The 72,089-nt window shown below is 40.8% G+C and overlaps 3 protein-coding genes across 3 annotated transcripts; 2 read left to right on the top strand and 1 right to left on the bottom strand.

The window, feature by feature from the left end:
- Positions 1–1,445: 1,445 nt before the first annotated feature.
- Positions 1,446–13,419, top strand: tmem63a (transmembrane protein 63A). Its single transcript, XM_083899112.1, has 23 exons — positions 1,446–1,573; positions 2,955–3,153; positions 3,964–4,049; positions 4,162–4,240; positions 4,538–4,575; positions 4,711–4,853; positions 5,081–5,132; positions 5,239–5,347; positions 5,528–5,598; positions 5,736–5,816; positions 5,991–6,108; positions 7,355–7,488; positions 7,873–8,007; positions 8,162–8,315; positions 8,410–8,516; positions 8,804–8,890; positions 9,015–9,080; positions 9,255–9,417; positions 10,194–10,299; positions 10,392–10,559; positions 11,863–11,978; positions 12,064–12,105; positions 12,691–13,419. Exons 2-23 carry the CDS (start codon positions 3,004–3,006, stop codon positions 12,853–12,855), a joined length of 2,370 nt encoding a protein of 789 aa, XP_083755238.1. The 5' UTR covers positions 1,446–1,573; positions 2,955–3,003; the 3' UTR covers positions 12,856–13,419.
- A 6,282-nt stretch (positions 13,420–19,701) lies between these two features.
- rsph9 (radial spoke head component 9) lies at positions 19,702–22,482 on the top strand (the record flags this gene model as incomplete). Its single annotated transcript, XM_083898534.1, has 5 exons — positions 19,702–19,928; positions 20,071–20,230; positions 20,905–21,034; positions 21,162–21,305; positions 22,322–22,482. The coding sequence occupies 5 exons, from the start codon at positions 19,702–19,704 to the stop codon at positions 22,480–22,482; spliced, it is 822 nt and encodes a 273-aa protein (XP_083754660.1).
- A 504-nt stretch (positions 22,483–22,986) lies between these two features.
- Positions 22,987–25,990, bottom strand: mrps18a (mitochondrial ribosomal protein S18A; the record flags this gene model as incomplete). Its single annotated transcript, XM_083899220.1, has 6 exons — positions 22,987–23,554; positions 23,671–23,743; positions 24,082–24,205; positions 24,305–24,409; positions 24,722–24,753; positions 25,843–25,990. 6 exons carry the CDS (start codon positions 25,988–25,990, stop codon positions 23,410–23,412), a joined length of 627 nt encoding a protein of 208 aa, XP_083755346.1. The 3' UTR covers positions 22,987–23,409.
- Between the last annotated feature and the right edge of the window lie 46,099 nt (positions 25,991–72,089).

A 72,089-nucleotide genomic window follows, 5' to 3' on the forward strand; every position in this document is an offset into this window, starting at 1 on the left:
TAAAAAGATAAGTGCTAGGACAGAAGATGCTCCTGGAAGAGCAGGGACTTCAAGAGCTTCTTGAAGACAGACAGGGACGTCCCTGTTCTGGTAGCACTCGGTAGGTCAGAACAACACACAATCACACGTCATACAACTGTTATAACTGTTAGAACGGCCTGGGGTGGATTATGAGGCACACGCACACACACAAATGGACTGTGGTACAGATATTGCGCAAAAGAAAAGAAAATTAAAATATTTTGATTGTCATGTAAGGATTAGGATTAGTTGACTGAGAACCCCATCAAGACATCACATAATAACCAGTGTTATAGGCATAATACAGTAGGTGGTTGCCTAGGGCGCCATCTACTGGAGGGGTGCCAGACGACCACAAAGAAGAAGAATATATGAATAAAAATCTGCACATTGGTGCCTTACTTCGCTAAATAAACAATAGTTGAGACAGAGAAAAGAACGGGAAATAATGTATGGAAGTTGTGAAATTTAAATGAACTGTAATGTAACATAATAATAATATAGTAGTAGTAATATTGCAGTAACTTATTATTAAGACATAAGTCATAATGATGAGAAAGAATCAAATTATTATGAGATAATAAGTCATAATTATGAGATAATAAGTCATTATTATGAGATGAGTCATAATTAGGTGATAGTAAGTAATATTTATGAGATAGTAAGTCATAATTACATGACAGTAAGTCATAGTTATGAGAAAGTATGTCATAATTACAAGATAATAAGTAATAATGCTGAGAAAATAGGTCATTATGAGATAGTAAGTCATAATTACAAGATAATAAGTCAATATTATGAGATAGGAAGTCCTAATTACATGATAATAAGTCATAATTATGAGAAAGTAAGTCATAATTACAAGATAATAAGTCATTATTATGAGATAAGTCATAATTATGAGGAAGTAAGTCGTAATTACAAGATAATAAGTCATTATTATGAGATAGTTAGTCATAATTACAAGATCATAAGTCATATTTATGTGATAGTAAGTCATAATTATAAGATAATAAGTCATAATTCTGAGATAGTAAGTCATAATTATAAGACAATCAGTCATTTTTCTGAGAAAGTAAGTCATTATGAGATAGTAAGTCATACTTATAATAGGTCATAGTTATGAGAAAGTATATTATTATTATGACTTACCAATACATATTATTTTTCACGTGGGGGAACAGGCTTCCATATAGATGCCTTAACAGAAAAATAAACAAATAAACCCGAGGAATTAATCTACAAAACCTGAGGAATTAATATACAAAATAAACCTTGCATAAATGTCTTATATTTTACAGCTATCTGGGCTACATTCATTGTCCCTTGCAGATAAGTGTGAACCGTGTAGTACAGTGACTGTCATCACTGCACCAGTGGAAACAGCTTTACACGTTTGATGTGTTTCACTCAAAGGGAGGCTCCCGAACGAGTGCGCATGCGCAAAGCGACATGAAGAGAGACGAATTGGTGACGACGAACTGGACCATATTTCAGATATTTGCGATAAAGGAACACGTTTCCATCTGCGTAGAAAACACGACTCTCTCAGGTAAAAGTACATAACTTATGTTACTGTATAGAACATCGAGTGTTAGCTTCTCCAGAAGAGTTTGGGGTGTTTTGGAAGGGTTTGTTGACATGTGACTATGTGGCGGTTTAACGTTAGCAAAGTTTACTGTAACTTTTTCTCGGCTTTAGCTGTCACCCAAATGTCGCAATAAAAACCGCAGAATCGTGTGTAACTTTGTAAAGTTACGTTCTAAAACAAGGACAACATATGTCACATTAAATGTCGCAATAAAAACTGCAGCAACGTGTGTAACTTTAGGAAGTTACGTTCGAAAACAACTTCTCTGTCTCTGTGAAGCGAGCCGACTGTTGGAGAGCGAAGAGGTGTCACTCTGACGAGAAATGACCGCACTCTCCAAAAAGTAAAAAGTTAGAATTATAGTTATATCACTCTGTAATTTTAATGTCACTGTTTTACAGTCTAATGTTTTTTTTGGGGTTTATCGCTGGCTTATGAATTATGACTCACAGCCTCGTGACTCCGCGAGAGCGTGCTCCATCAATTTTCTGAGGTGGGGCGTGAGTGAGTGCTCTGTTTGTGTCCGTGACAGCAGGATTTGACGTGGTTTCCTACAGTGAAACCGCAAAGTCACTCATTATTTCACTGGCGTCCATGTCTCAGCGACACGAGAAAACTCTTAGTACTGCTGTCCAGTCTTAGAATATATTAAAAATGCAATTATAATGTAGATGCTTCTGGACACACGACTGTAAACACAGTGGGTTCAAGCTGAATCTAAACACACCCAAGTAACTTATTCAGGACACAAGTTTCATGGTTCTTTACATATAACTTCAATATTGTGTGTATACATGTGTTTTTTTAGTCTAATTTGACAACTTACAAAACATGTAATTAATGAAACAGAGAAATACTAATGATAATCATTGACATCGTCTGTTTTAAAAAAAAAGGCTTTAGCTCATCACAACCAATATGGAAAGTATAATTTGACTATTAATGTCACAGAATGACTGAAAAATTGATAAATCTAAGTAAATGCTCATGTTTTTTTCTGTGTGCCTGTCATTGTAAATTGATTATCTGTGAATTTGTGACTATTCTGAAGATGGGAAATAATGAATTGATCATGACAGTAATAATGACAGTATTTCAAGTTGTTCCTCTGTATCACATCTGGCAATTAGTTATATGTGCTTATATTCACAGTCTTTTATTATTATTATTATTATTAATTCCGATAGTCAAAAATAGTAGTATTATTAAAACTGAGCAAGACATTTGAAGATGTCTCTTTGGTCTCAAGGAAACTGTGAGCCACATTTTTAATGGGGGGAAACACCTACTGGACAAGCAATAAAAACCATTACTGAACCCTGTTACTTCTGCACACACACAGGCTGCTACTTGTCAGCCTCTGAAGACAAAGTGCCGGTTCCGCTCCAGCGATGGGTTCCCTGTGGTGGCTGAACTCGAACCTCACCGCTCACTTTTCAGACAATGAAACCTGCATCAGCTCGTCGCACAGCACCGTGCTGACTGGAGTCCCGTTTGGAGGAGTGCCGGTGGTGCTGCTTCTCGACTTTTCTGTCTTTCTGGCAAGTGTCTCTCTTGTGTGTCTCGGACGTGATTCCCGATCAAATTAAGGTCCTGTGACTCCGATTATGTGAACTTCTCTCTGTTGTGTCTTCAGAGGAAGGAAAAATTCTTGCTACTCCCTTTCATTTTAACTTGTAAATCTAGTCTACAAACCTTTATTTTAAGCGTATTTACCTAAAGGAATCTTAAGAATCTGAGCTCTAGAGCTGCAACTTCTTAGATTGTCAGAAAATGTTGAAAAATGTCAATCTGCGTCTCCCAAACCTCGAAAAGTGGATGTTCTAAGATGAACGTTTTTCAGTTTGAATGATTTTTTTTGTCAAATGGAGCAGGGAAACCAGAAAAAAATAAATATATATAAAAATCTCTAAAACCAAATAACCGATTATCAAAATAGTTGGCAAATTGATTTAGTAATCGTTGCAGCCCCAGTGAGATAACAGTTTTAGCATTTCTTAAATTTATTTTATTTACTTATTCATATTATACACTCTTTTTTAAATAGTAATCCGGATTTTCTGCTTAACTTATTTATTTTAGGCTTACAATTATAATATAGCCTTTTTAACAAGTTGCTATCGATTGCACTTTTTTAAAATTCATTTCTTAAAGTTGTCTGTGTTGTTTTGAAAAGTTTGCGTGCAGCACCTTGGATCTGCCTTCGTGTATGAAAGGTGCTCTAAAAGTAAATAAAACTGCCTTGCCTGTCTTCCTCCCAGTAAATATGTTTTCAAGTGCAAATATAACTCAGTACAGGTCTTTCCACTGCGCTGTAATCAGCTATAATTGGTCTATCTTGTCATCTACAGGTGCTGCTCCTCATCTTCTCTATTATCAGGAAGAAGTTTTGGGACCATGGGCGTATAGCGCTGATAGCAGAGGCAGACACTGAATGGTAAAAGGAACAAAACTTAAGCTGGGAGTGGTAGACGTACTGAACTGAGCAGAAGCCTAAAGCTAAGTTTAGTGAACTGTAATTATTACTGACACTTGAATTTGCATTTCAGGTTCCCCGATGCAGGAAACCATCGCAGCAAGCGCTTTTTATCCTTTGTGTCTACAGACGATAACTTAGAGTATGAGCAGGTATGTACAGTAAAAGCACCACGAGAATGATTCAATTGCACCTTTATCAAATCAACACTGCTATTTCAATATTGTGTCAGTCATTATAGAGGAGATGAAAACATAGTCAAGCTTTACGGTAACTGGCGTGACAGCCTATCCTATCCTATAATAACCTATCACTTTTGTATTCTTTTGACTAAACATTACAGTGATACGTCATGAATATAATTATGGCTGACAGATTATCTTAATATTTTTACAAAGTCATTGATATTGAACCCTAACCTAAACGTCGGTGTCTCGCTTTGTCTTCAGGGATTTTGCTCTTGGCTGCCGTACATCCTCACAATGGAGTAAGCGACCGTGGTTTGACTCCTAATTTAATAACGCCCATTGTGTCTTATCTTGTGCCGTATGCATTTCATGCTGTGTAAACAAGTCGTGTGTTGGTTTTTCTCATTTGTGTGTGTTTGTTGTGTGTGCGTCAGTGAGGAGAAAATCAAAGCCAAATGCGGCATGGATGCCATTCACTACCTGTCCTTTCAGCGCCATGTGATCATCTTGCTGGTAGTTATGACCGTCACCTCCCTTGCCGTCATACTGCCTGTCAACCTGACTGGAGACCTGCTCGGTGAGTTCAGTTTGACAACTCGCAGTCTCATCTAGTGTCTGTTAGTGTCACATACTTTACACTGTATTTTTCACACTTTAATTGAAAAAAAAAGTGAATGTAATCCAATCTAATTTAACCAGGTGTGTATTTAATTTATATTTTGATGGTGGTGTTCATGGAGCTTAATTTTCCTTGCCTCCACGCACTCACATTTTAATTAAAAAATGTCTGCTTTCCTCTTTTAGGCAGTGATGCCAAAGATTTTGGAAGGACGACTATTGGGAATCTTCAAAAGGGGTAACTATTGAATGAGACTATGAACCTATTAAAAAAGAAGCTTTTATCGCAGGGATGGATTTTGTGATTTTAATCAAGCCAAAATGTTTGTCGTCTCTGCTTCCAGGGACCAACTGTTATGGTTGCACACGGTGTTTGCCGTGATCTACCTGGTCCTGACAGTTGTTCTGCTGCGACGTCACACATCGCAGATGAAAGACATATACAGCGAGACAGTGAGAGTTTTAATGTTACCTTTACATAAGGAACTTAATTCATACGTGGTTGCGGATATTAAATATACCTACATTTTTTTTCTTTTTATCTTGTGTTGAATTACACCTCTCTATAGGGAGATACATTTATATTGAAAGCCATAGCAGCTAACTAGATATTGCTACTGTTTCCCTTTGCAGACCAGAAACACCCTGTTTGTGTCCTCGATTCCCAAAACAGCAACAGAGGAAGCTGTGAAGGCCCATTTCACGTGAGTGGACTTAACTGATAAAGTGCATCCACCGTCCTCAGCAAGTTGCCTTTCAGTCTTGATGCATTGTACTCGCATCTCACCATAAATAGTAGCCGCCTGCCGCATTCCTCACTGTCAGTATTGTTTTTGCACAGAGAGGCCTATCGTTCCTGTCAAGTCACCGCTGTGACTCTGGGCTATGATGTGACCAAGCTCATGCAGCTTCATAAAGAAAGGTGAGGAATCACAGTGCACTTGTCCATTGCTACAAATCATCGCCGATCCCTAACTTAAACTCTTCAAGTTTTAATTTTACATGGCAGTAATTCACTGTATAGTGAAATATACTACATTTAATGTTAAAAATGTCAAGTCCTATTTTGTACCAATTTGTGTTTTCCAACCCCCAGGGTTCGAGCGGGTAAAAACCTGCGCTACTTCGAGCTCGTCTTCCAGAGAACAGGAAAGCGTGAGTTGATTAACCCACGTGTGTGTGGGAGCCTCTGTTGCTGCGCCAACTCTGAGAAGGTGAGATGAAATGCTTTCATCGTGTGTCATTTATGTAAGGATTTATTGAAAAAAAAAATTGAACTAAATACAGCGAATCAAAGGTTGTAATTCATTTCACTGACACGGGCAATGAATGAAATGATTTTATAAATTTTTTCGGTTGATATTATTATTCTGGCACTGTATAGAGCCTTGTTCATGCATGTGACACTGTGGCGCAGGGCTACAAGCATGCACTGAGGCGTTTATGCTCAACGTGTTGTTCGTTGCAGTATTTGCCTCAACAGTAGGGGGCATACAACCAAAATATTCAGTGAATAAGCAGGAAGTCAACATGTGCAACGAGTAGTAAACAACAAGCTCGGCCAGTCTTCTCTTCATTGAAAATGAAGAGTTGGCACACCGCAGCCGACAAAATTACAAAAATGCAGAGGTGTGCACCCAAACCGCGACACCTTTTGGAGCTCACTCGCCCGGTCCAACACAGGATATGCCCGGCACACTATGGCGACCATAAACCTAGCATAATTCTCCATGAACGGAAACAACGTAACATTACAAGTATGCTGCATCCTTTATCGGATGTTGTCAAGCAATACTTTAGCCCTATTTCTACCGAGTGTGCTACATATGTTTTTAGTGTTTCCATGAGGAATAGGACCGAAATAACCGGCCCCAGCTGTAGTAGCTGGAGTAATGGTATGGGTGGAGCTAGGCCCACGGCAGTCAGATGATTGGCCGACAGAAAAGTGTCACTCCCTTGCGACTCGTCCACAGCCGGCCACCAGCCCCATCCACTGTGGTAGAAGCTGAGCTGGGGAAGTAACATTTTTGCCACAGTCACAGTATCACAGTGGAACTCACTGCAGTGAGAAAAACCTATTCTGTGCCGCCCCATGTAGAACAGTTGAAGCTGTCGTTTTAATGCAAAGGCTGCTACGGGAATGCGAAAGTCACATATGACTATCCGTCAACTAGTGGCTTGTTCTAATCGCGTTCTAGCGCACGTTTAGTATTGAAATGTAAATACAACACAGTACATACTTGACAATATTCTTTGAGCAATCAACACTGCATTGGACTATCAAAATAGTTTTTTGTTAACAATTATTGGATTAGTCTTTGCAGCTCGAGATATTTTGAATGTTATGGACTATTGTTTATACTTACACACTGCAGTATTAAGGAGTTCTTTTACTGCAAGGTTCAAATTATGATGTAAAGTTTTAAATATGTTGTGTCGCTATGCTTTTTTTTTTTTTAGGTTGATGCCATAGAGTATTATTGCGCCAAAGAAAAAGACCTGCTGGAAGAGGTGAGCAAGCAGGTGGAACTCGTGCCACAGCGCCCCCTGGGGATGGCTTTTGTGACCCTGCAGAACGAGTCCATGGCGAAGTAGTGAGTAGCTTTTTCTGAGCGCTTTGTGTCTGTAATTACATAGCGAAGAAGCCACTGTGAAATCTGAAGCATGTGACGGAACATGTATATATGACATTGCAGCCCAACAGTCCAGCAGTAACACTCACAATAATGCGGTAGATCCAGCCCACACCTTTAACACGTGGACAGACAGAATACAGACTGACACGTGACAGTTGAAAATATGTACAAATGTTCTCAAGTATGATGAGTCTGAAATCAGCAGGATGACATGAGGTGACCTCGTGTCCTCTGGTCTAATCAAGACATTTACTACAGTTTTATTGTCAGCACATGACTTGTTTTTCTTTACTGGGAACATGTTAATGTTTACCACTCATTGTTGTCATTTACTCACGTCAGCATCCTGAAAGACTTCAATGCAGTCGAGTGTGGCAGCTGCTGTGGGAAAGAGCCCCAGCCTTCATCCAATAGTCGAAACCTGAAAGTGAATAAGTGGAGCATCAAGTTTGCCCCTCACCCAGAGAATGTGTTCTGGTAAGTTCTAAGACACCAAACCACTCACTCACAGATTAGTACAGTAATCATATGATGCTGTTTTGGACAGTGGAGACATTTGTCATATTGTCGAATTATTGAGAAGACACATTTCTCTCTCTCTCTTTCTTCCCTGTTCCTCCTCGTGCTACAGGGACAATCTGTCAGTGCGGGGATTTCCCTGGTTCATGCGCTATCTGATGCTCAACGTCTGCCTTTTTTTCCTGCTCACCTTCCTCACCACCCCCACTATCATTATCAACACCATGGACAAGTTTAGCGTGACAAAGCCCATTGACTACCTCAACGTGAGTCTCATACACACACACACACATTTGTCACAAGTTTAATTTCCAGTGTATTTAACTGATCTTTTCTTTTTTGTTTTTTTTCTTACCTTAGAGCCCTATTATCAGTCAGTTCTTCCCCACTCTCCTGCTGTGGGCCTTCTCTGCATTACTGCCAACCATAGTCTACTATTCCACACTAGGAGAAGCACACTGGAGCAGGTATCACAATCTCTCATACACACAAACACACACACACAGGTTTGTGTAGTCGCATGGACTTCCATTCATCTGTTCAGCCACAATAAAGCCCATCATGTCTGAACCTTTCCTTAACGTAATAATAATTTGAAGCCTTAAACTTAACCAGTTCCTCAGAAATGAGGTTTTGCATTTGGACCAGGTTTCTGCCTTAATTGGTTGTAAAAAGCTAACAAATGAAGAACACACACAGATACGCACACAAACATTGAGGAAATAGTTTTGATTCTATCGCCCGTGCCTCTCAGGTCCAGTGAACAGCTGAGCATGATGGGTAAACTCTACTTCTTCCTGCTCTTCATGGTGCTGATCCTGCCGTCACTCGGACTCACCAGGTAATGTTGTGTTCCCATCACTTTTAATAATCAGGTTCCCAGGTACTCCACAAAAGTAAACGTCACATGCAAGTGTAATCTTCCTTTCAAGCTAGTTGCTGCATTTTTTTATTTTGTCTTTCAGTCTTGCTGTGTTTTTCCGCTGGCTGTTTGATAAGGAGTTTCTAGCAGATGGAAAACTAAGGTTTGAGTAAGTATTTCCTCTTTACTGCTTCGTGTGTCAGTTGAAAATGTAATCAACAATGTTCTAATTTAATTTCACAAATGCAACAAGAGTTTGTCTCAATGTTTCGGTCCCTCCTGAATCAAGTTTCTTGTCTTGTCTTAAATGCACTCTTGATTATCCCTTTCGTCTTTACACTAGGTGTGTGTTTTTACCTGACCAAGGGGCCTTTTTTGTCAACTACGTGATCGCAGCGGCCCTGGTCGGCTGTGGGATGGAGTTGCTGCGGTTGCCTGCGTTACTGCTTTACTGCATTCGTTTGATATTTGCCAGCTCTGCTGCTGAAAGGAAATATGTCAAACAGGTCTGTAATGTACTTTTTATGGACAATGTGTCATATAAAAATATGTTATTAATATTAACTAGTACTATTTAAAGGTCCCATATTATGCAAAATCAACTTTTTAATCATTTAAATCCTTATATTTGGGACTCTGGAGGTCCTATCAGTCGCCAAAGTGTGAAAAAAGATGACTCACTCATGGTTTTGTGGTCCTCCTCTGCGATGTTGACTTCCGCGCTCACTGGGAGGTCACAATGCGCTAAATTCCTGGAATTGTTGTCTCGCGGAGCTCCGCTTTGTCCGTAAAACGCCACATGTTGGCGAGGCCAACGGTATCCGAAAACCAGAAGTCTGCGAAGTCCACGAAAAGTTCTATTCTTGTCTCCACAGTGCAGCACAAGTTTTACACAAACTTCCAGCCTCAGATGATTTATCTGTCCAGTGGATACATGTTATATATGACGGCAATTTGCCTGCTAGAGTAAATGATCACTTTTCCAAATGCTAAATGCTGTTAGCTCCCAGTAGCCTCTGTGGCTGATGTTATTTCCCGTCCCTAAGTTTCGTTTTACTTTTTTTTAAGGTGGACCTAAAGAGATAGTACTAAACAGAGTGTTCTGAACAGGGCTGTTTTGGCAGGGTGATTGAACTGCTGTGGTGCTTCATCCTTATGGTATTTTGACCAAAGCATGTCACAGACATGTTCATTAGGACACCAGGGAACTAGTTTAACTTGGAGAAATGGAGTATAATATGACCTCTTTAACTAGTACTACTTAACTGACTTGTGCTTACAGAACCAGGCTTATGAATTTCAATATGGAGCCATGTATGGATGGACCCTCTGCGTGTTCACTGTCATCATGGCTTACAGCATCATTTGCCCTATCATCGTGCCATTTGGTGAGTATAATAAGTCTTTATCAGAGACATACTGTATGTGTCACATGTGTTGTGGCTCTTAATGGCTGTTTTGTGCGTTTGACTCCCATCAGGTCTCGTGTACATGATCCTGAAACAGCTGGTGGACAAATACAACTTGTACTTTGCCTACCTGCCTGCCCGCCTCGACGTCCAGGTCCACCTGGGAGCTGTCAATCAAGCTATGGCCGCACCCATCATCTGCCTTATATGGCTTTACTTCTTTTCTGTCCTCAGAACAAGTAAGAGTCAAGCGTGGGCTTCACTCGACCAAAGGTGAAAGCTGTATTGCAGAAATTTTACATGTCATGAGTTCACACAATGCTGATTCAAGCCTAAAAGAAACACCCATATTCTGCACTGCTGGTGTATACACACGAACGCTCCCTCATAGTATTGCTTGACAGAGCGTGTTTTCAGATGAAGGCTGCTGAATACAAATGATGTTACATCATTTATGCTCTAAACTGAACAGAGGCAGAATAATAACATCGAAGACAACAACCAAAAAAAATAACCTCTAAAGTTACACACTGCTTACTTATGATATAGAGCTCCAGACGTCACATGACTGACATGGGAACAAACACAAGCAACGGATTTTGTGCTAAACTCCCAGTAAATAATGGACTCAGTGGAACTGACATACAAGTCTGCACAGCAAGTATTTACATTACACTGCCCAAGCTCGTTTCACCGCAATGATTCACCTCCACTGTCTCTCTGGATCTGTGGGGATCCGGTAAAATACTCTCCCGTTACCCCATCTACGACTGTTTTGACATCCCGGCGCACAACAACATCTATCCATCATCTTCACTTTTATGATGAAAACTGCCCGCAAGGAGACAAGTTTTCTGACATATTGCCTTATTATTTATTTATGTGCCGTCAATTGCATACGTCTATGGGACGTGTTAATATCACAAACTAAATGTCTAAAGAAAGTTTTTTCTCCCAACATTCCCATCCATGATTACTTAAGTAAAGTATGAACCAGTATACACTGCCGTTCAAAAAATGTTTGGAGTTACTTTTTGAAGGAAAAGCACTTTTTTCAATGAATATAACATTAAATTAATCTGAAATACACTCTATACATGTGGTAAACGACTATTCTAGCTGCAAACGTCTGTTTTTTAATGGAATATGTACATAGGTGTATAGAAGCCCATTTTACAGCAACCATCTCTCCAGTGTTCTAGTGGTACATTGTATTTGCTAATCACGTTAGAAGGCTATTGGATGATTAGAAAACTCTTGAAAACCTGTGTGCAATTATGTTAGCACAGCTGAAAACAGTTTTGCGGGTTCTTGCAAAGTTTGAAGGGCAAAATGATTATTCTGAATAAAAATCATTATTTCTAATCTAATTTTCTATTCATTTTGCAACTCTTTTGATGAATAAAAGTGTGAGTTTTAATGGAAAACACCAAAAAATAGTATAGGTGACCCCAAACAGTGTAATTACAATACCATTATTGCTCATGTGTAAGAATCCCATGACATGCAGCTGCAAAATAAAATACTTTCTCCATGTTTTAGGTTTCTGGGCTCCTACATCTCTTTTCACCCTGGTGATCCTGTGTATCACCGTCTTTATCGGCATCGGCTACACCTGCTTCGGTCATTTTAGATACCTCAGTCCACTCGACTATAAGGTGAGCGTCCGCTTCTGTGTTCACGTGTGTGCCGTCTCTCAGAAAGAGTACCAAGCCCTAATGTTTTGTTTGTTTTGTTTTGCAGGTGAAAGACAAGGGCGAGGAAATGGCAGAAGAAAACACAGAGGTAATTCTCTTATGATGCAGCAAATTCCAACATCATTAAATCATGACTTTGATATTAGGTTTGTGGTACATTCATGCACTTGCTGTCCTCTTATTATGTCATGGATTTTTAATGTTTTCTTTTAATTATCTTGATCACAGAAGTGGCTCTCACAGTGAAATACCAAATTAGAGGACTGTACGATTGATCTAAATACTGTAGATAAAATACAGATCCATCTGAGTATTTCTTAGTTAGGACAGCATCTAGACTTGCGTGAGATTGTTGAACGAGTTTAACTGCTCTTCAGGCTTTCTCACTTGTTGAGGGAGTGCCTGGCAATCAAACTCTTGTTTGTGTGATTTCAGTCTAGACTTGATTCAGAGTTTCTCAAGTGAGGAACTCAGTTTTGCTCCAGGCCGAGTTCATATCTAACGCAGCCTAGATTGCCGAACAAACTTACTAGAGCTTTATCTTTATCCTAACCTTTACCATGCCCTTGTATCAAAGTCATACTGATACGCACTATTGCATCAAAGGTACAGTATGTGTTTTTGTTGTGTTTATTCCTCATTTCTCTCTTTTTTTGTTTTTGAATAATTACAGGTCTACCTTCCCAGAGTGCTTAATCCAAAATCACCAGCCAGCACCACGCTGGGGTCTAAAAGTGATCAGTCTTATGGCGCCACAGGAAGCAGCTTCAATGGCAGCTTCAGTCCAGTGGAAGACTCAGTGTATTTTAACAGCGAAGGCGAAGTTTTGGATTCTTGATTCCTCTGACGACTGACTGAGCTCAACTCCATGTCCACCCTACAACCATTGACAAACAGGCAGAGTGCTTTTGTTTGAGCAGACATCGCCTGCCAAGGGAATAATGTGTTGCTTGATGGTAATAATGCACTTTTTTATATATGAATAATATAAGATATTTATGTGCGAGTAAATATCAACAAAGAGAACAAATGTATACAACAGTATTGCAGACGTTTTGCAAAAGCTTTGGTTTTGATTGCTGTTCAGAGGATGAAGATTTCTACACATGATGAATGAATGTTTTGACTAGGTCAACCTTTAGGTGTAGGGGTCGGTACAATTTGACATTTTATACATTGGTTTTAGTCATGTGACACTGGATTTTTTTTAGAGAATTTACATTTACGATTACATGAAACATACTGTAAATGCCATTACAATTACGTGCCCTACAAGTGTACCGACTCCCCCTCTGTAATGTATTTTGAAATAATGTATGTAATTTTTTACATACTATGCTTTTCTGTTTTTTAACTAAATCTTTAAAGCAATGTGTTCATTCGTTGGAACTAATAATATGGACTGTTTGAAAAAATAAATACAGCAGGAACATTTGTACTGCGGCCAGGGCTTCTCGTCACTTGGGGGCACTGTTGAGCAGCAGTTGGGCAACTTAACCTCTGAAATATTCATGAAGGAGAGAAAGGACACATGCACACAGTTGTGTTGCACTGAGGATTTTCTAACTCGCTCTGACATTGTACGAGCCAGTTAACTAAGCGACAATCCCGGTAGCTCCGCCTCCTCACCTGATCTTTTACTGCTGTCTCCCCTTCTGTTTTCCTTTTGGCTCCCACTTCATCGTGCCCTTTTCCCCCTTTTCTCAGCACGGTACCTGCTTCAGCAGAAGAAAGACCTCTGTTGTCATTTAAGGGCTTTTGGGCATGCTAATTAACACATTTAAAGGAGTCCTTGGGTTAGGGTTAACCCATATATCTGCACTTACCACTTTATTAGGTACACCTGCTCTACTACTGCTTGCTAATGCACATATATAATAGGCATTTGGGGATGTAGACATAGTAGAAAGGAAACTATAACTGAAATAACCACAATTTATAACAAGGTATGCAGAAGACCATCTGTGCTACTTTAGCTCTTGGGTGTCTTTGGTGTTTCTAATATATTGGCATGTGAGTGTAGGTTATTAAAGGCGCCATATGTAAGAATGTGGCCAAAAACGGTTACTACACTCAAATTCAAAATACAGAGGTCTTTGAGGTTTCGTTTTCTCTGCCGTTGTAGCTCAGACGTAACTGGCAACCCGTGGTTGCTCAGCAGCTGATACTCTACTGACTGCAATGATTGGTAGACGGCGGTAAGTGGCGCCACATGCCAAAAAATGATTTCAAAACATAAACATGATTTGTTGTTGGTGAGTTCAGTTTGTTATATGAATAGTATTCCTGAGTCTCTGTGACATATTAGGAGGATTTTGCAGCCAGTTGCTTTAGATTTATTACATAATGCACCTTTAAAGGCACCATATGTAAGAACGTGGCCAAAAACGGTTACTACACTCAAATTCAAAATACCGAGGTCTTTTAGGTTTCACCGAGGTCTTTTAGGCAAAATATTTTTTTTAATGCAAATATTTCGGCTGTACTGTTGTTGTTGTTGAGTTCAGTATGTTATATGAACATTATTCCTGAGTCTCTGTGACATATTAGGTAATGAGGGGGTTTGCCTGTTGGATGAGAGGGTAACTGCGTAACTTCTAATAAAGCCTCGCTTGTGGTTCTTGAACCGGACAACAAAAATGAGAAGCAGCTTAACAACAGCTGGGTGCTTCCTGTATCCTACCCCAAACAGGCCCTATATTCTATGTAAAATGATCCCCACTGTGCTGGACATGATAGTGAAACTCTCAATATCCTTTTGGATTGTTGATAAAAATCACAAACCTCTTAAGCAGAGAGAATTAAAAACAGCCAGTGTCTCAACGAATGCAGTGAGAAAGCTGTGCGGGGTCAGGACGCAGGGGCACTAATAACTCGCAGATATCCTCATGCGGCTCCAAGCATGACTTGAGAATGAGATGAAGATTTCGATATAAGACACTTGAGCCCTGACGGTAGAGTCCGTTTAATGCAGTTTCAATAAATGCTCACTGCTGGAGAGTGCCTTATGTTGGCTCAGAGGAGCAGCAGAAACATGAGGTTAGGGCTTTTGCAAGGCTGGGAAGCAGAGTTGAGTCCAGCAGCAGCTCAAACTACAGTGAACACGTCTGTAAAAAAAAAAAAGAAAAAAAGAACACTCGCTAAACTTTGACCTGTTGTTAAAACACCAAAAATTCACTGGCTTCGTTTTCGACACACATGGTTTTTGACCTCCGCTAATGGACGTGGGAGAGTCTGATGTTAAATATTTCCAATTACATGGAAAATGCCCTGTTTGCACAGCTTGTTTATTATTATATGTCTTGTAACTGACACACTTGATCTTCTCATCAGAAAACTGCGTTTGGTAATGCTTTATTATACTGGTTTGCAATGTTCTTGTAATTTAGAACACCAAGAAAAATACACTCAAGTGAACGGTTTCCTTTAATTCTCTATTATTCAAATATTATAGTTGTTAAAGTAGGCAGTGCCATTAGTCTTCCATTAGACCATTGGTACCAGCAGTCAATATCTGAGCTTCTGAGTTGTCGGTGAGATGATCTTCAGACACCAATTTAGCTGTTTGTAGCTCAATATTAACAGCATTTAGTGTTAAGAAGCTTTCACATTTTAAAAATAAAGTGTCAGTGCCATCTGGTGGCCAACTTATCTGACGAGAAACCATTTAAAATGACTTTAAATATCTGTTCTTTCTTTCATTTTTGTATTGGAAGTGGCCATTTTGAGTGGCCACGGTTGTAAATCATCAAATGAATGATGGCTGAGTTCTATTTAGCTTCCTCTAAACGGGATGGTTCACCGTCACACTGTCCTGACTTACACGTACTGAGCGGATTCACCGTCGATGGGTTCAGTAAAGCATACATATGCACTGATTTACACGTTGTATAGTCCAACCAGTCTTGTATAAAGTACCTTAAAAGGGATACTTGGGTAAAAGTACAAGTAGAAAATGACTGCGGTAGAAGTTGAAGTCGCTTTTTTATAATGTTACATAAGTAAAAGTCTTAAAATATGACATTTACTGTACTTAATTATCAAAAGTCATTTTATGATATCAAATGTACTTAAGTTTTTTAAGTTAAGTGTGTGGGTTCAACTCCGGCTCTATATAAATACACACCATTACCAACTCTTCTTCTTCTTCTGATTTATTTGGTAGTAACAAGCAACAAAGACAGTTAGAGGAAATGTAGTGGAGTAAAAGTAAACTATACTAGAAATAGGAATAACAAGTATAAAGTACACATATGTGCATTTTGTACATTACAACACTGCGTCTAACGTTAGCCGCGGTAACAAAGGATCGCAAAGATACGGACAAATACTAAAGTGGAAACAGATAAAAACTGATTATACGCGTCGTCGCCTTCTGTGAAAATGAAACCGTAGTGATTCAGTCTAGCAAGTTACTACTCTCTTCTCCAGATCAAAATATTTATCGAGTCTCAATCCAAAAACCTTCTCCGACTGTGTCTTTTGTGTAGGTGTGCAACCCGCTGAACCCAGTGCTCTAAAAGCATTCTTGGTATTGTTTTCATCCGCGCTTTTGTGTCACCTCAGACACTATTATTTAGTCACTTCACTCCTTCTCTTTCAGCATTCACTTAATTCTGCACTCCCAGGCCACTGGACTCGAGAAAGAGCTGCTGTGTGTGTGTGTGTGTGTGTGTGTGTGTGTGTGTGTGTGTGTGTGTGTGTGTGTGTGTGTGTGTGTGTGTGTGTGTGTGTGTGTGTGTGTGCTTTTTTTTTTTTACGTGTGTGCGTATCAAACGGGAATTAAAGCCATTTCGAGTTCTGAAGTTTTAGGGTCAGGTTTCCCTTCATGTCACCACCAAGATCGATGGATGTGACCTCTGACTGCCCCAATTTGTATACAAACACGGCGCGGGCCAATCGCGGCGGCGCACGGGATCTCGCCGGGGCCAATGAGGACGCTCCGGCTCCAACGTGCTCTGCGGGGCACTCCCATCTTTTTGTCCATCAGGATTAGTGCCGTGGCAACGCTAGTCGCCTGGGAGGTGAGTTTCCCAGAGCGAGGACAGAAACAGACTTGCTTCATTCCAACTATTACTTCCTTCCCAGCCAATTGGGGAAACACAAATGAAGTGTGTGTTCATGTGTGTGTGTGTGTCACTCCAAAACTTCCACCTTAGTGCCAACTCTAATGAGGTGCCATCCTGAGCAACAAGCTCAAAGTGTGTTTGTCTGTGTGAGTGGGTGGAAGGGCTGGTGAGGGGGCCGTCCTCAGCCATTCTCTTCTGTGTGGGGTACTTTGTGGTGAAGTCACCCCACTCTCTCCCTCCCCCCTTTTTCTGGTGGTGGACTACATTAGCCAGAAGGGCAGAGGGCCAGGCGGCTGAAATCACCACTGCTGATCAAGCATGTGACTCCAGACCGAGCCCTTTTGTTTGGACAATTACAGCCAACACACACACACACACACACACACACACACACACACACACACACACACACACACACACACACACTCTCTCTCTCTTGCGACTGCAGTGTGGCATGGGAATAAGCAAGCATGGGACTGAATAGACATTAAGAATTACTAAAACTGGCTGGTGTTGAAGGTTTGTCAGATTGCTCGACTTGAGAAAAAGCGCCAGCGATGTTTTTTTGTTTTGTTATTTACACGAAATACAATACAACTTATGGTCCGACTTTGTTTTGCAGACAGCATCCGACTTATTTACATATTTGAGCGTCTGTGGTTGGGGTTGCCATTCAAGCGATGACGTCAAACTGCTTTCACGCACCAAAGGTTTTCTTGGAGAATTGATGAATGCTCCGTCCGGTGCACATGGAGCTGAAAGCAGTGGCAGCAAAAAAAAAAAACTAGCTCTGATTCAGTTATAAAAGTGGTCAGAATTTTATAGTGAGAAAACAAAAATGGGTTTCAGTTTATGTGAATGCATGGCACAAGCAAAGTCGTTAATACACCTAATAGCTATTAGAAACATGGCAAACATGATTGGTACTAAATACTGGGCTATAAATTTAGACAGCGATGAAATGACCATATGAACGAAGGCGATGCTCTTCCAGCAAGGATTTCAGAGTCATATACTGTAAGTCTTCTGGAAAAAATTAGCAGCGGTTGAAACGGAAACCATGCAGCAACGTGGGGGCGACCAAAAACAGGATCAGGAACCACAACATGAGCCCCAACTACTGGCAGACAGTTCAAAAACACTTGTTGAACAAAAGCCAATCATGTTTCCACTCATGTCGAACTCCAGCCAGCTTCACAACACCGACGGGGATCGGTGGATCTGATCCAGGACAAAACCACCAAAACGGTGTCTGTTCAGTGTCTTTTTAACAGGATTTGCTTCCTCACACGATTTACAGGATTCACTGCTCGCAGCAACTGTTTATATCAGTAAATCTGATCAATAAGCTCATGTTTATTTGCTATTATAAATGCAATTTGAGTTTGAAAAGATTATATGCGAGCAGAGAGAAGACATTTTTCCCCCAAATAAGTTTTTGTTGATGTTTTGGTTGATGATTTTGTGATAAGGTATTTTATTTATCTAGCTTTTGTTTAGAGACACAAACTCCTAAAATGCAGAGCAACTTTATCAAAGTAATCAACATGGATTTGTGTGTGTTCCTCTTGTCTTGAACACGTAATTGGACCTATAAATAATGAATATTTTTGCTTATTTTGGCCAAATCTTTCATCCACAAGGCAAAATTTATGGACCCCATGTGCTTAATGAGATCCGACTCTATATAAAAGTGTCTGAAATGAATTAAATCAAAACTAAAGAATAATCTCACAAACTTCTTTCCAAGTCTTTTTTTGTTCTCTGTTCTAAGTTTATTTATTTTTTCTATTTTAAAAAGTTGATGTGCATGATTCCATATTTCCTTTGTACCCACTACCTGGTAGTGTTGTTTATATTCTTTGTTATAGAACATATAGTTATACGTTATGGCTATTAATGGCTCACAGTGTTGTAAATCACGTTTAATTAATTAATTACCATAAATAAATAAATAGTGGTTGCTCTCAACGGCCTGCACACACTTGAGAGGCCAGTCAAGCATAAGAACATAAAAACAGAACATAAAAATAAACGGAAAAAAAAGAAAAAAAAGTAAATATAAAGTAAATAAAATTAATTAATATTAACAAAATTAATTAACATTTTTAGAGGCTAATCAAACTCATACATGATATATACAAGTATGTTTTATTTCCGGGAAACATTATGATCGACTTATCGTCGACATTTTCAAGCGAATTGTTATCCGTATCCATGGAAACCACGCACACACACAACACCGTCCTCAAAACGACAGTGCGCAATCCAGTGAATGACGTCACGGCGAGTTTCCACTTTGTGTCGTTCTTACCGATATATATATATATATGAATATATTATGTTATAATCACATAATTGTACGGTGTCGTCGACATAAGAACATTCTAGAATTTGCGGCGACATGAAAGGAGCGAGTGGAACTCGACATGAACTTTCATGTCTTTAATACGTCATTTGTCTCGAGAGTAACTGCACTGACACGGTTTGTTGACATTAGCAACCACCGTAGGAGCGTTCACACTCGTTGTGTCGGCTGTTATAGCTTCATGTGTTTCAATTAGAGGAAATTAGAGTAACTCGAGTAAATTAGAGTAAAAAAGAAAAAAGAAAAAATGGACTCGCACACGTTGTACTTTTCACTGGAACTTGTTGCCGGAAGCGGCCACATTTTGAACATTGAGCAGAGAACTGCTCTGCAGACTTCACTCATGATTCTGAGGAAAAACTACAAATTCGAACGAGTCTTGTTTTGGGGCAAAATACTGGGATTAAAGGAGGATTATTTTATTGCCCAAGGGAGAGGAGAGGACGAGCTGAAGGATAAAAAGAACCTATACAGGTAAAAGTCAATTTAGCTTCTTTTTCTATATCTGACCTAGTTATTTTGACAAGTAGCAGACCGATGTCAACGCTGCGTATCGGCTTTGCCCATACTTAGGTGAAATACCTTAGAATGAATGGTTCTTACCTGTCGTCTGTAGCTTCAACTGCATAGATTGGTTCCTGCTGCCGCCTGCCACAAACTGCTTGATCAACGAAGTGTCCAAAGCTGCCAGAGGTCGCTTCATTGGAGACCCCTCGCATGTGTATGAGCGAGCGCTCCGTGCTCAATTAGACGACGATGAAGACCATGAGGAGATGGTAAGTCTTGGTTTACGATACCATTAATATCACAACAATTCTGTGATAATCAATGTATTGCAAGACAGTCATATAGGGATACATCACGATATCTGTCCAACTGAAGAAAACAAAGTGTCTGAGAAAAGTTGAAAGTGCAGGATTTCTCTATTTATTCACAACATAGAGGACAGTGTATAAAGTATATGTTTTTCCACTGTAAACTGTACATTTCTTCACTTAATCTGCGCCGCTACAAGGAGACATGAAGTATTGAAGCCCGTCAAGTGAAAGTGGCAGCGTCTGTTTACGTTAGAGCGCCTTAATTTGTTAATTCAAATATTGTTATTGACTCTGGCGTATAGATTTTCTGACTCATGAGGAAGGGCGACGATATATCAACAAATGGATATTTTGACCCACCCCCTAGTGGCAAGTATGAGTTACTGACTGTGTAGAACACAGCCGTACTGAATGGCAAAACAAAAAATAAAAATCTACTCCGACATACTGTATATGTTTTAGCTCAGCATTCGGTTACAGAACTATTAAGAAAAAGGTTGTGTGGCCACAAATAAACATATACAGTAGTAAAAGAGAGCACAGTACAGAAGTATGTGTCCTAGTTTACGGTATCTCTGGTAAGTGTTTGTGAAAACAGTAACTGTCCAGTAATGAATTCCAATTTGTTTCAGGTCAAAGTCAGTGAGGAGAACAGGCTGGCAGTGACAATTCACTGGATCGACGAGGAAGCGTCTGTGGTACCGCGTGGCGCATTCATCAAGAACCCGCATGGCATTGTCCAGATGAACCGCAGTTTTTGTGGTAAATTATGCACATTACTGTTGGTGAGCCTGTGTCTCACCGTGAAGCATTAACACTTGTAAGTGCAAGTGAAATAATCCTGAATGTCAAATGTTTGAATGTATTCCACGTGTACCTTTTCTCTCAGGTCTGTCCGACTCGGAGGCTCGGAAGCTTGACAGTTTCTTCCACTTCAGGGAACCAAAGAATAAGAAGGAATCCATACTGGGGATGTGTGAACTGAACCAAACCATTGACTTTCTGGACGTCTTGAGTGATGACATTCCTAAAGGTGAGGACAGAGAGCTCAGTTAATATGACACCAAACCACGCTACCCGTTGTTGCAAATAACGAAGCAATGGATGACATTCAAATAACAAATTATTCTAAACAGAGGACAAGATGTTAAGTATACCATAAATAATTGAATTAATACTCACTTATTGTGTAGTTTAAAGCATGAAATGATGATTATGAGTGTTGGACATGCTGGTCGGCAGCTACAGACATTCAAGCTGTTGGACAGTTAATCATATGCTTAACAAACATTGCTGGAAAAAGATTCATATACAGTAAATGCAGCTGCGATAAGATGCGCCGCTCCATTCTGTGTAATGTTGACGCCATTCTGTGTAACGCCTGCGACCAAACATGCAACAGATGTCGGACGTGAGAGCGTTTCCACACGTGTTGTGTATGTTTGCGTGTTCTCGGGAGTCGATGCGGACGTCAACAGTGTCATCGCTGCAGCAGATACTGCACAGCTGTCTCAATGCCACGCTCGCTGCAGGAGAAACGGTTCACATTCGTCAAACGGGACCTCTCTAGAGAGAGCAGTGTGATGCAGCTTAACTAGAACACAAGTGCTTTTTCTCTGAAACCCCCTGAATCTTGGCTCCACAGCTTTCCACAAACCTGTGTCCAGCTCTTGATTTACAGCTGCAGGTTTCACATTCTGCAGCACATAAAACCTCCTCATTACAAACATCTACTGTGTAATTTTTAACAAAACTGTTGCTCTTTGTGTAAAGAAATCATAATCCTCAGAGGGTTTTTCTGTTTACATAGAAATTCCAGTTCTAGTTCTCGATTGCCGAGATCATGTCACACCCAAACACATTGAGAAATAGGTTTGAGTCCCAAGTATCAAAGGCACAAAGGGCTAATTTACTGGCGTATCCCTCAGCTGCCACAACATGTGAATAGTATACTTGTCCTGGAAAATTTTACCAATTATTCAACGACTAAAGACTTTGCAGTAATGACGTGGCAGCCTCGGTTTACACATACTCTGACTTTGCATGCAGGATCGTGGAGTCTGCAGTTTGAATGTGCCAGAAAGGTCTGCGTGCTCCGCAGCCTGTTGTGGCTCGGCCTGACCTTCTACCACGTTCCAGCGACGCCGCAGAACGGGTACATCTACATCGGCAACGGGAGCAGGAATTTGGACCTTAATTTCATGCTGTAAAGAGACATCTTGGAGTGCAAAAAAGTTTCATCTTCACAAGTCTTCATGAAGTTTATGTCTATAACAGGGTTGCACAAGAAGTCTGACTGTGATATGGTTGTGATAGGGAAAAAAAAAAACCTTGCAGAAAATTACTTGAATAGCTCCATTCTGATTTTCCTAGGCATTTCCTTGACTTACATGGGGCTTATTGTGCAGGGAATGAATCTGTAGAAAATAAAAATGAGGATATAAAAGCTGGAGAATGAGTGTAAACTCTCATTTAATGAACTTAACATGGCCAAAAGAGAATGAAACTACACAATAAGCTTCATTGTGAAAGTAAAACTGTTTTCAATGCATAGGACTTAAGTTTTATCAGACAGGTTTGTGTCCATTAGTCATGAAAGTGAAAGCAGCAAAAACTTGAATCTAATTGGCTTACTTGACTTTGCATATCCCTGTGATGTGTGTATCACACATACGAGTATTGTGATGACAATGCCTAGACTAAATAATGTGCAGCCCTTCCATTCAGTTCTCATTCCTATACAGTAAACAAATGTTGGGAGGCAGAATAAACAGACATTTTATTTGTACATCTGTGTTGCCTTGAGTTTACAGAGTCAACATACCACCTACTTTGAGTGTGTTACACTACTAACCCAGTTGTTGCTCACACTGTTGTCAGCGAGTTCACTTCAAGGGCTTGTTGGAAAAACCCACAGAGAAAAAAAATGGATGGCTCTGGGTGGGATTGAGCGTGATTCATTCAAACTGTGTGACTCAGCGCAATAAACAAAAGGTAGAATGACAGATGGATGAAGGCTTTAGTCACTCAAACGTCACAGGAAACTGCAGAGCTAATGAAAAGATGTGAAAGTCCACTGCATCCTTGCATCGTGGGCCATTTTACTCCCTGCACTTATTCTTCAGGCTTTCAGCCCTTCAGTGTTTCATGTAAAGAGGCCTGGCACCATAACGCACATTGTCCTTGAGTGCTGGGTGACCAACAGGCATACGCTTCTTACACCATTTCAGTCCTTTTTTGTAGATGGGTTTCACTGTTTTGACGGACCAGCGCGTCAAATATCTGTAATAAAAGAAGAGATTTTGTTATTATTTGTTTGATCTAAAGTGGACACAATACATATTGAGCATTAGTAGATGATGTCTAAAAGCATATATAGTCACAGATGTCTACACCACCTGTTAAGCTGTTGCTTTGGCCTCGTTGGGACATGGCCTTCTGGAAGTTTGGGTCTGTGGTTAGGGAGCAGACCTTGAAGAGGATAAGCAGGCAAGTTAAAGTTCAGCTTGATAATATTTATGTTAGATATTAAGAAATAAACTTTACATGAAAAGTGTTACAAACCAGTGTGAATAGTGAAAGCTGTAATGAATTAAATGCTTTTGAGTAATTCAACAAACACCTCATCCTGAATTCATATTCAATAATGACACGTGTTTGTTTGTCTCCAACGCTAAAATCCTTTCGAATTTGCTTCAACCCTGCAATGGAACCCTGGTGTACTGTACTCTGGGATCAGAGTACACAGACATGTATCTGAAACTATTCATACAGGATTTTTTTTTTTTTTAAAGTACAGCAACACACACCTGCTCTGTGAGCCATCTGCACACAGACGGTTATCTTGCGATGCTCCTCTGCACAGAGGCCAGTGATTGTCCTGGGCAACATTCCTCCATCTGACCTGATGAACTGACTGAGCAGCAAGACGTCCTAGGAGCATTCAACAAAGCAAAATCAGACACTTTTAACAGATGCTAACACTTTCACTATTTTTTGATTAAGGGTTTGCATGCTTTTCTATGCACTTACCGTGTAGTTGTATTTGTGCTGTAGGTTCCATTTGTAGATAGGACACTTGGCTGTGGGGTTTGGAGGTTGTGGACCCGATGGAACACCCAAGATGTTTCCCTCAATCTGACAAAAGGTGTTAGAACAGCAAGTCCAGTATTAAGCATGGTGGCTTCTCTCAGATTTATCTTTGTAGTTAGAATACAGTGACTCAGTACCATAAAGAAAAGCAGAGACAGACAGATTTACGTGTTTATTCCTGAGTCCATTGTTATATTATCTACTGCTTTTTATACAGGTTCATGCCTCAGGATGATTCATTACCATTAATTATTTTGTGTGGGTACATTTGGGGTGTACGACTAACAACCAAAAGACAACAGAAAAATAAAACATTCATGTGTTGTCAGTTTCATATCCCAGCCTCCTTTTACTCACCGTTGTTACTTTGTTATCTTGCTTCTCCACCACTGTCGAAAAACATTAGAAATATTAATCATTAATCTTGCAGCACCATTTTAAAATCACCTTCCATGAAAATTCCAGTTGCAAGTAATGAAACTACAAATTTGACAGCAAATAATATATCATTTTAACTTAAATCTCCAGTGTCATTTTGTACAGATATCTTGTACAAGAAGGGCCAAAGTATGACCCAAGCTTTCTATGACACTGTGGTATAGTTAGCAGTGAGGGGTGGATTCACAGAGAGTGACAGGAAAAGACTAAAGCCAGCTTCATCCTAAACTGCCCTCATACCTCCATGATGTCAAAAGAAATGGTGGTGAACCTATGATCCATCATGACAACACCTCTCACCCCCCAACACAACACTATGGAAACTTTACACAGCACCTTCAGCAGCAGATTGTTGAACATCCTTCATACCTACTGCAATCTGATTCCGATAGACCAGTATCAGAGGTAATTTATTACACTGCAGAACACTATCATTGTCATACTGTCAAACTACTACTTCTCCTTTAGCAACTTTTATTATATATATATATAAACGTCATCAGTATTAATGTAAATGACACAGTGACACTGAGCTTTTCAAATTTAAAATATGTCCATTATTTGTGATATAAATATCATAATAAAGTGGGACTCCATGCCCTGCATGTTTTATATGTAGCCTTGCTACAAAACACCTGGTTCAAATGAATGGATGGATCTAAATAAGGACAATATTACCGTATTTGTTTATATTCTTGTTTTATTTTATTTTACTGCTCACATTAATCCGACATATAACGTGTGATGCATCATTTACTACTGTATACACATCATTAAAAGGTAATTTTCGTAACACTGTTGCGTCCACAGCACATTAAATACAACATATGAGGATGTAGGGCTGTATTTTCACGACTGAAATTCATCTCTATTTTTCCAGTTTGCTTTTCAGATAAATCTAAGAGGAGACAGTTCTCCCCGGAGCTTGTGTTAGCAGCAGCAGACTTCTCTGCACTCAGATGCCTGCTGCCTGTCACTATCCTCATGTTAGCATGCTAGCCTGACGTGCTAAAACCGTTACGTTTGCAGAAAAGTCTCACCTTGACGGACCCCCCTGCTCTGGATAGTGATAGCGGACAGCTGAGGGACATTTATCGTTTGAAAGGAGCCCAGAGTGGTGGCCGTATTCCCATATTTTAAGCCACTAAACGAGGTCCAAGCCGACCTCAACACACTGCGAAGCGCCATGTTTACTTTTTGACCTTCCCCTTCGTCGCTTCCGGTGTCACAGTCTCGCGAGAATACAAACAGCGGCGCCCTCGGCGAGGAGCCCTTCTTCTGGCGTCAATGGTGAAGAATACCCCAATAAAGTTCCAATCTAGTCAACAGAAAGTGAGTTATAAATGGACACAAAGCAATATCTATCGCAACAACGTTTGTTAATGAAATGTTACCATGAAATAGATCCAGATAAATCCATTCACTTTTGCCTCCATGGAGTATGAGGCCACCAAGAAAGGCTGAAAAAGCATCTTAGCTAGCCCGTATAAGACACGCGAGGACTTCCACCAAAAGCAAGAAAGGTGAACAATCTTTTCTGCTTGTGCCGACAGATGAAAAATAAAGGCAGTCAACACAACAAAGTCCAGGATGTCATTGGATCTTAGAGATTACTGAGGGATCTTTTTGTTTTGTTTAGATGCCGTGAGTTCATAACAAATACAACATCACTGTTTGTACCTCTATTCATTCTAGGATCATCAGATGGAAAGGAGAGGTATTACCTTAAGAAACAGTGCAGGGACATGGTAAACTTTTTTGTTACACAAAGCAAATAATACAGGTAGACTAGGTTCTTCATGTTCAGACAAAGAGGCTTGCAGAAGATAAAGAGCTTGATTTTTTGATAGTGTTGTCATGAAAACACTATGCTATTGTCTGCCTGTCATGCTTTTGTTTGCTGGTTTTCAGTATTTACCTCAAGGGTTTATCAGTTTGAATGAAGGGAGACAAGAAAAAAAAAGACAATGTAGTACAATGTACATTTAGAGGACAGGAAAAAATAAAACTAGAGAAACACAATAAACACAATGGCAGGATCTTCATCTTTGTAGGTTTGGTAACTTACAACTACTTACCTTTTTGTTGTAGCTCTCAATTTTCAAAGTAAACGATTAAATAAAATTAGTAATATGGAACATGCTCTTCAGTTTGTCACATTCTCTAATTTACAAATGTATTCCTTCTATTACAAATCAATGATAGAAATTAGACCTGATAATGAGGGTTTTTCAAAATGAAAGGCATCCTGTGGAGATTTTGACCATTTGTACCATTAATGATTTTTTTTGTGTGTATTTCTGCAATACACAAGCAGCTCGAACAATGTGAGATACATTCCTGTCGGCATTGACATGCAACAAACACGAGTGATGATGCAGAAGAAGCTGTTAAAACGTTAATATTCAAACAATACGCAGTGTTTAAGAAGTGGCTTTGGAAAAATGTTTAATAATAGAGGAAATGCATTCAGTATGTTTGAAGCCACCAATGCACTGAAACAGAAACTTATGTTTACATACTGAAAGACTCGACTCTAAGTTTTCCACATCACATATGTTTTTGTATTATGTCTGGATTAGTTCTGCTTTGTCATATGCCTAATGTCGATGCCTGTTAAGTTCCATCAACACTCGTGACACCTAATATGACATTAACATTGTTATTGTTCCTGTTTCTTTTGCACCCTGTCAGGAGGTGCACCTGCAAAAGAACGTGTGAAACCGGGCCGCTTTACACCAACAACAAGGCAGTGGCAAAGAAGACTACAAACAGGTAAACATGGACGTAAACAATGCATTTATTAAATGCCAAAAAAGCCAACTTCACAAAAGAGTAATTAATTCCCTGTGTAATGGTGAATTTAAAACTGAATTGAATGTCCTTTTGACTAAATTTTGAATGGAGCATTTTAAAAACATGTTGTACATTTCTGGACGATGTTCACCATCATGGTTCCTTTGGTGTGAGGCTAAAAATCTCAATTGCAGTGTGAAATCCAAACGTGCTGCACACTAAGATGCAAATGGACTTCTTCTGTGATCATCTTGTCTACAGGGCAAAGTGGAGATAGAAATTACCACTGCCTGTCTGCCGCCACAAAGGAGACATAGTCTCAGTGATTGGGTTCCTTCGTCAAGGACACTTAGGCAGTCACATTCTTTTAGAGAAGCCCCGAAAAAATAGCATTTAAAGTGTCTGGCCGCCACCACCTCGCAGGCTTTGATATTCAAATGAAACATGGCTCGGTACAAACCGACGCCTCAGCCGAGGAGAGCAGGGGGAGAGTAAGTCAGATAGGATTTCCCTGAGATGAAAAGAGCCCGCCTGACATTTTCACAGCAAGCGCTGAGGGACACTGAAGAAATGTTGGTTCGATGTCATGGTGGGAAGTTATTGCTGTGAGGAAAAGGTTAGCGTTTTCACCCCTGCCTCCCTGGATAAACTGCCGAAAACGCAGCGTGGAATGAGCAGATGAGCTGAGGCTGGAGGGGAAGACGAGTGGGCACTGTCTCATAACACAAAAACAAATCCAGCCCACCCTGCTGCATTCCTCTTTTATTGTCACACTGGTCAGTTTGTTTGGCCTTTAATGTTTTGGTGTAGACTGAAGAGCCCCCCCCGGTGATAGCTGCCTCAGAAGAGGGCCAGAATCATGTGAGATCAGAGTAGTTGTATTTAGGGCAGTAACTTTATTTAAAACCACCAATTAAATGATCTCACTGACACGGCATAGCTCTCCTAATACCTCTTTCTGTTGTAGCGAGAAGTTCTTTCTCAGAATATCTCATTCCCTTGCAGGTGGAATGTGTGGATTTGCTTCATTGAAATTGATGGGCAGAGTCTGGTATGCAATTAAGGCATAGCTGTCACTAAGAGGCTTTTCCTGGGTGATTAACTTGTAAGGGCTTTTGCATCCAAGGAAGTCAACTGAACACAATTAGCCTATTTTTTTTAAAAAAGGAATGGGTTTTAGTTTAAGGCCCTGGCCTTAAAAAAAAAAAAAGAAGAAGAAGAAAGAAGTTTCACTGAAGCAGACAACTAGAAATCGAGACCTTTAATCGTCTAGATTGACATTCAGAGTATGTTTATTTTTATGATGGGTAAAGTTGACATGAGTGAGCCCGCACTTGTCTTCAGTTTCTCACCTCCATCACTCACTACCCTTCTCATACGTGTTTGGACGTACATGCTAAATGGCACAAGCTTCTCCAGCAAATTCACTGCTCTTTAAATAGGCTCTTATTCCCACTTTTTACTCAACTTTGCCCCCAGAGAGTGGCAGCCTCTATATTCTCCATGTCTCACACACACACACACACACACACATACTCACACATGCTCAGCCTGCCTGTATAAGTACACACACACACACCAGCCTCTTCAGATGTTTGAAAACATTTTTTTTTGTGTTCATTCTCTGCGTTTTCCTTCCTGCTGGGATGGAGTTTTTGTTTTAGTTTGGAGTTGGCGCTGCACCTCCCGAGGTCCGGTCCAGTCTCCTTTGGCTGAGTTGTGTTTTTCTGACCCTGTAGAGAGGTTCAAACTCGAAGACTAAAAACAAGGAAGTCAATTAAAGCAGAGAGAGAGAGAGTAAGATCTAAAAAAAAAAAAAAAAGTACAGAGACGGCTAATTAGTTTTCACCAGGGTCACTGTCATTGATCAGGAATTCTCGACTCCATCTGCTGTGGATGAAATAATCATGTTTCACCTGTAGGAAGAACAACCAGAAATATAACCTGCGATTAATATAAGCTCACAGGGATGTTTTAATGTGATTTCTCATGCTGTGCCGATATTGTAGCATTGCCCAGATTTGATGCCTGCCCTGCAGCAGGATTCTCACATGGACCAGATGGTTTCCAGCGAGCTGCAGTCTTCTTTACTAATAGAGCATCTTTAGCCCTGTTTGTGGAATATTGCAGTACCAAATGTCACACACAAAGAAGTCATCACAACAATTTTGCATTGAAGGAATTCCACTGAACAAAATTGGAATTATTTGGAGAACTGGTTGTCCTGTTTGGTTAATTTTACTCTGAAAGTATTTTGACCACTTGGAAGCAGCACAAGATGCTGTACAAACAACTCAAATCAGTGGTAAATATTAATATTAAGTCTCATTTGCTCCCTCTATCCTAATGTATGACATCTGTGACGAAGGAATGTTTTGACGCTTTTTTCATAATTGTATTTATAAGATATGCTGCTTTTGCGCCAGTGAGTGAACACCTCAACGAAACCTTGCTATACTTCAAAAAAAGGTGTCACTTCATATCAGGGTTATTTTTTGCCCATTGACCTACATACAAAATGAGTTGTTGACATTGCAAATCCGCGTCTCATCAGGACCATTTCCATAACAAAATGATTTGGGGATGCGTTGGCGGTGCAGTGGTGTTGCAGTTTGGCGTCATCCACCAAAAAAAACGGGCTATTGCCCAGTTTTTATTGTGTCAATTACACATAACCTTTTTTTTTTTATCTGTATCTGCAAAAGTATGTCTTTGTGTTTAGTTTTAACTGTCAAATAAAGCTAAGGAAGCATTTGTCGTTTACAGCATAATCTCCACTGACATTAATGTGATTGGTGAGTGTTTCTGAAATCCAATCCAATGTTTTAAATGTTTTCTAAATAGAGATACCACTAAAAATTCAAGTATGTCAACAATTTTATCCAAAAATAAGTACAGTTTATGTCTCCCCTTCAACAATTCCATCATTTCATGTGCTATTTGCCTCAGTCATACCTTGCCATGCCCCTTACAATGCTTTCTAACATGTTAATTATTTAAATACACCTGTGTAGGCTCTTCTTTCCCAAGGTCATCTGGCACATGATAAAGTTGTCGGCCAAGCAGAGGGTTTGAGTGTTTTTGAGCCTCCAGTGATACTCCGAGTTTGGCCATAACATTGCAAGGGGTTTAAAAAGATACATTAGATGTATATTACAAAACTATATTAAAAAGCCCACATTTAAGGTCGACAGGAGTGGCTCCTCTGATTTGAGATGAAAGAAATAGTGACTGAATCAATTTTTATTTGAGACACACGCTACACTACAGTTCCAAGAAAGCACATTAGTTATTTTAATTATATGATATGTATCATGAAAAACATCATATTGACATGTTAAGAGTTGAATAATATTGTTTTTCAACAGCACATGACATGACTCACCATGTCTTGGATTTCCCTCTCAAAAGTATAATTGCTGAGAATAATCGAGACGGGTTAAGCCCAGCAGGGGGCAGTAGTGATTGTCAAGGGAAGCCGACTGCTGCTGCTGCTGCTTCTGTAGAGCTGTCTTATCCCTGCAACAGCGAAGTCATCAAGACCTTGAGGATTAAATAATAAAGCTCATTCAAGTGGAAGTTATCTCCAAGGTACAACTAAAGATTTCACTTTTACAGCCCAGTACGTTTCCCTTGTTGCCACATTAAGGCACCAGTCTATAAAACCTTATATGATTATGTTGCACGCGTTTAAAGGGACGCTTATACAATAGCAAAGAATAAATAATGTCCTGTTTGCAACTGGAATGAAAATACTTTATCAGTAAATGATTTTTCCTTTAGAGCAATGTGTTTTCAGACCAGAGAAACTTCTGTAACCCACCATGGGGAACATGATCTTTGTCCCTCTTCCTCTTCCTTTCCCAGTTGGGGGTCATTCATGAAAACAACTTGAGACCTGCTTTTTTCCTTGTTTTTACTGCCGTCTTTTTTGTTGTATTTTTTTAACACCATGTCCAATACATCTTATCCCCTGAATGAGAACGTAAAAAACCCTATGTTCTCTCTCCGTCTCCCCCCTGTGTGTGTGTGTGTGTGTGTGTGTGTGTGTGTGTGTGTGTGTGTGTGTGTGTGTGTGTGTGTGTGTGTGTGTGTGTGTGTGTGTGTGTGTGTGTGTGTGTGTGTGTGTGTGTGTGTGTGTGTGTGTGTGTGTGTGTATGTGCCTTGCCCTGGCGGGGAGAAGTCGTACAGTCAACGGCAATCAGTCAAGTGTTCCTCTAGTCCTTATGCATCAGGCTTAATTAGGAGACATTCATCGCACAAAGAGACATGATGCAACAAAAGACTGGACGTTGAAAAGAAGCAAACCTGAAGTCCTTCCATCTCCCATTCACTCGCATGTACGCCTTTAAGGACTGGGCAGTCAAACACAAGGCAAACTCTCCAGTCAAATTCCAGCACTGAGAACTTGAAAAAGGACAAACCACTTTTTCCCAGAGCTGCTTGTTGGTCATGTTTAATGCTTCTTTCCATGTACACTAAATAGTGACATCTCTAAGTACTGACCAACTGTAATGCTTTGTGGTCAAGCTTCAAGTAAACAAGTACCATTTTTCAGATTTTAGTACCAGCATTTGCTGACAGCTTTAGCGGAACCTTGTCATGTCCATTGTGGCAACGAGTACAGTTCAAAGTGCCCTGCACAATGAATTTGCCCACTTTTTCCCCATAATTCTCTTGAATCGGTTTGCACAGGGATACATTTATAGGCCCGTTATGACTCATTTTGCATCTGTAGCAAATCCATGAGGGAGTTAAGCCCAATGTATACTTCTGCGTAAAGTGGTCTACGTAGGTTACGGAGACCCCTCTACGTCGCCGGAGAGTCTGCGATTGGTCCTCAGGACAGGCCGAGATAACGCTGCTCTGTGCCGGCCACTTTGCGCACCGAAGGTCCACAGTGGCGGAGCTGATCACTACCCAAAACGTTGCTGCCAAACTATAAATACGTCATATCTTAATACACAAACATGTTTAGACTCTTGATGGCCAATTTCTCGCCTCAAATGATCTTGAAACTGCGTTTCAATGTTATTCCGCTGCAACAACAACAGTCTTTCTTTCTCGGACGCCATTGCTCACTGTAGCAAGTAGCACACAACATTGCGTAGTGACCCCTACTGATTGGGTGGAAAATTGCAGTGCGTATCCGGCACCATGAAGGAGATCTATGAAGGTTTGAGGGGTCTTCGTGGTTACGCAGTTGGATAACGCATTACGCAGTCGGAGAAGTATACTGTGGCCTTTAATCAACCAACAACTTTTTTTTTTGATAGCGCTCAGGTAGCTGATATCACGCAATCGCTCATGCAACAGTCAAAAACAATGGTGATCTGACACACATACAGACAACATTCATGCAGTTTTAAAATAACTAGGTTCTTCAGTTCTTCTGTTGGTTAACGTGTCAAGTATTTAGTGTGACCTACCCTTACCCTTGAACCATAGAACAACCCTGGCTCTCATAAAACTGGAGTGGAAGCCTAATTAATGTTACTGGTAAAACCTGTGTTTGCCCTACTATTTCATGTTGGGGAAATAAAATCTGTGAAAAAGGTCTATTACACCAGGTTTATGCAAGACATGCTTGAGTGTCACATACACATGTTGTATTAGTTAAAGTCATTCATAGCGTGTTAATATATGAGACCAACTTTCTGTCACATGATTCCAATCCAAATGCCAAAGATCACAGAATTTGACAGCCATTAAAACAACAAAACGGGTGGTGTGCGAAGACTTTTTGCACAGTACTGTATGCCAGACAATAATGTCGGACAACTCTTCACCAGCTGCATTCATAAAAAAGTGAAGATGGTGGACAGCTGTTGTGTCCCAGGATGCCAGCAAAACAATTGTTTGTCCCCCACCATTTTACTGGATCATGCTGGATCATGGAGCATTTTTACTGGACCACCAAAGTTCCTGAGAGGCAAGGGAGCTATGGGAATCTACAGGAGACAGATTCTACTAATGTAGTGATCACTTCATATTAGGAACACTAACTAACTAATGCTAATTAACTTTTAATATCTTGTTTATGTGGTTTTACTGCAATGTCTAAACACTCTCTGACGTAGGATGAGTGAAACTTTATCAGAAAGTTGAAGGTGTCAGGTTTCTGTAGGTGTCAAATAATGTCCGCTCTAGCTGCTTCCATACTTATGAAAAGCACCCAGGGGCATTGTAAGGCTCAGTCTGTCAAGTTCTGTATTATATTGCTCAATCCCTGTAGACATAGTGAACTCTGATGACTTGAAGTTGGCTTTGGCACTGTTACTTTTTGGCATTTTTGCAGAAGCTTTTCCTGCCATTTTTTTTTTCACTCTTAAACAAACATCATCTTCTGCCTTCATCTTGCCCTATCCCCTGTGTCCTCTTCTGTTACCTTTTCTGTGGTCCTCCTCTTTTCCTCCTGCCTGGTAGCCCCATCTTCAACATCCTTTGGCCAATGTAATCACTGCTCTGCATGAGACCAAACCATCTCAACCATGCCTCGTGTCCTTTAGACAGCACAACTGTCTCCAAGCCATACATCATAGAAGGTCTCACTACCATCTTGTAGACCTTCATTTTTGCACCCAATACATCTCCACCCACACTACCCTGCCTGCACTCTCTTCTTCACCTCTCTTGTGTACTGTCCATTGCATCCTTGCATCTTCACCGTACCACCTGTCTCACTGTCATTATCGCACAGAGATATTCTGCCTTGCTTCTACAGACCTTCATTCTTCTTCTTCTTCTTCTTTTCCAGTCCATACCCCCACCTTTCCACCTGTCCCCGACTCTCCCTACATATTTCACTATGATCTGCAAACAACATAGTCCACGGAGACTCCTGCCTGGCCCCATCTGTCAACCTGTCAATCACGATTGCAAACAAGAAGGGATTCAGAGCTGATCCCTGGTGTAATCCCACCTTCACCTTGAACCCATCCATCACTCCATGCTGCACACCGCACCAATGTCTCGCTGTCCTCATACGTGTCCTGCACCACCTTCGCATAATTCTCTCTCAGCGTCCTTGTATAATACCACAGTTTCTCTCTTGGCACCTGATCGTGAGGTTTTCCTAGATCCACAAAGACACAGTGCAACTCCTTCAGGTCTTCTCTTTCCTTCAGCAAGCAAAGATTGCATCTGTGGTACTCTTTCTTGGCATGAACCTATAATGCTGCTCACTGATAGTCATTTCTTTACTCTTTCCATAAAAAGTACCACTGCTTATTTTGACCACATTCTTGCCACTTCCTTCATTATGGAACAAACAAAACAGTATAACATTATAATGGAGTGTATTTTAAACTCATTAAAATGTATCCCATACTGTAGACTTAGTAGAAATCCATCCATCTCCCCACCATATCTAGCTGAGGGAAGGCCAGCAGCACTGATTGTTTCAATAAAGTTTTACATGGGCCTGTTTCTGCTTAAAGTCAAGGTTTTTTATATACATATATATATATATATATATATATAAACCGCTCTATGTTAGCGTTGCTCTCAGTGTCCTGCCCTTGCAAACGTTGTGATGGCACGAGCAGGAGGAAGGGTCAGGAGTTGTGTGTGCTTCAGATGCATAGCTGTCAATTTTTTAATTGGGCTTTGAAAAAGTTAAACCCCTGTCAGGCAAATTTCATGGGCAATTTTACGGCTATTTTGCCCCGCACCCCCACTCACTTCTGACCTTGATAGATTGTATATATATATATATATTGTAAACGTATGGTTGAAGGATAACCAGGGTAGCTGTGCTGTGGACCATTAATTTAACTCACATTTTCTCTGGTATTTTCTCCATCACAAGTTTCCAAAACTGTCCTCCAGATTGTTTCAATAACGATGGCTATTTAAAGATATGCTATACATTTCTTGCTTATGTTGGAGTGTTCCTTATAGTTTTCGACTGGAGCTGGTTCTGCAGACCAATTCTCTTTTGGGCTGAATGCCACTTTGGCTCTTCTGTTGCCGACTTAAAGGTACAATGTGTAGTATTTATGGGTTCATATAACCCAAAATCCACTTTTTTATACATATTATGTGCTCCTGCATTGTCTAGTCGCTGTATAATAGTTTTTGTTTCATTTTCGTAGTGTTTCAAAAAGTCATTTAAAATAACATGACCGCGGACCGCGGTTGCATAGCCACTGTTAGCAGCGAGACGCCATGTTTCTACCGGAGCCTGTAAGGACAAACGCGAGAGAACAAAACAAGCGTCTCTTTACTTGTAGCGGAAGTCCCGCCTCCTCTCTCTCCGCTTTGTCTGCTACGGCCGCGGTAGCTCGCCCTCTCCCTCACCTCATGAACCTCATCTGCTGACACGGAGAAAGACAACGAGGACGACATTTGACCAGCTGCGGATACCGTAGCGCTCAGGGAAGGGAGGGGGTGAGCAGAGCAGCAGGTCTTTGTTGTAAATTTCAGCCTCTCCTCTAGATGGCACTATAAACTACTTATTTCCCCTTTAAATTAGGTAACGCGCATCAATTTGAGCGCGATCGTTGTGCTATAGACTTGAGATCTGTTGCTCTTTTTTCCAATTTCTGAATATATATCCTCTCACTTGGAATTAAATGGGAGATCAATACACTTTTCTGACTTTTTAATTTGTATGGTAGCTGGATTTATTTGATCTTAGACAAAGGCTCAGTGTTAAACATCTGGCTGACAGAAGTAATACATTATATTCCCACAAAGGAAAGATAAGTCAAAAAATAAGCCCAAGGGAGAAACTTGGAAAAGAAACAAGCCAATGTTGTCATTAATAAATCCCCTACAACTCATGAGAATCACACTGAATCACAGCAATATAAAGGAAATCTTTAGGATCTCAATCAACACTGTAATATTTGTAAACAGACTTTCATCGCTCGAATTAGAGGAAGGTGTCAACTGTTTAAAACACTTAAAACCTAATTTTATTTGATTAGATCAAACATTTCACCCTCAACTCACACTGTTGGCTGCTGAGATTCAGAGGAGCAGACTTCCTTTCCCCTGTTGAAATACTGTTGTTTTACAAAAACACGTCCAACTGGCAGCAGCCCATTTACAAATGTGTTATGTTTTCTCTCTGTTGTGGTAAGCATTATCGGCCCTAGCATCGGGAGCACACGGGGGACCTTCATGGGGCTGTGATGGTGAAAAGAAACCAAAAAAAAAAAAAGAAGGATTAAAGAGACCCGTTAACAGCAAAGAAACACACGGAAACACAGTGAGCCCCGTGAAGAACAAACACAAAGTGCTCTCAGCTGATTTACGTCTCTTTATATCTGATGAACGCCCTGCTGTAAGAGTCTCCCCATGTGCTCATATTGGGAGAAAAATAACCACAAAAGCATCAAAGACTGTGGTCCCTCATGTGTCCTACATTTGATCACTGCATCATGTGCTCTTTCATGTTTTTGACCTCGCAGCTGTTGTGAGACCTTGTACCTGTATTTTCTTTAGCAGGGATAATCAGCAGAATCTTTTCGTTATCAGCGATAAACAGTATTTCATGTGAACGGCAACACAATGTTCTCCGTAGCCAACTGAGTTTCATGCGAAACGAGGGGGGAATCACACATGCAGGAAAGTACTGTGAGTCCATTTTAAGAGTTCAGTGATTTTACTACTTTGGGCTAACTGCTGATGTCAGAAATGTAACTAAGATATTCACCGGTGTGTATTAAAAAGAATAGAATTTGCCAAATTTTACTTAGTCCAGCTTTGGTTGTCCTGGATCAAATTTGTGAATTTGTTTTTGAGGGCCACGGGGTTGTTGTAGTGGTTGCCTTTGCTGCAAGAAGACGTTGGGAGTTTGCATGTTCTCCCCGTGTGTGTGTGTGTGTGGGTTTTCTTCGGTTTCCATGCAATATGGGGATTAGGTAAATCGGGACACAATAGATTGACCATAAAGCGGTAGAAGATGGATGGATGTTTGGTGGTTGGAGTAGAATAAGCCTTTTACATGTACTTTAACCCATTAAGGCCTGAAGCGCCTGGAAAAAATGTCTCTAAAACCTGAGCTTCAATGGCTACTAAATGACTGATTTCTCAGCCTCTGTAGCAGATAGGAACACAATTCAAAAAGTATTTGAGAGCTTACACCTGTTGTTTTATTTAGATACAAAAATGTAAACTTAGAGTAAATAACTATTTTCAATGAAAAAAACGGTAAGAAAATAAAGTAATATCAACTTGTGTCAGTGCCTTGATTTAGTCCTGATGGAGTGTGAAGAACAAGAACAGCATGTAATGACTGTAACGGTCTGCCTAACATGTGACGGTGATAGTACTTACAGCGGTGTGGCATCTGCAGGTAAATCCACTGTCACCCCTGGTGCGCGGTTGTAAACACTCAGTCAATTACGGTGGTATTTATAGTCATTACCGCCGACCTCGTCGTCTTCAAACATGTCTTAACCATAAATCCCGGTCGATTTGTTCAGCGCGTTCGAAGTAAATCACTGCCTTCAGAAATCTCTCCGCTGTCAAAGTCCTCCATGTTTGTGAGAAGTAATTTCAAAACAAGGTCGCGAGGAACCTTTATATCCCCCCCGAAAATTGACGTATCCGCTTTACCGGCGTCTATGGTAGAATAAAACGCGCAGCCACTCTCCCGACGTCAATGGTAGAAATTCGGCAATGCTTTCCCAGGCGTCAATGGGTTAAACAAGCACCTTGCTTTGCGGTATGCTGCCATCTTTTGCCGCCATCCAGCCTGAACAGAAAAGCCAGCCAGAGCATGTGTCTTTGTCTTTTGAAGCAGAAGCTTAATATACGAACAAAGAAAACTGGTATACAAAGGTCTCTGAAGCTCCCCTGATGTCCTTGTTAAAGGGTGGGGTGAGCAAAGGAGTCATCTGTTTGATACAAACACCATTAGATGTCACTAATCCATGCACTCTGGACCTTTGAAACATCCTTCGTTGGCTCGAGCTGCGCCTCTTTGGCAGGACGTCTGTTGTCAGGTGGTAGTGATGATGATGTTGATACTCAAAGCTGGTTCTCCAAGTTTCTGTCAGTCCGTCTTGAGGCGAACACTTGTCCAGTTCGAGCAGCTGTACAGAAACAACACATTCTTCTGATGTAGGTTTTTTAAGCTTCCTAGCTATTAGCTCACTTACCACAAACCTTGCCAGCATAACGTTGTCACTCCCTGGCAGGTCTGCGCACTCGAGAAAACTTCTTGTTGTGGAAACCCAAACTGTGCTGACGGCCATTTAATTTTCCAAGTAAAAAAAAAAAAAAAAATCAATCTCTCATGGAAAGTGCTAAACCTGGCTTCTGCTTTCCTTGACAGATGAGGCATGCCAGTGATGACACATAACCGCCGCATGTGTTTTGCATTCATCCCCGATCGTGGATTGACAGGCACACAGCCGGAAGAGACCACCCTGAAGGTAATGTCGGGCCACACTTCAATGCTGTTTACTTTTATCGCAGAAAAAGCACGACACGCTGTCGTGATCCTTTTTACGAGTGTGTTTACGCGAAACAGGAGTGCTAAGCCTCATCATCATCATCATTGGCGCCACTGAAGTAAATACTTGATACGACAGGTTGATCACAGGTGATTTATGTTATCGCAGCAGGAAAAAAGTGAAACTGTACAAGGCTAATCATAACATACCTGAATGATAGCCGGCTGCCATCGTCTAATCGGAGTGTTGCTCAGTTGTCTGTGTTTAGGAGAACTTTTCTAAAAAGAATTGCTCTGTGCCTACATCTGGATCATGTCAGTGCTGCACTCCCTCGAAAAACGTCTCCATTTTTTAAATAGAGATACCACTTTGAAGCGACTCATGCTCGCATTCATATCAAATTGAGAACATTGTTATAAAATATTTTTATGACTGATAAAATGGTATTAAATAGTGGTTTGGCAGCTCTGTGCAAGCTCATTTTCTTCCTCCTGAGGCACATGCCATTGGTTTAACTGCCTCGTTGCACATACATGTATATATATGTACAGTGCATTTTCCTCCATTACTGATTGGGGAAACCTTTTTGTTGCATCGACCACGCCACCTGTTACATGTTAAGGAGATCTTTGTGCTGTTTGTGTAAGTATTCGCCGTGATTCAATCACTACTGCAGCTCATCTACGACTGATCCCCAGGAAATCTGCAGATATTTGATCTGAGGAGGATCTCTTTGAAAAGTCAAGACCTTGTTGTCTCTGCTCCACGCAGAGCCAACAGTTAAAATAAAAGATGGACAACGTCTTTGCCACGAATCACAATTAGAGACAGTAACTAAACACTTGTTTGTCATCTTATATGTGTATAAATGCATTGCCTTTCCTTTCAGAAAATACCATTATAGGTTGGTTAAGATTGTTTATAATGTGTTTACGATTCTTTAAAGGTGCATTATGTAATAAATCTAAAGCAACTGGCCATAAAATCCTCCTAATATGTCACAGAGACTCAGGAATAATGGTCATATAACAAACTGAACTCACCAACAACAACAGTACAGCCAAAATATTTGCATAAAAAAAAATATTTTGAAGACTGCAAATCATGTTTATGTTTTGAAATCATGTTTTGGCATGTGGCGCCATCTACCGCCGTCTACCAATCATTGCAGTCAGTAGAGTCTCAGCTGCCGAGTGACCACGGGTTGCCAGTTACGTCAAAAAATGAAACCTAAAAGACCTCTGTATTTTGAATTTGAATATAGAACCGTTTTTGTAACCACATTCTTACATATGGCACCTTTAACACTTGAAATAAGAAATTAGAGTAAAGTGTAATGTGAAAAAATGACTCATTCACACTCTCATGTCTTAGAAAAGGTAAAAAAAACCCAGTTCACAATCATTAAATAAAAAGCCACCACATAACAGTGAAAATGAATGAATGCCACACATCCTCACTTTCACAATTTATGATACTGACTGATATATTAACAATGTAAGGCAGCTTCATGTTATCATTGGACAGAGCTAAGCAAACATATTTTTCTACTCTTTAGAATCCAGCTACGTACATAAGGCTTCAGTACAGATGCAAAAAAAATCATATAAATCATGTTATATTTCTGCAGTAAAAAAGTCAAATAGGCACATTTCCCAAAATAGCAAACTATGCGCTATAAATCTGAGAGACAACTGCAGAACATTTATCCATGTACGCTATGCTATGCATTGAAGTGCATGTGCTTGTGGCCCTGGAGACTAACATAGAACAACCATACACTGCAAATTGCCAGTATGATCACGACAAGACCTCATACATCGCAGTTCAGACAGCTCCCTCCCTGCAGCAGAAATGTGGGTCTGATTATTGGAGCTGTCTTTTTTTGCGTGAGGGGTAAACCTTGGGAGGCGCAGCATAATGTGAAACAGACAGACTATGTCTTTAACACAATAGGCCACACTTACAGGGAAGACATACCTCTGTCATCATCCGTAAAATCATATTACATTCGTGCGCTCTGGGCTGTAAGCACCGCTGTTCAAAATCCAGATAGCAGACAGAAGTCTCTGAGGACACAGACGGTATTACCTGCCCGCTGACTGGGATTCTTCTCCCTGAAGTAATATCTCCTTAGCCTGAGGCAAGGGAGCATTCACTGACAGGCAGCGCAGAGGTTGCATGCCACTAGTAATAGGATAGTCCAACATCATTAACCTCAAGCACTGTCAAAACAGTTGCAACTCTGTTACAGGTAAGCGAAGGCTCTGCAGTATATTTAGTCAGTTTTACCGTTTTTAACTGCTAATATTGAATCATGTGTCAATATGTTTACAGTATCCTTCAAAAAAGTGCTTAATGATTATTATGTAAGTTGTTATATTTGTTTTACTTATGATCACTCTTTGATCTTTTCTTTTTAACTTTTTAACCAATTGAAAATATATATTTATTGTGGTTTAAGTGCGGTTTTGTTTCCCATTATATCTCCTCTTATACACTACCGTTCAAAAGTTTGGGGTCACCTATACAATTTTTGTATGTTTTCCATCAAAAAGCACACTTTTATTCATCAAAGTAGCTGCAACATGAATAGAAAATATAGTCAAGACATTGACAAGATCTGAAATAATGACTTATTCAAAATAATAATTTTGCCTTTTCGTCAAAGAACCAGCGAAACTGTTTTCAAGGGTTTTCTAATCATCCAATAGCCTTCTAACGCGATTAGCAAACACAATGTACCATTAGAACACTGGAAATGGGCCTCTATACACCTATGTACATATTCCATTAAAAACCAGCCAAAAAAAGTGATTTTCCTTCAAAAATAAGGACATTTCTACGTGATCCCAAACTTTTGAATGGTAATGTACTTGTTGGCCACTTAATGCACCACACTTTTGGCTTGTTAAGGACATTTGTCTTTGCTCTGTTTTCGTCCATTTTTAGGTCCACTGTAATATCTGAATGGCTACATTCGATGTTTTAATCTATTGTTACACACAAATCTGTAGAGGGTTTAAAATAAAGTCGTCTATCAGGCGCTAATTCTGCTCTACAGGACTTTAAGAAAACCTCTAACCTGACAATGTCGAGTATAATAAACAGGTCTAAGAGCATTTCCCTGGGACGTTGGCCAGATTGCAATCACATGGACTGCCTATCGAATAAAACGCCCTCGGGGTCTACTTCTTGTGTTTGTCAGCCGCGTTGAATTTTCGTCCGACAAACTGAAGCACAACAGCTTGCTTTATCGGTCTGAAGTTTTATAACAGCCAAAATCCTTGTAATTTCTTTAAATAGGTTATACAATGGCCTTATTGGAAGCACTACAACCGGTTATCTTGAATCGCACTCAGGAGTGTAATTTCCTTACCTCACTCACAAGATATGGCTGATTCCCAGCAGTGAACTGAAGGATAATGAAAAATCACAATACTCCCATATATCCCCATTGACTTATAAAGACGTGCATATAAGAATGTTTTTGTTGTATCCATATTAAATGGGTAAGAGCACAGTAAAAGTTTGGCAGGACCTCAGGGTCCATGACCAGGGGCCCAGCCTTTCACAACCGCCTTTTAAACATGGAAATGAAATTAAGATTGTCATCTTCTACAGGTACAGGGAAGACGTTTCATTATTGAAGACATGTACGCAAGGGGTGAGAACCCCCATTCGTCTGTGATCTTAACATGCTAGCAGGGGGATCCTGGTGGATCCGGTCCAAGCACAGTACGCCTCAGTGGAGCAGGGGCCCCAGTTGGAAATTCAATTACCTCTTTTCCATCGAAGCGTAGTGGTCACATTTACGAAAACATGGGAGACTGATATTACTTTTTTTAGCGAGCTAAAGATAATGTTAATTAATACGCTCTCTTTTTTGGCAACACCAGCTTTTATTACAAGTTCAGTGAAAACACATGGATATTTTGTCGGCACGACGTAGAACGGGGAAATGTAGGTTTCAGGGTTAGTGTTCCGATTTCATGCTTCTTGCTCGTGCAGGCACAGACTTTAAATCAAGAAACTCTGGTCTTTCCTTAAACACATGTACTGTGTAGTACGTGTGCGGCCATGCATCAAGTTTGGATTGGATGTCTCAATTTGCATTGTCAAAACTGATTTTGGAGGATTTTTTATTATATAATTAGGGGTTATTACGGGACTAAAAGACTGCTCTAAAACCGGATTCATTTTCTTTTTAAGACTTTAATTGCAGTTATTATAACATGCATCTATGCATTCATAATCTGTCTACTGTGCTTTGACTTGCAATGCTTTTTTCTTTTTTTAATGTTATACATACATACACCCAATTACATCAAATTATAAATTGATAATAATATTATTAACCCGGTGTTTCCATGGTCACCGTGTTCACTGTGGCAAATGCCAATCTGTTTGACAGCCAACCTCCTTAGAAAAAAGACTGAAGTATTTCAACAATTAGATTGTTACTTGTTTTATTAATGTAAAAGATGAATGCTGTCAGAACCTCAGACTGCAATGAAGTGATGATATCAAGCCTGAGGTCTAGCATTGACAAATTCTAACAACTTCGGTTTGACTTTTCCTCTCATCAACAGAACTTCAAATAATCTTTATTGGATTGTTGTGAAATTTACTACAGATTGATTTGAGGCTTAGACAGGATTTTCCCCTTGTAAAATTTAAATTTGTCTAATAGGTTTGCCTACATACCTTAAAAAAAACTAATTTGGTTTGGTTTTAAACTCCAAGCAAATAAGTTCCAAGCAATTACTTTTGCAAGTCAAAAAACAGCTTTTCGCCCCCAAACAAGCCTATAATTATCATTACACAAGTTGGTAGTAACTTTGTCAAGTTTTGCCAAAAGAACATTTTTCTCCACCTCTTGCTCAAATGTCTTCATTCCTGACGGTAGTCCAGACTAGGACCTGACACATTTAAAGAAAAAAAAACAAAGGAAATCTGGACAGAGGCTTTGAGGTCTGGAACCAGGTTAGCCTTTGTTTCAAATGTGAAATGTTTGTCCAGTGAGTCAGATTCAGGTTTGAGCCAGACATCAAACCACCTTTGAGGAAATTGGCCGATAAAACAAAACAAGAACAAAAAGCACAACAGAGAATTTAAAAAAAAAAAATGAATGAGCTTGCCAGCCTGAAACTGACTACTGACAGACTTTACTCATGCATTGCTCAGAGAGCTGCTGTCTTTGTGTTCAGTGGGCGAGCATTACAAATTGTATGAGTGATCCTGATCTCCCAAGCCAGGAAGCATTTGCTCAGTCATTTGCTTTCATTATTGAGGATGTCAAAACCACATCAAGGCAAGACACGCAAGCTACAGTTACCCTGAATCTACAAAGGAATTTCTGGGTCCAGACTTTCATGCCAGTTAAATTGCAAACCAATGTGGATAATGTTTCACTTGCCCTGTTGAAAGCTAATTAACAATTTGTTTACGTGATTGTTGTTCGTTTTTATCCCATTACTTCTGGGGAATTGCTGGAAAACAAACCAACTAGTGTCTGAAAACAGACGTCACAAGCTTGATGACGGACAGTTCTACAGCAGAATGACAAAAATGTTCTTTCACGCTCTGCCTCATTTGAGTCGAAGGCAGTGCTGAGGATTGTTTCGGCTGTTTGTTTGTGTTGCTTAGGGGTCCCAAGTCCGTTCTGAATGAACGCTCTTGACAATGACATATACGGAGAAGATACTTCAAAGTCGCCGCCCCCCCCACCTCTCCAATGTGCCCTTCATGCCTTTCATTCTTTACCTCTCAAGTATCCACGTTAGAATGACAGACAGAATGGATGACTGTGTTCACCACTGGAGCTGCTGAGGGATCCGGTAGTCTTCCCCACTCCATCAGTTTATCAACACATTGCAAAAGAGAAGACACAACAAAGTGGGACGTAACCCGCACAGTGGCATCCCAACAAACCTCACCAAATCAGAGCAAGATGAATGAAAATTTTATAAATAAATAACTAAAATAAGTTTTTTTTATTAAAGGGCTCATATTATACCTGATTTCTACAAGTTGAGCTAGTTCGCTGGTGTCCTAATGAACATGTCTGTGACTTTGCTTTGGTCAAAATACCTTAAGGATGAAGCACCACAGCCGTTCAATCACCCTGCCAAAACAGCCCTGTTCAGAACGCTCTGTTTTGTGTGCCTGTCTCTTTAAATGCAATGAGACACAGGAAACTACGTCAGCGTCAGCGACGGCTAACAGTTAGCAGTTGGCATTTGGAAAAGCCATCATTTGCCGACTCTAGCTGGCACACTGCCGTTATATATATATAAAATGTATCCACTGGACATGTAAATCCTCTGAGGCTGGAAGTTTGTGTAGAACTCTGTGCTGCACTGTGGAGCCAAGAATAGAACAATTTTTTACGTAGTTTCGCTCTTCCGCATACTATTGCCCTCGCCTGCACGCTTGTTTTTTAGGGGACAAAGCGGAGCTCCGCGAGACAACAATTCCAGTAATTTATAGCACAATGTGACGTCACATTGCGTACGGAAGTCAACATCGGGTGCATTTTGCTTACTCATTGGGCCTCCAGAGTCCCAAATATAAGCATTAAAAAAAAGTTGATTTTGCATAATATGTCCCCTTTAAAACGAAGTCAACAGTGAAGTTATGAAATAAAATGAAGAAACCTACAGGAATATCTAAAAAATGACAGTATATTTGATGACCTCTGGAATAATCAATTATTTATGTTCAGTCTGAGTCATGAAGTCTCCAGAGGTAGCACATCATGAGAAGTTTTCTTAACCCATACTGCACAGTTTATTGTAGATTTCAACAATATCTGGCCTGCTGCCTCTCAGCGACCCTGCCCACACTGTGTGTATTTCCTGTCAGATGCTCATTCTCAGTATTCTGTCATTCCCCATGGTCCCACCGCAGAGACAGCAGAGATCACATCTATCTCACCTCTGGCCCCCCTACCTCACCCGTGGAGGCCGTGACAGCCTCTTTCTCACTCACCCCAGAATACTCTCCTTCTCCCCAGTGCTCCACTCTCTCTGTTCAACTCTACTTTCCCATCACGCTGCTGCTGCACCTATTTCATCCACACCCACATCTCTTCGTCGACTCCCACATCTGGGAAAGGTTAGGAGTGTCGAAATCTTGGCTTTGCAGTCATTTCGATTTGGATACTTCATAGAGCAGGAGCAACAACTCTAATCCCGTCCTTGTTCACAAGATATAGGAGGATTAATTCACCTGTTAAATTTTTTTTTTTCAAATCATGTCTCATTTAATTAAGTGACCCACAAAGTTCATTACTGATCGTATCTTTTAGTGGAGTCAGGCCAGTTTGTCAAATAATCTTCCCCCTTAATCCTCTTAAGACTTTATCTGTCTGTTAATGCTTAATGAAGTGTGACCATCAGGTCGGGAATTTGGAGGTAAATGAATATGGAGAGAGATAAGACGATGTGGTTTCCTTTGTAAGATTTACAGTGTGGCTGAAGCAGGCTGGTTAGTGCAAAGTGCGATCGTGACTGATGACGAAAGTGGTCATATCTGAAGTTTGCTTAAGATTAACTAAAAATAAAGATTCATTTTGGGGCTGAAAAGGTTGACCTGCAGACCAATGACAAGAAAGAGCAGACCATGGTTTATAATTTGTGGTTTTCCAACAGTAAGCAGTGGGGGGATGTGGGGAGAAACTTTTAAGAGTCCCCCAACAAATCAGCTTCAGTGGTTCTGATATTTAACCTCTTATGTCAGGCATATTAAAGCTCCCATAGAGTGTTCCTATTGCACATATATGTGAGTTATGGAGGTCTACTTACATACATTAACTTGTTTTTATGGTCAAAAACCTCCAATCAAAAAATCTCTCCTCACTGAAGCGCTCGTCAGTCGCGCTGTTTCAGACTGAAATCTCACCCCCAGAAGACAGACTATGTTGGGATTGGCCAGCCAACTAGAGCTTTCAAAACTGTCTTGTGATTGGCCAATACCTGGAAGTGACGTAATTAGTATGTCAGCTCTCCAAAGTGCATCCCCCCTATGGAACAGTGGATGCACTGCTACTCATTGTCAAAACATTGTTTAATAAAAATGGCTTCCTCACAACTCTTCGTCGGACCCAGAGTCAGAAGACACCGTCACAAGTGAAACACCACCACAGCAGAGGTTCTTCTTCTTCTGCGGTTCAATGTACGCAACCGGATGTGCCCGGAATAGTGCCCGGAGCAGGAGTATCTGCTGTTCAGGAGACGGGATCCTTATGTAACGATTCCAGGCTTTTTCAGACCGCTTGTAGCTAGAGCCCTAGAATACAATAAAACCCAGCGTTCTCAGCAGTGATTGAACTGTTTGTTTCGAAACTTTAGGGCTTCATAAACGAAGTAATTTGGAACTTCTGGTATATGGGAGCTTTAATATTGGGATATTACAAAACTGAATCAAAATTTGGCTACCTTACCTGGCTACCCCAAAGACTAATTACTTTAAGACCGGTAGCTTCAAATAGATTACAATTTTTTGTTTTGTTTTAAGTCTTGGTGGTGGTGGTGGTGAGGACCTCCAGGTGAGCCTTACCTAGTTGAAAATGGAGGACCACCTTAGATGAAATGAAGACAGAGCGATACTTAGCCGTCTATCCTGAGGCTGCTGCGCACATCTGGTCAGAGAGCTGTTAAAAGGGGGACCCGCTAAATCCATTATCATCGCAGAGTAGCTTAAATTACAGCAGAAGAACATGAAAAAACAGCTGTGAGTGCGATAACCTGTGAGAAAGCCGCCGCTTACACAAGCCGGCAGGTTTACAGGGTGAGAGATAGACTACCAGTGGCAAAATAAAGTCAGGGAGCGTGTGGTTGTATGTCAGTCAGAGTGTCATGCAATCCTAATGTCACAAGGCATCAGGGGGAGAAGTGGGAACTGTCCATCTGAAGACACATCATCAGTGTGGAAATTACTCAGTATAGTAATAGTAGAAAGATTAGCGGACCATTCTATTTTGGATGGAAGGCTTCTTGAATTGAAGCCCTTTGAGCTTGCATTGAGTAAAAGTTCCTTCGTTGGAGACGTGCTCTCCAAGAGAAATCACGGGGGCCCCACTCTTGAGGGGGCCCTTTGGTATTTGAAGGATGGAGTGATGACAGTGGGACATTGTTTGTGTATAAGGCGGAAACAAAGTGAAACAGCTCTGAACATGTCAGCCTCCTCTGCTCGTCACCTTACAAAGAAATGTGTGTTGACCCGGGCACAACTACAAGTCTGGTAACCCCTAAACAAGATTAGGGTTATTTTGCTGCCTTTAGTCTGGGGTTTGAATGGATTTGTTTTTTATTTTATTTGATTACATTCAAAACACAGCTAAGGATTGTGTAATAAAACACAATAAGCCTAAAACTTAATCTTTCCTGCTTTTAGTGCCTTGATCTGTGCTGATCTCGTCTTGGAAAATTACGTGGAATTATTTTTGCAGGTTTATGGATTTAAAAAGGAGAATGGACTGGGAAGATGAACCGATTCAAAGCGTAATCCAGGTAAAAAATGGCTAAATGATAAGGACAGCTTAACATTGCTCGATGACAGCTGGAGTAGACAGGGGTATCTAAGGATCACAGGAAAACACAGCTTATCAGTACATACATAAATATACACTTTAAGTCTTTATGCTATGCTAAGCTCATTGCCTCACTTTCATATTTAACAGACAGACATTAGAGAGGTTTCACTTCCAAACGTCCAGACTTTCTCACAATTTTAAAGTTAAGTCCTATTTCTGATCATTCTAATAATGATATCATTATCATTTGTCATCAACTACAGTATGTGCATTTTCTGGGGCTGTCACTGTATAAGTGCATTAATCGAGTGTAGGATCTTGTGTACCATGTTTGGACTTGCTTGCTCCCACGGGGACTGATTATCGCTGGGTAACTTATGCAACAAAAAAACAGAGAATATGCTGCAATTTTTGAAAAAATAGACTGGATCAGTCAGGGAGGTAAATACATAGATGAATATGCTGCTCTGAGATCTAACTCTGATGGGTCACAGAATCCCCCTTGTCTGTATCATACATATGTCAATGCTGCAGCGCAATTCGTTCATCTGCAAATCCCTCATAGGCACTTTGTATGACATAGAGAAGGCAACTAAAAGTGCAAATGCTGTTGCCTTAAAGTTTCTGATGAAAACGTTGTGTTACATCAAGCTTATTGCGCTTCTTAAAGTTCATCAACTTCTTTCTTTGCATTCATTTGCTCACCAATCAAGATGCAGTGGTAAGACTCACAGTAACATTGTTAATATGAAACGCTCTCATTGTTATGATTGTGAATAATATATCTATTGAGTCAAATGCAAAATGAATGGTTTTATTAGTTAGTCATTAATGTGTTTCCATACCCGATTTCCTTTGCACATGTACAAAATTCATATGGTTCAACTGCCTACGTTTGTTATCATAAATTGCTGACTAGAGCGATACAGCCACATTGTGATACACATATTAAAGACAACATGTCCATGTACTTGTATGTGTTGACATTTAATAGATGTGGATCTGATCCAGTTCCTGTAAAACCCACTTCTCTGTGGATCCCTGCTGATAAAAATCAGTTGACCCAGTTATGTGATACCATAGTATGTTACACATTCACTGCATCTATCCAGGTGCCTGCAGCACCATACTGTGTCTCACACATACACAAACACACACACACACACACACACACACACACACACACACACACACTGTTGCAGACATCAGGGCTGCCAAAAATACACAAACATTTAATTAATTTGACAACAGTGTAGATCACACCACCTCCCGGTCGCATGACGCATCCTTTGACCACACATCCACAGTCTTCATAACGACGACTGTCAGCCAGAGGACATGTTTGTCATAGTCCGACAAGGTTATTGCTGTGTGACCGTGCAGGTTTTGGCAGTTGCGCCGCGTCGTTGCGAGGCAAAGGGCACTTAAATGTCACAATGCTTGACCGGCACTATTAATGAAAACTACTTGTGGCATCTGTCCTACCATGCTTGTTGGGTACACACGTACACAAACACACACAAAAGCCCACTGTAAAGAAGCCGTTATCAGTTATATTGCTTGTTCTGGTGTTGATGACAGTCACCTGTGTCGTGCGGGTGCTGGCTAGGTGGACAGACAGCTGCACGGATCTATTTTTGTTTGATATGAAATAGGGACCTCCCAATATAGGCACGAAGACAGGCTTTGCCCTTTGCCTTGTTTTTTCTGCGCCTGTATAATAATAAAAATGTAGTTTCTGATATTTAAGAGCTTTATAATCCAAGTATTTCCTACTAGTGACCAATGAAGTTTTGACAATTCTAATTTAATGAACACATTTTGATTCAGATTCTGCACAAGGACACGCACAGGTTACAGTGTCCTTGTTCAACTCTGCAGTTTCATCCCCTACCTGTTGAATTATCTGCCTGACAGACAGGAGTCGGAGTTAGGCTTAGCTGAGCAGCGTATTGGCCCCTCCACAGTATCAAAAGGCTGGTTTGTGTGTGTGAGACTGTGCGTGGGGATATCACAATCCAGTATACGGCGCTGTCCAAAAAGACTTTGCAGGATATTTTTTTTCAAATGAGGTGTCTTTTAGCCTCCTTGTGCTTGTAAAACGACCCACCTGTGCTGGAAATGTTAGCGCGCCCCCTCCTCCTCCTCCTCCTCCTCCTCCTCCTCTTCTCCTCAGTGGGAGCTGGAGCTGCGTTTGGTTCTAATCCTCCTTATGAAAGAGACAGCTCTTAAAGCAGGAGCCAGCTTTGATCCCCAACAAATGAAGACAAAAAAGAAAAAAAAAGGCACTTAAGCTACTTAGACAGCCTTCGTTTTTCTTTCACTTCCTTCTTCATCTCTTTACTCATCCCTTGCCTGGCTGCTTAAAACATCTCTAATATCGAAGAATGAAGGTCAATGAGTTTATGCGTGGCACTGGGCCTGGAAGTCAGCATTATCAGATTTAAAACATTTTATTCACTTGATGTCTGAATTAGAGTGCAGACAGTTTTAGTTTTCTAATTAATTCATTATTTGACAAAGTACCCAAAGCAGCATTCTTGCAGTAGTCTACACTTAAAACTAAATAAAAAGCAGCTGTGTTGAAACTAGTGTCCACACAAACACTTTCAGTTCAGCGCATGAGGTCAGGCAACGTGTCTTATTTATATCTGCTGTTATCGGATATGCGAGAGCGTGAACAATCATCGAGTGTTAACGTGCAAATTTGCGTCCGCTGTTTTGCTTCAGACTCGCCCGTTTCTGTTAAGTCTAAAGTCGTCATTTGACCTGCACGTGTGTATGTTGCATCTGCCACGGCGCAGAAGTTATGATAATGAACACATGGTGACCAGTGCCAGAAGCCGCTGACAGGAAAATGATTGCGTGTTTGTGTGCGTGTCTGTCCGTGTGTTTGTTTTCCAACTGTGGTGACACGTAGGACCTCTGCAGCGACCCTTGAAATGAAAAGTATACAGATGCAGACGTCCCAAACACTCTCCATTCAAACTCCAGGTGTCCGGCAGCGCACACACACACACACACACACACACACACACTCAAAGTGAAACTATTAGAGAGATGTTTTACAATTCCTTTTTTTCAGTCTCATTTTGTCACACACACAGTTTGAAGGTTAAGGAGTACAGCTGGGAGCTGCTGCCAGACCCCCCTCCTCTGTCACTCTCAGTAATCAATCTGTCAGTATGGTAATTAACCTAGAGAGTAAAGTAAGCACGACTACTGAACTGCCCCACCCCATCGAACATTCCTCTCCTCCTCCCTCTGCTTCTCACTCCTTTACTCCCCCTCATTTAGTGGCAGGCGGAGGTCGCTCATTTGCTGATTGGTGGGGGCTGTGATGTCTTCTAGCGCCAGCGGAAAAGTGACCCTGTTGTATGTTGAAGTAACACAACTTTATCGAGGCCCGGTGGAGCTGAGGATGAATCCGGTTCACAACAGCTATCATTTATGATAACAGTGTAAGAGTGTCAAAAATTTAAGGACTCACCCTATTTCTACAAGTTAACATAGTTCCCTGGTGTGCTAATGAACATGCTTTGGTCAAAATACCTTAAAGATGAAGCACCACAGCAGTTCAATCACCCTGCCAAAACAGCCCTGTTCAGAATGCTCGTTTTTGAGTGCCTGTCTCGTTAAATGCAAATAAGACACAGGAAACTACGTCAGTCACTGAGTCTCCGGCAGCTGACAACAGTTAGCGTTTGGAAAAGCCGACTCTAGCCAGCACATTGTCGTCATATATAAAATGTATCCACTGGACACATGAATCCTCTGAGGCTGGAAGTTTGTGAAGAACTCTGTGCTGCACTGTGGAGCCAAGAATAGAACACTTTGCGTACTTCCACTCTTCCGGATATTATTGCACTCTCGCGATTTTTAGGGACAAAGCGGAGCTCCGCGAGACAACAATTCCGAGAATTTATCAGTGTGACTTAACGAGTGCGGAAGTCAACATTGCGTGTTTTATCTCCTGTACTTGGACTGAGACGGACCACAAAAACATGACTGACTCACACTTTGCTTACTCATAGGGCCTCCAGAGTCCCAAATATAAGTATTTAAATGATTAAAAAGTAGTTTTTGCATTATATGTCCCCTTTAAATGAAATGAAATGGAAATCGCTGTGACAGAAATCAGGTGGGGCAAAGGGATATTATGAGGGAGAGCACAAAGGGCTCTGTCGTTAAAGGCCGCAGATTTGAAACATCATTTACATGATGTGTTTCAAACATGTGAATTCAGTTCTGCAGTACAGCCCTTCATTGGAAACCGTAGCCTCCTAAACATTAGTGACACAGACAAACCCATATGGAGACGTAGATTTAGATGGTGAGGATAAACTTTCCTGGCTGAATGAAGCGAAGCGAAGCGGCTCTACAGAGATGCTGTGGGAACTTCGTTTTGTGGAAAACACAATCCTTCACATAGGGACTGATATTGTTCTTGGACTCGAGAATGAGAATTCAGGTAAAACTGAACCCGATGCTGGTGGTTCCACACACACACACCTACGCTAAGAAACTTTATAGACTGGTAAAGTGATGCGTCAGCCATTTGTTACAAATTCAGTTCCCAGATCTTTTCATTTGTACTCAACAAGAGTGAGATCGAGTCCTGTCCCCTGACATTTCTGTTAAGTTTAAGACATGCTGGCTCGTTGAAAAGGCAGTTATGGTTAGTCCATGATCACTCAAGCCTTGACTCAGCTTCATTAAGATTACATGGTAACCAGTATGCCTCGCTTTTTTTGGGTGAATAAAATGAGATCTCTATACTATACTTACTTTTGACCTTTACTCAGGCCAGTTATTTAAGATTGGACCATTGTTCAAAGCGCTTGACTTTGAGAGGCTGTTTAAAAATGGAGAAATTATACTTCTGATGCAGAAATAAAACCCCATCTTTAGCGCAACAGCTTTGTCCGTATAAATAACTGTATCCTTGAAAAGCCAAAGTTCCCGCATTTCTGTGACTCACTTTGATCGGAGAAGCATAGGTGGCTTACAGCCGGTGCCACAAGGCCACTCGAGAAGAGCGATGACAAGACTTTCTGTAAGTGGAAAATGGCTTTCGCTGGTGTTTCCTGAAGACCTGCCAGTCGCTGCTCGAGTGCTTCTGTCTACAGGGACTCTGTTTGTGAGTTAACCTTGGAAACTGATTGAATATATTTAATCACATACCTCTCCTTTTTTTGAGCACTTGGTTTTTGGCAGCGTAGCTGTCTCGCAAAGACTGAACAGGAAACACAAAATGTAGATTTGTGGGGGGTGGGGGGTGGTGGGGGGGGTAAGTTTCATTTCATTCTTCTCTGTGTGTACAGTATGCAGTCGTGTACTTGCGCAGTGTTTAGGTTCATCGGGTGCTCCGAATAAACCACCGTATTAATGTTTATAAACCATTATATGCATAACCTCCAGCGGTCTATTTGTGCAGAGGAGTGTTGTTGGGCTGTCTTAAGTGATCTCCACCAACCACGGTTTCACAAGTTACAGTCTTCAGATCCTCAGCCAGGCCAAACCTGGCACGCATATTATCCAGAAACTCCCTCTACACAGCGATGGAAAAAAGTTCTCAGATACCATAAAAGTTAAACCTAAACATAAAAACCACCGATGAAAACTTTTAAATAGCTCAATTCTTATCCAATGTAAGTTTCAGCAGCAGCACGGCAGCCAAAAAAACCTTTGCTTGTGTGTTGTTTTCAAATAAAACCTCTGTTTTGGGCTCAGAAGCAGAATGCTTGAATGGGTCAAAGTCGTGTCATCCAGCAGCGCAATGAAATGTCTAACTGAAAACACACATTGCTTGTGCTGCACGTGATTTCGTGTTATATTTGAAAGCCTAAAAGCCTAAGATGTGTAACTCTATCTAGCAATTGCTGGAAAGAGGAACAAAAGGACTTTTGGCACGCTAAGCTTCCAAAGTCTAAATGTTAACTTATTGTCACAGGCTTTTATATATATATATATATATATCTGAGCAGTTGTTTTTGTGAGCCTATAAGCTTCACATGACTCTTTATAAATCTGTCACTATAGTGGTGTTAAGATCTCATGTCGCCCGGCAACATTCCTGCACTGCATACAGGAAGTGATGTTTTATGTTAAGACAGCTGAAGGCAACTAAAGTATTACGCTACACTCTTAGAAATAAAAACCATATAAGGTTCTTCGGCTTGTCCGCATAGGAGAACCCTTTTTGGCTCCAGGGGGAACCTTTAATTCCACCTGGAACCCTTTTAAAACCCTTTATTCAGGAAAGGGCTTTTAAAGGGTTCTCTGGTTCTTACTGGAACCATTAGTGTTACCAAGAACCCTTTCCCGAAGAAGGGGTTTTTCAGAAGCAAATGGTTCCAGGTAGAACCTCAGCCCTTGTAGAAGGAGCCTTTTGGAACCCTTATTCCTGAGAGTGTATCATTGAACACTTTAAATCGTACCCAAGAAAAGTTTCAGAAATGAACTCTACTGCTTAAATAAGTGCATGCCTCTTGCCCCCTTGCCTGCCATGGTGCTGCTGGTGTATACACACAAACGCTCCCTCAGCCAGGTCTGAGATTATTGCTTGTCAGAGCCCGTTTTCAGCTCAGTGACGCAGTTTGATAAATAATATAACATCGTTTGTGTTCACAAAGACCAGACAAAGGCAGAATAATACCATGATCAACATGTCTATGCAGATTCTCATAAATCCAGGTCATCGTTATTCAAAACACATTGAGTCGGCAGCAGCTGGACTCATCTGCTCTCATAAAAACACGACCTAAGGCACTGCAGCTTTGTCATGTCAAACCTTGGCGTCTTTTGAATGGATGGTAGTTTTTTTTTTGCTGTATTTGTTTTGCGTTGTTTTACCTGCTGTTTCTTGAGACTGACCTCGTCATCCGCCCGATGCGCCGTCAGAGTAGAGTGCAAATAAAGTTCAGTCCACTTATGCGCAGCATAATATTATTGCCTTTTTCAGTTACTACTTTACACTCTTAGCCAGAGACTCTCTCTCTCTCTCTCTCTCTCTCTCTCTCTCTCTCTCTCTCTCTCGCATTTGGAGACATCGCATTCATGCGCAGGTTTGTTGATACCGTAGAATACACACAGATACATCTGCACATTCCTCTCCCACACAGACGACGCAGACTGCACCTGTTTGGTGCCGTAATGGAAACTCTAAGGTTGACGCTGCAGCTACCATGGGATGTGTTCACGTTCGAGTCTAGATCAGTGACTCGTCTTCATTATTTATTATTAAAATGATAGAAAAAAAAGCATATTGTTTGATCAATTGTCACTTTCATAACCTTTGTGACAAACACAATCAGCTCCAGTGCCATTTATTTAACAGTATCTGGTTACAAAGGCTTCAAAAATGTTTTATAGCTAAACATTTACTGGAACTCCACATTTCAGGAAAGCACGTTCACTCTTTTTTTTTTTTATCAGCTTCTTCCACGGTGATGTAAGAAGTAGACGACTTGAAGTACAACAACATTCTTTTGATTGTTTTTTTTTTCTTCTGAAACCACAAATGGCTTTAATGATATCCTTGGCATGGATATCAGACAAATGAACAGCACGGCGATTCCACTCAGGGAAATCTGTTTTGCAGTGCGGTTTATGGCGTTTTAATAGCAGTTCTCATGCTTTTTTTCTTGTTTGTTTGTTTATTTTTGTTTTATTTTCGGGTTTTAGGGTAAAATACTTGTCTAACTGGTGCAATAAAACAATAGGCAGTTCACGGGGGAAAAATGGCCGCGTCGTTAACGAGACGTAAATGAATCGTTTTGGTGCTTTAAAAGAAGTCAGGAATTTTAAAGCCGAGGAGAACTCTCCTGTCTCCTCTCTTTCAACAAATGTCCTACCGGAGTGGCCAGGTGTAGTCAGCGGTGCTAATATCTATTCTACCCTAAAGCTTTTAACAGGGAGAAACAAATATTTAACTGGCTTTCCAGACTTTGTCGGAGGAAGTAAGAGAAACTCTGAAATCTTGGATGAAACAGCAAAAGCTGGTGGTGCTCCAAGGCGTACAGCAAAAAAGCAGAGGAGTGGGATTTATGTACAGAAGTGTCAAACCTCCCGAGGAAAGAAAAGGTCACAGGTTAAATGTAATCATAATAGCGGCACCGTTCAGATTGTGACGTTTTGCCGTGCGTCTCCGAGTGTTTAAACAGGTGGCCGGTTGTGAATACTGTCATAGTGTTTGACAAAGGTGTCAAAACACGGCACGATTACGCATGGACTGCATGTCACACGTGTACGGATAACGTTACGCAAGGCGCTCATAAAAGCCTGCGGAGTTATTCCGCTCGTCGGTGACATTACTTTGCTTTCTTTAAAAGTGAAATAGAAGAAAAAAAACATGATAGGATTTACACAAGGCCGCTTCCCCCTATACGCACCTTAAAATGTGAGGTGGAATTACTCTGTCTGTTCCATTTCATTTTACTGCATTCTACAATTACATCAGAGCGGTGTGTTTTATGTACGTGGAGTTATTGGCGGAAACGTCTCATTCTTGGTTAGTTAGCCGTTCCTCGGGCCAACTTCCACTTTTCATTCATCCAGCGAACAGCGGGGGGGGGGTTCAATGCAGCCGCACGGTTTAGCTACTTTTCCTTAAAACACAGCAAACGGAGCGTGGAAACATGTGGGAGTATCTCTCGCTCGCTCTCTGCGTTGCCAGTTCTGTCGTCTCCCCTCCCTCTGTTTTTAGAGATGACCTTGTCGCTCGTGTACTATTTATGTTTTTATATTTTTAGCTTACACAAACGAGGGGAGAATGCTTGTTTTTTTGTGGCCAGAATAATCAAACATTGCTAAATATGAAAAAGAAGCCGTGGGTGTTCCTGTGGAGTAAAAAACATGACTTGGTCTTTCAACTTCTGCTCACTCAGCAAAGTGTGGAGAGTTGGGAGTAATTAGTGTCCGCGCTAAAGAGGAAACAAGAAGCACGTGTGACGATTAAATGCGTTTTTTTTTTACTCTCAAGAAAGAGTAAGGCTAGTCAGGTGAAAGAAGGAATAAGTCTTAAGATATTTTCTCTATTTCACAATATAATGTGCAACAATTTTGCATCCAAATATTTATATAATCATTTTTTTGATGTAATCACATTAGCCTTTTTCCGCTTTACCCGTCCACTTACTACAATACTTTCATTCATGACAGCTAGAACTCCCTGGACAACCTCCAGGAAGGAGTAAGGAAATAAATGCTTGGGACTATTTCAATAGTTAGCCAGTGTGTTGTCTTTTGCATTTTATTGTGTGTATTTGTCACTGATGAATCACGATGACTCATTTCCGTTTGCTGCCACTGAAACTGGTTTCCGTGCTGCGTCACAACTCCCTCCAGCCAAGTCTTCTGTTATTGTTTTGATTTAGAGACCGTAGTAGCAGAAATGACATGACTGTGTTTAAATTCAATATCAAATTTGATGTCATATCGGCGTCATGCGCTAAATCGTGTATTGCACTTTATTACTCACTGGTTCCACTTCAAGGTAGAAGCTTCATTTAAATGTCAAAACGTTCAAAAATTGAAGGACATTTTCAGCCTATTCCATAATTTTCCATTGGTGTGTCTTGTATGGACGATTCCGAGCTAGAGTAGATGACTAGTTTTTAAAAAGGTTCCATCAACTAATATTATTTTGTAAGACAAACTTGTAAGTTAGAGTTGTGCCAACTCAAAATGTTCTTTTTTAATAAATGTTTACATTATCTGAACAAAATTGGTTAGCCAAACTGTTTGAAAAGAGAATTTTGAGTTGGCACAACTCTAACTTACAAGTTTTTCTAACAAAATAATATTAGTTGATGGAACCTTTTTAAAAACTTGCAATCTTTTGTTGGGCTGTAAACTCAAACTCAATGAGGTTGTCATCACTATAGAAACCAATACCAACATGTGCCACACAGAGCGGATTCAGATCAGCAGATTAGACTGCACACAGCAAATATTCAGCTAATTTAGGACATTAAGATTGTGTATCAGAGTCCTTTTTTTCTCCCTCTATCCTCCCTTTCTAATATCTTCTCCTTCAGTGTGATTGTGTAACAGTATCTGTTGGGCATAGAATAATAACTGTGATAATGTGAATATGCTGTATGTGTAACACAGTGAGTTAGCGAGAGCGTCACCAATAGACTCTTGGGGCTGTGATGAATAAAATAAACCAGTATATTACCAGCAGATTGCAGTACACTCTTAAGGGTTCCAAAAGGGTCCTTCTACAAGGGCTGAGGTTCTACCTGGAACCATTTGCTTCCGGAAAAAACCCTTTCCGGAAGAAAGGGTTAGGGTTAGGTTTCAAGGGTTCTTGGTAACACTAATGGTTCCAGTAAGAACTATTTTGATCTAGTGAACCCTTTGGAGGGTTCTTGGTGGAAGAAGTAGACAACCTTTATAAAAAGGTTCTACCTGGAGCCACAAAGGGTTCTCCTATGAGGACAAGCCGGAGAACCATATATGGTTCTACTTAGCACTTTTATTTCAAAGAGTGTAGTTGAAAGCAAAAGTCAGTTGAGTTGTGGAAGAAAAAAGTAGTAGACACCAGTCACATAGTGTAACAATATTTTGTAGCTGCACATAAGCTAGAGTTTAGATAAGGCCCAAAAAATCTATATTGGCCCGACCCACTGGTTCTGTCGGAATACGAGGTGACGTCATATGCGGTTGTGCTGTATCTCTTCTTCCTCTGCCACAGTTGTATGTATGTCCTACTCTCCATCCCCTCATTTTGCACCACTTTTTGACTTCTTTCTACATAACATTCAGACATTCCGTCTGAAACTCGAACTCATCATTTCAACTTCTCATTCATACCAATTTTGTGCAGCATACCAGATTGACTTAACCTCAGGCAGAAGGCAGCAATCACACTGGAATTCCTTCAAATATATAGTTAGTTATCAAATATTAGATGTAGCTGTGAAAGAAAGACTGATCTTTCAATGATCATTATATTAATACAGAATGCACGGAGGAGAAAAAGTGAGTTGAGTCCAAACACATGTGAATAAGAGATACTTAGACAGTCAGACGGAGAGACAGAGCTTCATCCACTTTACCCTGCTTTGATCTCCTTAATGGGGTGCTGGCCTCACTCCAGGTGGGATGTGTCGCCACGGCAACGAGACAAGAGGAGGCTGATAAGACGGGCTCGCTCCGGGCCATTTTGGACTCTCAGACAAAACATACTCCACACACACACTGGCCTCCTTACTGTACAGTACTTTAGAAGTGGCTAAAAGTCAGAGGGAGAGAGAGAGAGAGAGGTTGCAAACTAAGATCAGTACAAGCTGTGGGCATGCATCATTTAGACATGATAATAATATGTATATAAATGTATATACATATGCATATACTGAAAAGGTTTACAGAGCATTAGCTGATTTAAGGGATTGATTCAGCGAGAAATGGCTTAACAGTGGCCACTGGGTAAGTAGCTCTCTACAAAGGGTTTTATTCTCCTCATTTTACACTTGAACACTCTTAACTCTCTCCCAGGTCCTCCTCCTCCTCCTCCTCCTCTCTCCTCTTTTTTTTCCCATCTCCTCTTTGAACTCCCCTGCCCATTTCCTGACCTCTCTCCCTCTTCTGTCTATCTCTCTTCCGCAGTCACTCCTTCAATCTCTCTCAGGAGTGAGGGCTTTCTTTTGATATTCCGCAGGATTAGCTTAGAGCTGTCTGTCTACATGTTTGGATGTGTTTGATATAGGGCCCTTTTCCATACGCTCTTATTGCTGCTGTCACTGGTGTACACACACAGAGCGAGAAAAGTGAATCACTTATTGTCTGGAAGTTTATTCTACTCACTAATTTACAGGCTATTGAAAGAGTTTTAATTATGAGAGGAAGTTTGGTATTTGCCATAGTCCAGCTGGTACAACTGCATTGCATTCTATGTTATTCTAAAGGCTTTCTTGATTGTCCAATGTGTGTGTTTATTTTTGGTTTATCTAATACAGATCACTGAGATCAGAATCTCTTTTTCAATAAAGAACAAAAAAAAAAATCTAATCTCAGTGATCTGTATTAAATTAGTGACCTTATGACCCTACTTCCCAAATGATTTATAACGCTAGTAAATATTGTCCTGGGGAGTTTATGGCCTCGATCTTCAGTTTCAGTTTGTAAATGATGGTCCCATTGAAGTAAAAATAGGTGATAAAACCATTGACTTTAGATAAAAAATTTGCTCGCAGTCTCCTGGTTTCCCAGCTGACGCTAACCAGGAAGTAAGAATATATATCGCCGGTTGCAAAAACAACTCGTTTGAGTGGACGTCTGTGGGGAAAACGAGTCCACTTCGACACTTGATTTACAACATCAGTAAACACTTTCCTGAGGAGTTAATGGTGCCTGTCACTACTTTCAGGACTTCTCCAGTTGCACATGAAATCAATTCTGTTAATTATGTTCCCCCGTTTCGAGTAAAATCGCTGATAAATCATGGCGCAACCGAGCTGGTGTTAATCGAGTGGTGTCTGGTTATAGGACCATGTGTGAGCTTCCTTTTCTTCCGAAGGCTTAAGGTTGACTGGTTACCACTTGGATAAAACATCATCTATTGGTGGCATAGATATTGTGTGACTGACAGCTAGTACTGCCCTAATAGGTGCATGTTGCAGGTATTGGTGGACAAGTTCAAAATCCACCTCCACTGACATCACACCATCTGCCTCTTCTTTCATTTCATCGCGTTCACGGCGTACAGGTGTGGAAATGTTATTCTGTTCCTTAAAAAATATTATTTTCCTTTTCATGACGATTTCGCGGGGACACATGTTAACGGCACGGGATGCTATAGAGGAGGGTTAATGGGCTGCATGTTAAAGCTCATGGGAAATATATCGCCGACGCCCTGGGAGGCTTTCCTCACATTGATGAAGGGGGGGGGGGATGAGAAGAGAAGAAGAAGGAGGGGGTAAAGCAAGGTTCACTGGTTCCCAAACTCCTGTGGAGCTTCAGTAGCCTTGACTGCCACCCTGAAACTCTTCTCACCCCCTCCTGTCTCCCCGTTTTCTTCCCCTTCACTGCCCTCCGTTGCCACTTTCAAGCCTTTCGCCTTTTTTTTTTTTTCTTTTTCAAGACACCCTGCCTCCCCCCCACTTGCACCTAATGGCCTTAAACTCCTCCTTCGTCACATCTCTAGAAATGTATCTGCCTCTTCTTCTCCTCACCTTGTTCATGTTGTAGCTTCTTTCTGTAAAGTACGTGTGTGTGGGGAAGGGAAGGGGGTTTGTTTCTCTAGCTTACCACTCCTGGTTTTACTGTAGGCCAGTGCAATAAATTGCATTAGATCTGTCATCGTCCTTTATGACAGAAGGTCAATATTGACTGTTTTACAAAACCAGCAAGGTGGAAGTGAGATAAAAAAAAGGCACAGAGAGTCAGGCACAGAGGAGAAAGCTGGAGGTGGGAGAGAGAAGAGACGTGAGTGTGTTCTCTGGGGGATTTCTGCTTGTTTGTGTGCCCCTCACTTAACATCACCGAAACTGGCATGTGCTCAAAGTCAACAAAATTAGGAGACTTTCCTCCCCCTCAGAAGAAAAGCTTTTACGCTTCCATTTGTTTATGTATAAACAAAGAAACCCCTCCAAACTACCCCCCCCCCCCCCCGCTTCATCATTCACTGCAGAAAATATGATGCCAAATTCAGAGAGCTTCGGTTAGTGAGGAGAATATCGCAGCCATGTTGAAATCTGTACTCGGAGACACCGAGACTCCCCCAAAAAGTGTTGTCAAAGAACGTCTTTCATTCTGTTTTTGTTTTAAATTTAGACATCACATAAAATAAATGCTAAAATATGCATTTACATATGGCACAGATTGAACACTCTCTCTCTCTAAAAAAAAAAAAAAAGTAGACAGTAAAAAAAGTGGACTGTAATCTTTTCCAAGCTTTTGGAGGAGGGGAGCTGTGGTCTGAGAAAGAAAACTAATCAAACGGAGAAATCTGTCTCTTGAGGCCCACAGTGCCGTCTAGATGCTTAAATCACACACACATGCACACTCAAAGACACAATGCACACACACACACACACACACACTGAGGCCATATGCTGTCAGGCCTGTCGTCTATCTACATCACATACGAGTTTTGGCATGCAGTTTTCCTCTAGGTGACAAAAAGCGCAGTCTTTTGTGCATGAACAACTATTCCTCACTTCCCTCAGTGGGCCTTTTTAGAGGTGCGGGCAACCAAAACCACACACACACACACACACAGGCTCACACAGCTATTCTTTTAAGGACTCTACATTGACATTTACTGGACAACCTAAGCAAAGTGTTATCCTTAACCTGAACCAAAAACCAGTTAATGCTTAACCATAACCTTAACCTAACCATCATTAAATCTTTAGCCAGATTCCCGGAATAAGAATTCTGCCTCATTAGGACCAGTTTTTGGTCTCCATGAGGACTACTAGTCCTGTGAAGCTCAGTGTTTATTGCAGAAAAGGTCATAAAGAGGTTGCAAATACAAGTGTACACAGACAGACAGACACACACACACACACACACACACAAACATAGTCTTTGAAGCACTTTCCTGTCTCGCGCTCGTGTTGAAATTGAAAACAATTTTAAACAATGCATTTAATGTCATGGCCCGCTCATGCTCATGTTTAATCCTGAAGAAAAACAAAACACAGGTGCCTTTTGGCCTGAAGCTGTCGTCAAGGGACTTCCAAATGAAGGCATGAAGCGGAAATATTGCTGAAATGCAGCGCTGTTTGTTTTTCTAGATTGTTAAAGAAAATGGCCATGCCATTACAATTAAGGCATTGTAATTGTTTAAAACAATTAAACCAATGGCTGAGACCTAAAGTTGCCTGCAAGCATACTGTTATGACCCATAGTCCCATTTTATTCTTAAGTGACCTCTAATGGCTGTAGAAATGATGACACGAACAGGTGTCATCAGTACAAAGGGTAAAAAAGTCCCTATTTCAAGAAGTCCAGGTGGATGAATGGATGGATGGACAAAATAAATAGGTTGTTTCCGCTCACAGACTTAGCTGCATGTCTGTGTTTTTCTTTTCATGATAATAAGGGTCTGATAAACTCATGCTGGTAAGCCTGTGACAGTCATATCTAAAGGTAGGGTTTACATTCAAGAACTTGCTGTATAACTTATTAGAAATGTTGTAAAGCTTGATGACTGTACCTGTGGATGTAGAAAAAAAAAATCTCTTGTTGTGACCACAGTAAGGTCAATCGGTTGCTATGTTAGTAGAGAAACCTTCAGGCAGAGTTGGGGTTTCTATATCAACGGTTCTATGCGCTGGACTTAATGATGATGATCTATCTCTGGTCGGATGTTTATGAGCTCCCATCAGTGCCGTTGTCAGTTTACTTAGTGTTTTACAGGCAGCCTCAGCCTTGGCCTAAAAACCAGCTCGGTATTTCTCACGGTTCTGTGGCTTCGGTTAAAGAGGCCAAGAGTAGAGGAACTTCTATGGCTTACCACAGACGTTTATCATGATAGTACAACATCCCTCACAAATTCATGTGTTTTTCTGGTGTGCTGTAGGTGGTAGAGTTAACATCCTCGTGTGCTGCTGCTACTACCACAGGAGAGAAAACAGGCATCCATCAATCAGAACAGGCTGCCTGTTGGTTTCATTGTGTTTGAGTATTTCCAAAACCACCAGTGGTTGGCAGGAATATTTGAGGTCGGGGGTTGGGGGTAGAGCGACCACTGTTTCTGCCCTGCATTGTTTACCTGCGCAAAATGTTTTACTTTTTCCAAACAGGAAAGTCTAATCAAAGCAGTGAGTGGATTGGTTTTTAAATACGTCTGCAGGAAATGGCTAAGCCTACATATGTTTTGGTAACAACATATGATTTGGGGGTTAAAAAAGAGAGAGACGGTGGCATCAGTTTGAGTTAACAACTCAAGATCTGATGATGTTAAGTCTAGCTCTTGATTAGCAAACACTTCAAGACACATGTGCCCACCTTTGCTTGACATGGCCTTTGTTCACGGATCAACTTTTTTGATTGGTTAGAGCAGAACGTTAATGGTCAGTGTTTTGGTTGATGGTGTTCACTGAAGGGATCCCTGTCTTACTTTTTCAGCGGAGGTCATGGACAGGTCAGAGTAGTGCGGGGTCAGAAAGTAGTCCTCTCTCCCTGCTGTGTCCTCAGCCATGTGTAGAATGTGGGTCATCTTCAAAGAGGCCGAAGTATAAGCCTTCAACACAAAGCATCTGCAACAGTAGGGTGAACTCCAGCTTCAGTCGGAGGACCAACATGGGAAAATGGGTGGCTGATTAGGTTCAGTGGTTTACAACTACAACACTGAACTCCAAACGTATTCACTTAGAACAGGTCAGAAAGAAAGTAGGTTGTGCAATGTGTGTATGTACTACAGACTTGTAGATATGTGCACTGGCCTTGTGGTATGAAAATTAGTTCTGTGCATGATTTCATTCCATTCTTACATCATCAAGTTCCCATTTGTGGCCTGGGATTCAAGCAAAAAACAAAGGTTGGCTCTGCTGGTGCATTTTTACCAGTCGCCCAAATGTATGAATTAAATTATTAGTGCAGTAAACAACAATGCATGTCCTCATTTCCCTGGCAGCACTGGATCTGTGTTTACATTGCATTTGCAGTTGATTAATCAGTGAAGGATGGTTGCAAGTGAGGCAATGTGTTTAGTTTAGGATTTAGCATGCGTTTGCTCATGGACACTTCCTCCAACGGGAATTTCTGCTATTTTAAGCTGCCGTAATGTACAGTATTTATATCTGTTTGACACCATTACTCATTGGAGGAGTCTGGCCAGTAAACTGTCAGTGTTGCACTACCTACTGTTTATGAGTTAGTGGTGATACAGGTCATGGCAGGTCAGTAACAGGCAAGCTACTTAAACATGTAATTATTTACTCATCACCTAACTATCACTGAAAATTACTTAAACTACTTATCGTCAAAAGTAATAATTGAATCACTATAATCTTTTTCAACAACTCTGTTTCCACATCTAAATATCAATCACTCAGATCGCATTTGGAGCTGCTCTGGGCGGCATCAGGCCACGTTCTTTAATGTGCACAGGAAGTACAAACTGGTTCATACGGTTCTCAGATAATTTCAGCTGGTTTTGTCCTCAACGTCTGAAATTTTAGCAAAGCCCATAAAAATATTTTACGAGTGCAACAACTTGGGTGACTTGGAACACATCGAGCAGGAAACACAGTCCATGTTGTTTTGATTTAATCGTCTTTCGATTTCTGGCAGCCGTTTGAAAATAGTTTTTCAAACAGTTGAAGAATGTGAGGAGTTTCTTGAAATATAAATGTTTATGAATGTACTTTAATCTAACAGTTAAAATATTTATTGTGCATTTATTATTAATAAGAAGTAGTTTGTCGTGCTAACACTAACAGTATCTTTAATAATAGTATTATTTATTATAATAATGCACTTTTATTTGTGTAGCACTTTTCAAAAATACAGTTACAAAGCAATTGAATGCAGACAATAAACTGTAAAAGGATTTGAATGCTAAAATGTGTGCACTTCAGTCCTGTGAAAGCACACAAGACATCTTTAAAAGATAGTTAAAAGAGGATAAAGAGCTCTCCAATATGGATTTCCTCAAGTTCCATATAGTGGATTCTCTAACAGAGAAGGCCCACTCACTCCTGGACTTCAGCCGAGGTTTGAGGAATGACAAGCAAGTCTTTGGTTGGCACCAAACACCCAGGTTACGACTGGGTATTTGGTGTTTAAAGATCATTTGGTGCATGTCCAGTACAGGGCCTTAAAGGTCAACAATAAAAACTTAATATCAGATCTAAAAAGACTCTTTTCAGGCACTTGAACAGGGAGCTAATTTAGTCCAAAATTAAGGAAATTAACGTATAGATGACAGTTTCAAGGTTTGTCCTGGATAGAATAGTTTTCTGACCGGGATGAAAGCAAGACTGGATAGTTGAATTTACATGTTGAGATTAAGGTGATTGGGTTAGGGTTAGGGTTAGTACAAGGCTTCTTCTTAAGGCACTTTTGCAGTTTATCTAAAGAGTTTGAATGTCTATTCCTCTAGGGTTAGAGGGTAGAGGGTAACCCTAACCCTCTACCCTTGTGCAGACGTTTGCTGCCACAGGCCAAGAAGATGTGTTGGGCAGCACACAGAGTTACAAAACCATTCCATTCCAAGTTGTCAAAGTAACACATGGTACCTGGGATCAGGGCCTAAGGAATTCACTGTTATTTTAACCACTTATTGATAAAAAAAAATCCCAGTGAATTTAACGTCTGGTTATGTCTGTAAGTAATGTGTCAGCGCTCGACTCTTTGGAAACTCCATTAGTCCTAGTCATGAGCCATTTCCAATTCCAGACAACAGACTCGGACTAGAAAAATGCGTCAAATGCATTTCACAGTGTCTTGGTCTCTGCAAGCGATGTCATTCGTAATTACATCCTTTAATAAAACCACAGTTTGGGTCATACTTATTTCTTACCCTCTCTGCTTGGACGCATCTGGAGCCCACGCTTCTTACCCTCTATCGCGTCTCCTGTCTGTTGCTATTGGACTTCAATCAGAGGTAGTGGGGGAAATGATATTTACATCAGCTAATGGACCCGAATCCCCAACATCTTCTTGCGACATACAGTGTTTTGACAGTGACCTCACACATGTGAAAAACAAAAACAGAAGTTTGGCCGGGGGAAAAAGCTTTCCCCCCCCCCTCCTTCCATTTGCAATGCTTTTGTAATAAGTGTGGTTTCACTTGCTAATTCATCTCACTTCTGCGTCGCCAAGCGCAAGCCAGTTAGCATCCATTCCACACCGTCTCCCATGCGCTGCCACTAACTGATCATGCGGCCTCCCTGAGGTTTATAGAGTACAGTGTTATATCATTAAGTCTGTGTGCAGACCACACAGAGACGACAAGGGTGTCTGTGTCCTCATTAAAACTCTGCCTGGGCAAACCAGAGACAGCCAATATACACAGCAGATAAGACAGTTAGCAGCTCGCTCAGATTTACAGCCGCTGCCTCGGGGAGCGAGAGGGAGAATATGGGTTCACATATTGTTTAATGTCTGGCAGCCAGATGAACAAACTGAGAGCAATCAGTGATTTTAAAAAGGATATATAAAGAGAGACCGGGTGTGTAGATGACAGCGCTGATATTGGCTGGACAGCTGTGAGCGAGAGTGAAAGGCCAGAGGTGATACAAGGATTGCTGGTAAAAGAGATGGATGGAGTGAGAACAGATGCAAGATGAAGAAAACAAGACAGGTAGAAATGTGAAAAGGAGTTCTTGAAACAAACTGTTTAAAAAAAAAAAAAAGAAAAAAGGGGGATATTATGTCCAGACTGTGTCACATTAATGTGCGGTGGCTGTTTCAGCAACGAAAAGTACACTCTACACCTCGTCAATCAGCGAGCCACGTCATCGGTGTGGCTGAGAAATGCACTCGGGGAAAACGGCGAACCCTGAAATACGACAACGCTGCGTCATTAGCGAACCCCAGTTTTACACCGAATGTCAACGTTTCCTGTCAACACCAGGAATCAGCCTCCCCATAACCTCGGCTCGATCTCTCACCTCGTTCACATAAATAACGCTGCCTCAAGAAGCAGAGGTCAACTTTGTCCAATCCACTCCGCTCTCTCTCTTTTGTCTGCCGCTGATTTACATCAACTGTATTAAAAAGCCCGGGCATCCCCGCGCTAGGAAAACAGAGTGTCTTAATTTCTTTGAGTAAATTTTAAGTGCCATGGTGCTTGTTTGGCGTGTTCAGTGTCAGGTTTTGCAGACTCCCCAGTGTGCAGGCCCACCTAGTGTGACACTGCACCTCGTAAAGAAATCAAGCCAGAGTTTTGAGGAAAGGCTTTCTTCCCCGAGTGAGTGTTGGGTTTCACTACCAGTCTGTGGATTCAGTCACCGCACAACAAGCACTGCTAACTAAGACAGGGCAATTTGGCCACCTGAAAGAGGATACACACACACACACACACACACACACACACACACACCCTTACATACACCCCTACACACACTGCAATGTTCCTCTGCTTTCAATCACACACATTCTGTGCAAACGCCACGCATTTAGTCTCACGTATTTCTTTTTTTTTCCCTTTAAGTCAACATCTGCTCTTTGAGATCATGCTGCTTTAGTTCAAACATTTTTGAGGTTAAAAAAGTGTCACTGTGAACTTATGTGGATTTAAAACATACATTTTTCTTTGGAAAGGCATGTATGGTTTTTCTTTCTTTTTTTGGCCTGCTAATATGTCTTAAAAATTAACATTAAGTACACAAAGATATTCCCATATGTTTCTTTACTCTCTCTCGCGCTCAGACACATACACACACACACTTCCCAGCAAGATTTCCCAGAGGGCTTTTCTCCTCCAAGATACTGGCACTTGTGAGAAAACCACAAACATCACAAACATGAACGCCAACCACATCAGTTGTGCAGAATATTATTGTGTTTGAACTGTGAATAGAAACGCCAGAGGACCATGGTTTTTTCTCTAATGTCAGGTTAAATGGATGCACTAGCGCCGCGCCATCGTCTGTTCTTTCTTGTATTGCACTGATCCCAGAAGGACAAACATCGCTGAGTCCAACGTTCCCTTTACTTTGACCACTATGTTCTACTTTGGAAAACCAAAAAACATGACAATATTTCACCCGATGTGTCCTGTTCTGTGAGCACCAGAAGAGGTGTGAGTGTGGCGATCATGTTTCTTTCGCTTCTTCGCTCCGCAGGCATCTGCTGCACTGATGTTGAGCAATGCCTAGCATCTCCAGAGGCAGTTTGCTGTAGGTGATCCTGCACCTCTGACCTGATGAAGGCCTGAGCATGTCGGTCTCCTTTTTGAAGTGTGTTTGCCTTCAAATGCATCCGTTTACCTCCAGTGACAATATATGTTAAGGCACTAGAATCACTGTTGATTTAGTATTCAACAGATTTTCACGAGGCAAGTCTTAACCTGCAGCACTGAGTCAACAGAAAGTGAGTAAGAATGAAAAGGGAAATTAGCTACAGTTCACACGTTAAAAAAAAAAATCATTGACACATCCCACTTAAAACAACTACTTGTGACTTGATGTTGATACATGTGCCAGGGACTCGAAAAACAAGACTTGAAAAGGACCTCAATTGAAGAATCAGACATGGGAATTGATCGTATTCAAATAATACCCAACCCGACTCCTTAACATTTTTGATACACTCTTAGAAATAAGGGTTCCAAAAGTGTCCTTCTACAAGGGCTGAGGTTCTATCTAGAACCATTTGCTTCTGAAAAACCCTTTCCCCGAAGAAAGGGTTTTTCAAGGGTTCTTGGTCACAGTAATGGTTCCCGTAAGAACCATTCTGATCCAGAGAACCCTTTAAAACCCCTTTCGTGAATAAAGGGTTTAAAAGGGTTCCACCAAGAACCCTTTAACAGTTCCAAGTGGAACCTATTTAAAAAGGTTCTACCTGGAGCCGAAAAGGGTTCTTCTATGAGGACAAGCCGAAGAACCTTATTTGGTTCTACTTAGCACTTTTATTATTTAAGAGTGTAAATAAAGAGGGACTGGTTCCAGAATTTCCACTTCTCTTTTGCACAAAATGTTTAAATCCACTCCGACTTGTTTTTACAATGGATTGGATTATCTAGTTATTTGCAAGTTTGTTTGCCTTAATGTCTACTAGGAAATGTTCCTTACCTTGTCTTAATTAGCAATCTTTTCATACTTGGGGTTATGTTTAACTAAGATAAGGGACACTCAAGACACTTAGCTCTTAAGTCTCGATACAAAAACATCTTATTGAAGCCTTTTGGGGGGTGGGTGATGGCTTGCATGATGGTACACTGTTAGTGTTATCTGGTGACAAATGATTTACACTTAAAAGTTCAGGTTTCTCAGCCCCAATGACAATAGGGTTTCACTTAATGTTCTCATTGAACACAATGCAAATCTGTAGTCCCATCAGACTTCCCGTGAGACTCCCTCCTGTGATGCAAATAATATAAACCAGAAGAGCACATTTACACCTACAGCGATGATGACAAGTTTGAAGAAGTGCCATCATCACTGGGCAAAAATGTCATTGAATGTGAAGAACACGTAAGATTTTACAGCCATGTTAGTGTTCCTGTCAGAGTGTAGGTACCACCGTTTGTTGGATTAGTTAGGAAGTCATTTTAGTTTAAGATTCTGTTCATTTGTCCAAACACTACAGGTGGTACATGGTGGTGCATGATTGGTCACTCTAAGATTAGTGGACTTTGTATATAGTATTGCCCCTTATCCAAATTAAGTAAATAAACAAGCAAAATCAACTTTTTCATTTAAATCCTTATATTTGGGACTCTGGAGGTCCTATCATTTGCCAAATTGTGGAAAAAAAATGACTCACTCATGTTTTTGTGGTCCTCCTCAGTCTAAGTACTGGAGATGAAACACGCGATGTTGACTTCCGCGCTCACTGGGACGAAACAATGCGCTAAATTCCTGGAATTGTTGTCTCCCGGGCGCTCCGCTTTGTCCGTAAAAAAACACGCGAGAGTGTTGACGAGGGCAACGGTATCCAAGATGTTGGCGAAAAGTTCTATTCTTGTCTCCACAGTGCAGCACAGAGTTCTACACAAACTTCCAGCCCCAGAGGATTTATCTGTCCAGTGGATACATGTTATATATGACGGCAATGTGCCTGCTAGAACCTGCAAATTATGACTTTTCCAAATGCTAACAACTGCTGTTAGCTCCCAGTAGCCTCTGTGGCTGATGTTATTTCCTGTCCGTTAATTTTCGTTTGACTTTTTTTTAAGGTGGACCTAAAGAGATACTACTAAACGGAGCGTTCTGAACAGGGCTGTTTTGGCAGGGTGATTGAACTGCTGTGGTGCTTCATCTTTATGGTATTTTGACCAAAGCATGTCACAGACATGTTCATTAGGACACCGGGGAACTCGTTTAACTTGGAGAAATGGGGTATAATATGTCCCCTTTAATTATTTTTAAATGCTTGAACACATAAACTTTTAGCTTCAAACCTGATAGTTCATCCTTTTGGCTGATGACTTAATATTGCACCAGCCTCGGCAGTTGTCCTCCAATTGTGATTCATGTTACATCGGCTGTTTGAAGCATGAATGGGAATTCTTCTGCTGGAACTGTCGGCCACTCAAAGAGAGGCACACCTAAGATAAATATTTTGTGCAGTATATGTCTACCAATTCCTGTTCGACCGAAAATGATTTCGCCACCTTCAAACGATTTCATTAGAAAACGATGACTGGATTGTTTTTTCAGTGTTTGGCAAACATTCATTTCAAGACTGTGTATCTTTTTCCTCTCAGATTCAGGACCTTGTGTCATCTGTGTCCAGAAATGAGTCAGGAAATTATCTTTGTTGCTCGCTCATCTCTGGGGAAATCAGCAGATTTTAGTGAATAATTAAATCTGTTTTTAATTAAATTAAAGGCCACAGTTTTTTGCAAGCGTGTCTAAGGGGATATTATTTATCTTCTGTTCTCAAGATTGCAATGATAAATGATTGTTCA

This window comes from Microchirus variegatus, assembly GCF_963457635.1.
Source record: "Microchirus variegatus genome assembly, chromosome: 12".
Taxonomy (NCBI): domain Eukaryota; kingdom Metazoa; phylum Chordata; class Actinopteri; order Pleuronectiformes; family Soleidae; genus Microchirus; species Microchirus variegatus.

Excerpts from the sequence above, each read along its gene's own strand:
- tmem63a (XM_083899112.1), top strand. The coding sequence starts at position 3,004 with ATGGGTTCCCTGTGGTGGCTGAACTCGAACCTCACCGCTCACTTTTCA. Across the intron at positions 4,050-4,161 it reads GCAGAGGCAGACACTGAATG|GTTCCCCGATGCAGGAAACC; the intron begins GTAAAAGGAACA and ends TTTGCATTTCAG. Across the intron at positions 12,106-12,690 it reads TGGCAGAAGAAAACACAGAG|GTCTACCTTCCCAGAGTGCT; the intron begins GTAATTCTCTTA and ends GAATAATTACAG.